Source organism: Phoenix dactylifera, unplaced genomic scaffold (genome assembly GCF_009389715.1).
Source record: "Phoenix dactylifera cultivar Barhee BC4 unplaced genomic scaffold, palm_55x_up_171113_PBpolish2nd_filt_p 000474F, whole genome shotgun sequence".
Lineage (NCBI taxonomy): Eukaryota > Viridiplantae > Streptophyta > Magnoliopsida > Arecales > Arecaceae > Phoenix > Phoenix dactylifera.
In genome coordinates, this window is record NW_024067896.1 from 87186 (window position 1) to 159274 (window position 72089).

Below are 72089 nucleotides of genomic sequence, written 5' to 3' on the forward strand. Positions count from 1 at the left end.
TAGGTGTAATTTGGTAATCTAACTATAGAAATCACTCTACATAGTGACTTATAAAAATAGTGACCTTACATGGTTATGTAGTGTGCACGAAATTGAGCTTGTGCAACCTGTTTCTCAAGTCAACTACCATGATACCCCTAGTACATCACTGTTACCCGCTTCCTTAGAGGTATTTAGAAATTGAATTACAAAGCAAGAGTCTTGGTTTGCTAAGAGAATCTTTTATGATGCACAACATTTTAAGATTGCTGCTTTAATGCATGAGCTCGTTGAATTTTCTTGTTGTTCAATAAGATTTCCTTTCGAGGAAAATTAGAAGGAAATCATTGATAGTCATTCTAGGACTTAAATTAATCTCAAGAGTGAGAACAAAAACGGTGAAGGGTTAAGATTAATTATTTAGGATCACTAAGATATTGATAGAGAACTTCCTTGGTCACCAAAAAATTCGATCTGAGAAGAACTTAGACATCCAACCCATAAATACAAAGGTGAGGAAGACTTTGGCATTGACCATTATCATTGTTAAGTGTTGAACAGTTGCCAGAATTTCCAATGAAGTTGGCTCATCTTAGCTTTCAGTTTTAATTGATCATAAGGTGATCATCTTTTAATTTGTGAGGTTTTAAATGCATGTACTCTCAATTAGTCATGATATGGTCACCCCTTAATTGGTGATCCTTAAACTATAGGATCCCTTAATCAATCATGTTGTATCATCAAAGAGTGTACTTTTTGTTTAATTAATATAACTATGCAGATTATGATTCCCAATTGGAATCCATATAAATTAATCCCTTGCAGATACTTTGCCAAACTATTGAACAGGGACAAAATAGATTCAAACTTAATAATATTTTAAGGTCTAGAAGATGAATAACTAATATGGACTATTGATCTCGGACATTTATCCAGTGACGACCCAACTTTGGTTTTCTTAATCTAGAATCAAATATGCTTTATCTCTAACTCGAAATGAACCTAAATAAGGGTTCAAGACATTAAAAAGACATGGAATGCTCATTATGACCAGTGCCATACAAGATAAGGGTTCCATACAAGGTAAGAATGCATACCATTGTTCCAAGGTTAAAGATGATCGGAAAATTGTAATTTTTTGCAACTTATTTATGTTAAGTTAGCCAACTCAATATAAATTGAGGTTTGATCTAGTTTAGTAGATGAGATGGGTTAGTCTCTTTATTATATCATAACCAAAGAGCAACCGACCAAGCTGAATAAAAATCAATTTTATGATGAACTTGGTTTCAAAACTGACCGTTTGTGATCCAGAAAATTTAAAATATGAAGAACCAAAGAGGCAAAACAATAATTTTGTTCCAAACTTCTCCTAAAGTTACAACAATAACCAATTGAAAGAAGAAAAAAAAAACTTTGTCGAACTTTCAAAATGTAAGAATGTTTTTGTAAATTAATGTCAAACATGTAAGGAAAACCTGTTAAAGTGAGGTGCAAAGCAATATTTAATTGAAGAGTTTAAGAGAATTACACCTTGGACCGCAATAAAATTGTTAAATCTAGAATGGAAATTTATCAACTAAATTAGAATTTGCAAGTGCTTAGCAAAGTGGTTGAGTTGAAATCATGTGAATTTGTCGAGTGACGAGAAAATCACAATGAAGATTGAAATTATAATTTACTTGTAAATTCTGGAAAGCTGTTATAGAAAATAACATGAAATCAATAAATGTACACAAGTTGTAGGGGCAATTTGGTTATTGAACTGCAAAGCTCTAAATAGAGGTTGAGACATTCTAACAAACTCATGTGACCTTAAGTTCCTTTGGGAAAGAAATATTTGATAATTCAGTTATAAATGTTAGTGAAATTATAGTGATTGCGAAATGCAAAGTTTGTCAAGCCCTTCAAATTTGAAGGTATTCTTGCTACATACAAATTTTGATTTTGATTGATACCATCTTGTGTCATTATGATCCTAACATATGAAGCGCCTTTCTTAATTCAATTCAAAAATAATTCAATTCAAAAAGATGTTGTTGCCGATTAATAGCTGCTTTTGTGTAACATGAAGAGTATAACTGTAATACTTATTTATGTGTTCAATAATTTTTACAAATCCACATTTTTACCAAAGCATTAAACCTTTCATTGGTTAAATAATGGCTTGGATCATACAATGTCAGACATGAAAATTGCTATGGTCTCGAAATGAATCTAGCAATATGACAAACACACCAAACCACATGCATATGACTTAAGCCTATTGCATAACTCATTTAAATATCGTATTTTAGAACAAGATGATCGTTAAGCTACTTGGTAAGCATGACTTTGCATGTGAGAATATAATAATTGATTTGTGGCTTTAAGACCACCTATATTTTAGTGGTCATGATTGAACATGCTGTATTTGCATAGAGAAAAATCAAATGAAATGTAGTTTTTTGCCAAGATTTCAAGTTGATAATTCATAAAATTATTTTGCTCCTATTTCCTAAAAGTCTAAGGCAATCAATCCAAGGGGAATATGCAAAATTTGTTGACAAGAGGGTTTGAACTTACACCATTTTGAAAGGATGCTAGCCAAGCAACCAACACAACAATTGTCTAGCCTTACTTTAAAATAAAACCTTATTTATTATTTTGAAAATATCCAACAATCTCCCACCATTTTCATAATTAGCTAACTTTATTAGATCAACAATAATTCTCGAATCTGATGCATAAACGAAGATATCTTATGATTTTAATCTTTACTTAGTGAGGATAAGTTAAAGCTAGTCATAATGGTATAGTAGACTAGTCTTTAAATGAGTAATTTTGTTTTAACTAGCTGAACATATCATCACACATAATATTTTTGGATCGATGAATACTCATTATAGGCCAATACCTTTAGGGCTCGTTTGGTTCGCAGGAAAAGGAGGGGGGAAAGTGTGGTCAACGGGAAAGTAATGAAATGCCTCTTGTTTGGTTGGAGTTTTCAAAGGAGAGAGATGGGAAAGTTGTATTCCCATGGGAATATGATTCCCACATTTCATGGGAAAGTCTTTCCCATGAGAAACATGGAAAAGTTACTTTCCCATGAGGTGGGAATCACTCCTTTTTCATTTTTTCCCAAAAAGACCCTTCAGCATTAAAGAAGCATTAAAGAGGCATTAAAGACCTAATTTTTATTAAGGGCATAATAGGAATTATACTTAACTTTCCTAGGAAAGTGGATGGTCAACCAAACATAAGCACTTTGGAAATTTGTCACTTTCCCATGGTTAACCAAACATGCCAAAAGTACTTTCCTAGGTATCCTCTTCCTAGGAATCTGATTCCCAGGAATCATATTCCTAGGAGGGAAAATACTTTCCGCGAACCAAACGAGCCCTTATGGCTTTATGTCGGTATCCTTTTTCATGAGTGCTTTAAGAGCCAAGCGCTTAGCTCTAAGAAGTAGCCTTACTTCACACTCAATAGATTTCTATTATAAAGCTATTAAGAGCATTTAGCTCTTCCTTCCCTTTATACATTATGGCACCAAGCACTTTCACCTTGGGATGGTATTAAAATTAGGTTATAGTGATTGCAATCATTCTTATAATGTATTTTGTCTTGTCGAACTCAAGACTTGATTAATCAAGCATTAAGTTGAGGTTCCATCATTGGTGATTTTAAAATACAGGGTTGAATCTCATGCCCTTTGATATTTTAAACACTAAACCCTAGCAAGTTCCTTTGTTAATGAATCTGCCAAAATTTGACTTGATCTTATGAAGGCAATAATGATCACTCTATTTATAATTAATTGTCTTACATAGCTGTATCTTAGTCCAACATGTTTAGACTTTTCAATATATACTTCATTATATGCTCTTGATAGTGTGGCTTTACTATCACAATATATTGTTATAGGTGATAATAATTTAGGCCATATGAAATCCTATATAAGAGATGGCCATTTTACTTCTTTGCTTGCTGAAGCTAGAGCAATAAACTCTGTTGTGATATTAGAGTCTTCTATACATGTTTGTATAATGGATTCCCAAGAAATTGCACCCCCCATCAAATGGAAATATCTATTCAGATTGACATGCTCCAATTGTTAGGACATTCAGATTGACTCTTACAATAGACATATCTTGGGTATGCAGTAAGGATCCATACGAATGTATATTTACTCACACATCGACTGTGCATTAGATAGATCTTGGATATTTATACAGGATCACGGAATCTAAATAACATTTTCTGGATAGCTTTTTTGGAATGAGATCTTGGATTGTGATTAAAATGGTATTAGAGTGGATCCAACTGATGAACATGTGGACTAGGAAATATTGCAGCACGGGTCCATGGAGGCTGACCACAGGCTAATTATAGTGCTTGTGATTATATTTGAATAGATTTGGATCCTTAGTCTAGTAAAAATATCAGGACTTTAACGGGAGGAGTATGCGAGGATCCATGAAGGCATGTACTTAGTCCCAAATCAGTTATGTACTGAGTAAATTTTGATGAATAAATATGAGAGGGAGGACATTATATTTGATGATGATGTATAGCCTTAAGAAGGCAGCACATTGCGAGTCTAAGTAAATGTCTCACAAATTCAAACATGCGAGATGAATTAAGTTTGAGATGACAGAAAATAGTATATGGCAAAGAGAGAATAGGGCAAACTAGATGTTATTTGATATTTCAAATGGATTGATATTCATTTTTGTAAGGATATACATACTAATACAATAATGTTATATTTTTAAAACATTTTTGATTGTCATGGAGTTCTAAATTTGGACTTGGTAAGCATAATGTCTATTAGTCATTGTAGGTCTTATGGTAGATGTTTCATACTCGCTTCGAATTTTACTTTTGCTTCATGAAGCAGATTTGTTTCTATTATTAGAAAAAAAATAGTGACCATCAAATATGTTTCTATGGTCAGAAATCCGAAAAATAGTGGAAACAGATTTTCTGTTTTTAGTTTTTTGTAAAAAAAATGATGGCGATGCCAAACACAACCTTAGCAAAAGGTATCTATATCTTAAGATGCCAAACATAAGATTAGCCTCTATATTTTTTTAAGTACCTAAGACAATATTAGCCTCCTCCAAGTCCCTGTCTAGTTATTTAATATGCACAATTTGATGCAAACATTAAGACTAGTTATAAGAGATTCTAAGATTGTAATTGGTTATGGAATCAATTGGGAAGGGTTTAAGGGCTCCATATTTGGATAAGTTGACACTTATTGAGATAAATGTTAAATTATCTTATGGGAAGAGATTTTGTACCTTTGGCTAGAGAGAATGGTTCATGGGATAAGTTCTGGGAGATAAATAGATTTTGAATATTAAATGGAAAAAATTACACTTATAGATTTTGTGTTTAGGAGAGAAAATAGGGGCAAAAATATAATTGAATTTAATAATTCTCATTCTATACCATGAGATAAACCTATTCGAGAATAATTTTATTCCTCTTAATATAGTGCAATTTGGATGTCTGGAAGGATATCCTTCCAAGTATAGCCAAAAGTTATACATGGTAGACACTTGAATTTTTTGGATAAGAAAATAGCTTTGGATAATAGAGGAATTTTATGTAGAGATTACGCAAGTGGTTGCTGCTTCTGAATTTAACGACTATTATCATATAAAAAATGCAATGGCAACATTATTTGAAATATTGAAGAAATAATTCTCCAAATTATTCTCCAAAAAATAATCAATCTAGCAATATTTAATTATTCTTGAATTGTATAAAAATTTCATAAATTATTTATAAACTATCCACGACTAAATTAAGAAATATTTGTGTTACAAATACGTCAATAGTGTCTTTTTTTTGTTTTTTTTGCTATCATTTACAATTCTTGCATCTCCTCTATCATATTTTTATTTTTTAATATTTAAATTTTTTGCTTATCAAATTCTTTTTAAAGCTTTTACCAATGTTTTAGATTTTTAAATTTCAAATTGTTGTCCCTAAGCAAATTATTTCTGAACGACCAATTTGTGACAAGTATAAAAAGGACAAGGTTTTGGGAGCGGGCCTTCCTATTGTTAGATGTATGCCCTACAAGCCAATCTGGCTGACACATTATTAATTCTGGGACATAATTTTTGTACTTGACTTTATTATTATTGAATAATAAATAGGTATTTTTTTCATTCATATTGTGTATATGTCTATGAATCGTTCAAGAAATTAATAAGATGATGATCCATATTCTTAAGAGTTGAGAATTTGAGCCATGTGTAATTGGTGATTAGTTTCTAAATGCTCCTAATCGATGGATCATCACGAGGACAGTGATCGATCCGATGAGATCAGTGCACAGATCGCTTTCCTTATGGATGGACGAGTCTTGAGTCCACAGTGTAGGGATAATGAAGTGATAGTGCATGTGTTTGTTAGAGAATAAAGGTACTGAACGTGACCAAGACAAGAAGTTACTTGGATGTCTATTCACTCGTCAGTGACTTACTTGATGTTGCAGTAGTGTGACTGGTCCTTTGACCTGCGGTGCTTCGGCTATTCATAGTGAAATTGCTGTAATTTGACTGCACGTATACATGGTCCTTAGCCATATGGGTCCTTATGGTGTAGATTGGCTGCAGTAGGTTCACTGTAGGAGTAGGGTATGCACATATAAGGAATCTATCGACCTTGGTAGATAAGGAGTGATCCTATGTGATTAGATTGAGTTCGTAAGACCTCGGCCGGGGCAGTATGTACAGTGGAGGAGTTTTCCACTCTCGAACTTAAGTTGAATAAATTTAGACATATGACAGACGATGGGGTTTGACGAGTTATCTATGACCTCCGTCCTGTAAGGATCAATGATAGAAGGACTGTATCATACGATAACTGCACCTAGAGGTTCATCATTTCATTCTGCTGGGTTGCCCCTACATGCTGCTAGGTGTCACTGGTGGATGGTGAGACTCACAGGGACTATCTTGATGATCGATGATCCATGGTGAGTTGAGTTGGAATTGTTCCAACCCATTGAAAGGAGTTTTTAATGATATTGGGATATAAATCGCAATATATATCTCACTACCAGATAAAATATAACCTATGGGGTCACACACATTAGAGGTATTGACTGATCTGATGGTTGAATTGTGATTTGGAATCACAAATAATTTACAATTATCAATTTGATTGATAATTGGTGTAACCCACTAAAAGTTAGTGAGTTGAAGAAGGAATAATTGCAATTGAATTGTAATTTAATTGAATCAATTGGATTTAATTAATTGGACTTAATCAAATTAAACATGAGTCCTACTTGAAGTAGGATTCCTAAAGTCTTAATTAGTTTAGGACTTCAAATTAAATTAAAGTTCTACTTGGGGTAGGATTTCTAAAATCCTAATTAGATTAGGACTAAAATTAAATAAATCATAATTGGATTAGGATTTCTTAAGTCCTAATTAATTTTAATCTAATAAATAAAGATGACTTCTAATTGGATTAGGATTGAAGAGTTCAATTGAGTCATGATTTAATTGGGTCCTAATTGGATTAGGACTTTTATAAATCCAAATTGGTTCATAATTTGGTAGAAATCTAATCAGATTAGATCTCTAATTTGAGGGACCACCTAATCCTCATTAGATGAGGATTAGATGCACACAAGAGGAGGGGCGTATGCCCCCTCCTCTCATGTTTCTTTGGTGCGGCATACGCCATTTAAAAGGGGATAAGGGGGTAACTATACATCAGATTTGCGGTGACCATCAGATTTTTAGGAGCTTCAAGCGAACCTTCTAACAAATCCACGATCATTAGATTTGCGGTGATCATCTACCCGCACAAGATGAAGATTTGATCTTCCTAATCATGTAAAAAGTATTTAATTCTAATTTATCTACTAACGACAGTTTTTAAAATATATTTATGCGATGAATAGGATCTTGCGCATGCTCTTTCTGCTGCGATCTAATTTTTCTACGGCGTGCATGAGATTCCAACACCAGTCACCAACATACATTCCTAATTACGCAAATCGGTAATAGTGATAATGACACGGCACGTGCAGATATGCCATTGCCCATGTCGATGTTGATGCCAACCAGCTGATCCGGTCCCGCCGCGCCCTTATCTTCTCTCTGGTTCCTCCGATTTCTCTCTTTTTGCTGCTTTAAACGACCCACACCTCGCCTTGCCTCCCCCCTCCCGGCGGTTCCACCGTCGTAATAATATAAATCTCGACGTACGCATTCCCCGTGCCCGCCCGCCTTCGGTTCCCTTCGCCGGATCCCAGGGAACGCGACACCCCCCCCCCCCTCCCCCCGCCCCCCCCGTACCCCGCGACCCCGAGTCCCCTCGCCCCCTGGCTCCCTAGGTTTCCGGCGGGCCCCCAATGCGTCGGAGCTGAGTCCGAGATCCGGATCGTCGCCGAGATCGAGATCATCGGAAGCGGATGGGGAACACCTGCGTCGGCCCGAGCAGTGCCGGGCGGCACGGATTCTTCCAATCCGTCTCCGCCGCTCTCTGGCGCGCCCGCCCGCCGGAGGGCCCCGAGGCCCTCCCAGCTCCCGCCTCCGACGGCACCGCCACCGCGGCCGCCGATCCGGCCCCGGACAAGCCGCCGGAGCCCGTCAAGATCCCCGACGAGGACCTTAAGAAGCCGCCGCCGCCGGCTCCAGCGCCGTCCCGCACCTCGGAAGAGCTTCCTCCCCAATCCTCGCCCCCCAAGAAGCCCACCCACATCAGGCAGGTCTCCAGCGTCGGCCTCCAGATCGACTCCGTCCTCCAGCGCCGGACCGAGAAGCTCAAGGACCTCTACAGCCTCGGTCGGAAGCTTGGCCAGGGGCAGTTCGGCACCACCTACCTCTGCGTTGAGAAGGCCACCGGAAAGGAGTACGCTTGCAAGTCCATCGCCAAGAGGAAGCTCGTGACCGAGGAGGATGTCGACGACGTGAGGAGGGAGATTCAGATCATGCACCACCTCACCGGCCACCCCAATGTGATCTCGATTGTGGGGGCCTATGAGGACGCTGTGGCCGTGCACCTCGTGATGGAGCTTTGTGCTGGAGGAGAGCTCTTTGATCGGATCATTCAGAGGGGGCACTATTCGGAGAAGGCGGCTGCTGAACTCGCGAGGGTGATCGTTGGTGTCGTGGAGGCATGCCATTCATTAGGGGTCATGCACCGGGATCTCAAGCCCGAGAACTTTCTTTTCGCCAATCAGAAAGAGGAGTCTCCACTTAAGACGATCGACTTTGGGCTGTCCATTTTCTTTAAGCCAGGTATTTTTTTTAGATTAGTCTCACCTTGAAGGACTATATAAATCCTTTGCCGTTTTCTTTCTGCTATAATGGTTTTAATTGAAGTAAAACATCGATTTTGATGTAAAACCTGTGTGTTCATTTTATTGATGTACAATGTCATCTCTACCATTTATCTAAGAACAGTACATGGTTCTGTTGGAATCACAAATCAGCAGAAAACATCAATACATGGTTTAGCTGCTGATTTATATTGTTATTCTGGATGAGTTAAATCTAATGTATTCCATAATGTAGATAGAACATCTGCAGTTATGTCAATGAAAGTCAATGAAATTTAAGATGCATTTCTACAATATTTTATTGGTGTTTTAACTTTTTATGTGGGACTGAAGGAAACATTCATAAGTGAATACAGAACCTCTTTGCTAAATGGATATTAGCTTTAGACTGTAAAATTTTTATGTGCATGTGCAACTTGTCTAACCCACTTAAGAATGCTATGAAAATGTGCTTTGTAGCTAGAGATGACAAGTTGTTAAAGGAGATAAGAAGTCATGCAAATTATATTTATAAGCATCTAATTGAACATGGTATGTCCTCTCTCAAAAAAATGAAAAAGGTATGTCCGGATATTGAGAGGGGCTTCAGAAATAAGAAAAGGTCAGGGGGGCTTTTGTTTCTTTCTTTTTAGATCTCATAGATTTAAACAGAAAATGAAAGTATGGTAGAATATAAATATAACAGAGGATTTAACCCTGAAAACAATACTAAAGAAAAAATTATATCAGGAAATGGCTTTCATATAATTATAGGTGCAGCATGCTACTCTTTTTTTGTGTTTTGGGTGAGTGGGTGGTGAGGTGGTGGGGTCCATTTGCAAGAAGGCATTTAACATTGGTTTGGAGTCAAGAGAGCTCTATTCAAACTTTAGGTTCATTTCTGTATTTTTTTGGTCCAAATAAGCCCAAAATTACTCAGATTCAAGTGCTTATTCTTGTTTTCATTGTTGCCAACGAAAGAAATGTTGCTTTGATCTAGTCCATGCTCATGCTAACTTCAGACTTTGTTTTGAACTTTGAGATCTTTTTAGTGTGTGAAACATTTATTTCCCCTTCTATTTGATCCAAAACCTGTTTAATGCCTGTTATTTGACGTCAATTTTGACTTCTTGGTTTCCTTTTTTACCATATTGTTACCACATCAGTGAGTTGGCATTCCTTTAGACCTCTGATCATTTTTTGCATATTGTTGGGTCTAATCTTCTGTCTAAAAGTTTTTATATTGCTTGGTGCCTTATGTTCGTTAATTCTTGAACTGTCGATAAGGATTTTTTTCCCTAAAAAAAAGAAATCTCAAGAAAGAATAAATTTATTGAATAATTGATTTATTGTTTATGCATGATGTGAGATCTTCAAGCATTGCTTTGGCAACAGCTACATGACATCGCAACACAAAAGAATTCGGTAGATTTAAACTTATGATGAATGAATGCAGTTCCCTACATGATTCACTTGTTCAAGTTTTCGCTTGATAGCTTTCAATGAAATAAAGTTTTGGCTCGATAGCTTTTACAACTATGTTTGAGCTTGTTTCTTTCAATCTCTCTTTTTGGTTAATAATTTGTGTTTGTGCTTTATAGAATACTGTCTCCTATATCAAGCCTTATTTTCTTCGTCTTCATTTAAACTCTTCTCAAATTTAGGAAGCCATAAAGGTTTGCTTCCTGAGTATGATCCTAAAAAGTGGAACCAAGAAATGAGTTTCTCTACCTGCTAGTAAGCATCCTAGGGTTTCAGGACAGGTCTTATTTGTCACCATATGCCTTGACCAAGGATATATAATCTAGAGGGTTGATCAAGATTAGAGGTGAGTGCAGAAGACTTAATTTTTGATGGATGATGACTTAACTCTTAAAGGTTAGAATGTGCAAAATGATGGATATTTCATAAACAAGTTATTGATTCTATTATAGAAATAATCACAATGCCCTTTAATACTAGACTAGTGTTCCTGTTGCCCTTTTGATATAATTCCTTTTGTTTGCCTTGTTTCGACTCCTGATTTTAGACCTTTCCATTTTCCTTAGAGTTTGATAGCAAATCTTATATTTTATTTGTTTATGGTTTCAATGGCTGCATGTGTCACAACTCTTGGGTGTCTTCATGATAAATGGAGATTGTTACCAACCTTAGAACTTTGGTCCGCTGTCATTATTCTAACCTTAATTTTGAATATCTTTCTTAAGGCACTTTAATTCAATTTTTATATTCATTTATACATTTAAAAGATGTTTTTTTTTTTAACATTTTGAGATGTCAGCCATCCTGGTAAATGGATGATTTTTAAATGAAGTGAGATATTGATTTGCATTGGTTGAGATGGAACATTGAGAGAAAAAGAGGAAGTACGTAGATATTCTGAGACAACATGGGGTCTTGGATCTTGTTATAGAAACTGAGATGTACTCGGGCCTAAATTAATTATTGTTAATCGTCACAATATTCAATTAAAATTGTAAGAGAAAGATTGGGAAACCTTAGCCATTATGGGGATCTCTTATTAGTCAATATCTCAGGATGCATCGGTTTATAATTTGCTGAGATAATACGTTGGGATTTTTCAACTATCACTAACACTTATTCTCATAACTTTTTGTACCTTCCCATGCCAACCAAAGGACCAAGGTTGTAAATATCACTGGCGCAAGTTAGTACCACTAGGCACTAGTAACGTACCATTTTGGCCAGAAAATGGGACTAAGATGCCCCTAGGTCATGGACACTATATAAAATAGGGTGTCTTAATCGGGTTGGGTTTGTAACAGCCAATATTGATTGGTACAGGCCCCGAGTCAACCGATACAGTGCGTGTTTCATGCATCTTGGCTGAAATGGGTTAGTATCAACTGGTGGGACCCTGGTTCAAGTGGTTCTAAGGTGTGCTAATCAGGTTGAGGTAGCAGATGACATACCAATCTAGGAGATGAGACGAGGCATTGGAGCCATCAAGGCTTGCCTAGAACATCTCGTGGTAATAGTGAATGATGATAATGACAATTCGAGTGATGGGTGTGGAGGCCAATGTGGATAGGGTTGCAATATGGAAATGGTGGTTATTCTCAAGAGCCGTCCAGTCATGGGTGAGGCAGAGTTCATGCATACCACATGGGATAGGGACCATGGAGAGGGTGCGTAAGTGGTGTAACTAGGGGCATACAAGATCATGGTTATGGGAATCGGTGTGTAGAGAGATTGAAGGCTCAATTGTAAGAAGTTATGTTCAGGCATGGAGGATTATATGCATACATGATATATTAGAAGCTGAGTTGGTAGAACAAATTAGATGGAAAACAAAAGGAGATAAGGAGTCGTACTAGAAGACTTGGGACTTGTTATGTACATTAGAGGGAGTTGATATTAGTGACAGATCTGGAAGTGCAACATATAGCTAGTGGACAGGAGATGTCATCATAGAGGTGGAGCTCCTAGTGTATCAGATAGTTGGAGTGGACATTAAGTTCCATCCATGAATGATCCATAAGGTTTCTTCCACTCATCATGTCTTGGGATCCGGCTTTGCATATTAGCCCTCCTATGGATATGGGTATAGCCATGGCTCAGAATATGGCATTGCTTCCTATTACCTGAGCAAGGATGACTGAGCTTCTACGAATACTAGATGTAAACGCATCTACAACATTAGGAGCTACAACCCAACATTTGATGACTAGTAGGAATGGAGATAATATCCATGCCGGTATAATATCCAAGGTCCGGACTATGAGCAAGATTTGGATGTATACCAGAGGCATCAACACTCTACACAGGATTAAAGTTGTAAAGAACACTTCAATATCAACACTTCAATATTACATACCCATTGAAAAAAATGATTTAAACATAACAAATACAGAACACCTTATCATGTATAGAAAGAAAAAAAATAAAAATAAAATCATTTTTGGCAGCCCATTATGGACTGTTATGAAGTCTTATGCCATGTGTCAGTATGGGACGGACTATTACCATGCCATTTCGGCTAAAAACTAGTGCCAGGTTCATTACCGGCATTTAAAATCTTGCATAGATGAAAGAAATTTGAGAAAAAAATCTTCCTTAGTAGTTGTTGATAGATTAGGAGCTACTGCTCTTTAATGTACTTGGACATATAACTTTTCCCTCTTCATTTAGAACGAGATTTTTACATCATGCAAGTGGGTCTATGGAAACATGACCTGCTTTGACCAAGTGGTACACTTTTCATTTAGTATCTATTGGCTATACCTAGGCCATATTATTAATTGCAAGGTGATCTAGCTTATGCTGCCAAAATTAACCATCATTTGGTTGTTAGTTATTGTGGCCTGCCGTAGGTTAGGGTTATTTTTTTTAGCTCAATTTAAAGGGTTACTTTTTTCATATTATCTACTTGAGGTGTATGTTTCCTGTGATCCTCCTTAACCTTTTCAGCAGTTTGTTGCTTTCGAGGTAGTCAATGTGCATGTTTGACCAGTTAAAGTAGACAAGGACGTAGTTCATTATTTTCAAAGGTTTCAGATTTAAAGCCATCAAAAGAATGTTAAAACATAGCTTCTTATACATCCTTGACAATTCAAACTTATATCTTTTACAGAGGACGCCCTAGTTTGAGAGAGATCAAATATACTTTCTGTATGGTTTCTTTCAAGCTATTCCCACATGAGGACAACCCTTTGCTTGTTTTGACTGTGGCCTGGTCTTTGCAATTGACAGTCGAAACTTAATTTCTAATTAGAAGAGGCTTCAGAAACCTAGAACTTAATTGGACTTACTATTTCATCAGTTGGTTCTAATCAATATTGCTATTTCAGTTTCACCTATTGGCTTATAATTTTGCGCCTTGAAGATTGGCATGATTTTCTATACCCAAACCTTGTTGTTTTGCTCCTTCATCTAGACTCTTTCTAATTAAGGAGAAAGCTTACCAGTTGAGGTTTCATTAAGGATCGCCGAACCGGTACCGGTAGGCGTACAGGTTGGCGCCGGTAGCAGTTTGGACCGGTACCACTGGTTCGGCTTGATTTACGCATCCAAAAGTCCTAAAAAAATTTGGAATAGGTACGGGCCGATATGGTTGGCTGGTTCGGGCCGGTATGGGCCGATACCGGTTTTTAACGCCGAATCGGACTGGTCAAAGTTGGTATCGGTTCAGTACGGGCTGAATCGGCCGGTACGGGCCGATTCAACATTCCTTGGGTTTCATAGCAAGGCTGTCTCATGCTTTAGCTGCTTTGGGAAGTTAAGGCAGCGATTTGTGGTCTGTTCTTTAAATTTAAAAATCACCTCGCTCATTAAGTCACTTAACTGTGGTCTATATTTGATGTAAGGGAACATAATGATGATTATGTGTAGGGATGAAAGTGGACCAGGTAATATCTGCTTGATGTGATTTTATATCCGAACCTATTTGGATATAAATACAAACTTGAGCATTTGAGTAATATTCCTATAACTACCCATATCCATCAAAGAAAAACTGATATGGATATTGATAGATAATTATATGATTAGTAATTCGAATATCCGGTTCTATTTGCAATCCTATTTGGTTTTGTATAAATGTTATGAACTTTAAAGGGCAGTAAGAGACTTTTACTTGTATTTAACTTAATTTACTTTCCATGAAGTGTTATCTTCGATTTGGTTGGTCATAAAGTTTAACTATCCAATCCATATCTATATTAATATCCATATTGTCTATATTTTATTTGTATTTGCATTAATTTAAAACAAATATGGATATGAATTTTAGCATCTGATTACTATTTATATTCATATTTGTATTTGTCAATTAAAAATGGATATGGATGTGGATGTGGATATAGTGATACCCATCCATTTTTAGTCCTAATTAGATCCAAATTATAAAACTAAAACTAAATTACAATTTTTTTTTTCAAAGACTAAATTATGAATTTTTCTGAACCTAACTTATGTATGATCAACCTTCTATGTGCAACTGATTTTGCAGTTTCAACTTTTTGAAATGTTCTTAAATTAACATATGTCAATCAGACATTCCCAAAGTTCAACTAAGAATAATATGATTAATAGTACCTAAAATAATTTTTGCTTGATCTATGCTCCATATGATGAATAGATTACGATAACCAATTGACGGCCTGAATTCATTCTATAGCAATTCTTTTTAGGTTCAGCTTTGATGATTCATTCCTTTCCATTTTTCAAAGAACCGCTTACTTTTTGTAGTCTGATTGACTTTATTCAATCATTAGTTGAGCATGTTTGACCCATTTCTCAGGTGATTATGATCAGATTAAAATGTGTTTTACAAATTATCATGTCTAGAACATGATGAGCTTAATATATAATAAAAGGGACATGAAGGCAGGGTAGTTTCCCAAGAAAAAGATTTGATAATACCTTAATTGACATTTATATAGTGTGGAGCTTTTCTTTGTGAAATACTAAGCTGTTATTTTTGGAGCAAATTTTCTATTCTGATTTTGATCTTCTTCATATATATTTGTTCCATTCATGTTACTGAAATTTTAATAATGTTGTCTTTTTGGTCTGATGGTATCAGTTCTTTCAATACATCTTCTATACTAAGTGTCTCTCTTTTTCCAGGGGATACATTTACAGATGTTGTTGGAAGTCCATACTATGTTGCTCCAGAAGTTCTGCTGAAACATTATGGTCCTGAGGCAGATGTTTGGAGTGCAGGAGTAATTATATATATCTTATTGAGTGGGGTTCCTCCATTTTGGGATGGTGAGGATATTGGTGGTTGTTTCTCTTCAATTGCAATGTCTAATAGTTGGTCTTTAAAATCCAAAATTTACTGACTACTCTATTTGCCAAAACAGAATCAGAGCAAGGGATATTTGAACAAGTTTTAAAAGGTGATCTTGACTTTTCCTCAGACCCTTGGCCCAGCATCTCAGAGAGTGCAAAAGATTTGGTTAGGAGAATGCTTGTGAGAGATCCCAAAAAGCGATTGACTGCTCATGAAGTTTTATGTAGGTTTCTTGCTGTCTGTTTTTCCCCTCCTCTATGGTAGAATGTTATTCGTTAACAGCTTGATATTTTCTCAGTGTATTGAAGTGCTGTATCATTTATAAATTACCTGCTGGTGATATTGGGTGGATTCATCATCATATATCATGATCATCATTATATATGTTGTTTTCTCATTGTCAATAACCTAGTAAGTGTCCGAACTCTGAAGGTTATGTCTTCTAAGCAGTTCTGCATTTTTGTCGGAAAACACACTGAAGCCTTTAAGGTTTTAGTTTTTTCAATATATTATATTCGATATGACATTGCTAAGTCATATAATACCGTCTAGGAACTGAGGCAGAAACATGTTAGTTTTCTGTCACAAAATTTAGATAGCTGTGTTGTACTTAAATTCTTTATTTGGTTCTAATGCTTCGAATGGTTGTTTGCTGGATAAGTATTCTTTCTATTCTTGCAGGCCACCCTTGGGTCCAGGTTGATGGTGTAGCTCCTGATAGGCCTCTTGATTCTGCGGTCCTAACTCGATTGAAGCAATTTTCTGCAATGAACAAGCTAAAGAAAATGGCCCTTAGGGTGAGTAACTTGATAATTTAGACAGCTTCAAGCTTGTTTCAGTGTTTGAAATTGGTACTGTAACTTGCATAGTGCCATATGTGATAAATCTTACAACTTTTATTTGCAGTCTGCATTTTTAACTTTATCTGTCACATTCATAAATCTTCCAAGGATTGAAGTTTCTGTGCAGTTTTGTCTGGGTCTGCTTGAATCCATTTTGACTCTGGTTTCTGTCCAGACAGCCACCTAATCTTATCCATTACTTTAAATATAGTTGGAACAACCTATCAACTTTCCTACCTATGTTTTATCTGTATTGTCTTTCTTATATCGGGTACATATTTAACTTGTTGTCATTATTTGTTACACTAATCTTCTGCAGATTTAATTTCTTTATTGTAATCAAAAAATAATCTGCATGTACTTGCTTGGCTAGTTGTTTTCATTAGCATATTTGCAAACTGCAATTAACTGGCAGCTTCTCCATGTTTTCCTCTGTGTTCTAATACTCTTTGCTTTTCACAATGTTCTTGGTTAGTGTCATTATACTGGATATGATTTCGAGGATTCCTTTTTGGGAGCAGGAGGGGGTACTCAGTGTCATTATTTTAGACTGAGCCCCCCTTTTAGCTTTTCTTTAGTACTCTGTATAATTTGACCAATCTAATTCTTTCGAGGTCTCTACTAGTGCTCTTGATTCTAGATCTCAACAAATACGACATCATTTGTGGACATCATGTACTGATTGCTAGTTGCCAACGTTAGTTCGTGGGACCAGAGAATTTGATGTGGTCTCTTGTACTATGGAGGTGCTTTTTAATTTTGTGCACTTCCCCTTTTGTTGGTGGTTGTCAAATTGCCTCAGAAGTGAAGTATATTTTTATAGTTTGTGTACTCTAAATTCTCAACCTAATAAAATAGAATTAAATTGATGAGTTTGAGACACTAAGTAAGAGAATAAAAATCCACAGAAAAAGCAGATTGTTAATGTATTCTGAGTACAAAACTGATATTTCTCAATGGCATGCAGTGTTTTCATGGGAGATAATGCTAATTTAAAATTCCAAAGAACAAAAGTATTCTTGTTAGATTATGGGATTTGATTTTTATGTCCAACCAAACTATATCTTTGTGGAAGTTTTGAGTGCATGAACAGCATCATGCTCTCATATAACTGCCTCATTTTAGCTTACGGTGTGTTTGGCTGGGGTGAAGTAGCTGAAAGTGACTTTCCCAAAAGGGACTTTTGTCCTTGTTAACTTAAGGTGTGTTTGGTTGGGGTGAAGGGGATGAAAGTCACTTTTCTAACTGTGACTTTAGTCCACTTTGGGGCATTTGCCTATGATAATGAAAGATGAAAGTCACTTTAGCCCCTATAGTGACTTTCATCCAAAATAATTAAAAAAGGAGCTAAATAGGGGTGCAGATGAGCGGAGCTGAGATGAGTACCGGTCTTTTTAGGCTCAATTCTTAAATAAATAAGCTACTCGAGATCGACTAAAACTCGAGCCTATTTCAAGAAATCTATTCAAGCTCGGTTTAGCTAAGCTCTGAGCCAAGCTTTCCACTATGTGAATCAAGATACGCCGAACCATACTGAATGGGATAGTACGGGATGTATCGTATCGGTTTGGAACTGGTATATGGTATGGGGACTGTACTGATACTCGGTGTGCTGAATCAGCTTCGTACCGTAGCCACATAGTGCTAGAGTGGCATTGGTATGGAGTCCGGTATCGAGACGACATATCTTGATGTGAATGGCTTAGGTTTTCATTCTTGGCTGTTTATGAGTAGAGTTTTAAAATTGGTTCGAGCTTGGCTTACTTTTTGATTGAGCTAAGACCGAACCGAGACGATTTTGAGTCGATATGGGCTTATGAGCAGCTCAGATTGTTTGCAGCTTTGGACGTAAAGTGATATTATGCCATCTAGGTTTTAAAGTCACTTAAAAGTGAAAAGATTGAAAAAAAAAGGTCTCTCACATTGCCCCCACTTTTTCCTTGATCTCGACTATGGTCGTATTTTTAGTATTACCATTAATAGAAAATAATACTAAATAGTTAATGGCAATACTATTTAACTGTTAAAAAATAATATTAATGTAATAGTATTATTTTATTCAATCATTATTGATAAATGATAATATTGATAACTTAATACTATTTATTATTTTTTTTGCAGGATTATTAATCACTATTTAAATATTAAAAATAATAATGAATAGTACATGGATTATAATATTTGCAATAATATCATAATAAATGACACTCGAGTATCATATAAATAGCTACCCATAATTGTATCATAATAATTAATACTTAATAAATTAAATACATGGTCATATTATAATAAAGTAATACAATATTATTATGTCATAATAAAATAATATTAAAATAGTAGCTAATAATTAATAAATAAAATAATATGTGGTTATATTCATATTTAAAAATAGATGATAAATAATATCATTTAAATATTGAATAAACAATTAATAAGAAAATAATATTATTTTATTCAGTTTATACATGCTCTATAAGGGATATAATGTAGATATCAAGTTATATTCACATTTTCAATGATAAACAACGAATAATATTTTAATAATGAATAAATAATTAATAATAGAACAATATGATTTTTATTCAATCAATACATGCTCCATAAGTAGTGATGGAGTTTGGATTACATTCTTGGGTGAGACAAGTTTTAAAAACGAGGCAATGGACAAAACAATATGATTATATAAATATCCTTATTTGATTATAATGCCCATCAAGCATGCATAGTCATCTCTATTTACAAAAATGTCCAAGAATAGATATGTGTGCTGTATGAGCTACCATAAATAACTTTTATGATGAAAATAAAAAAATTAAGGTGTTGTTTGGCATCACTCTCATTTTCTTATTTTCAGAAATACAAAATAGAAATTTTGTTTCTGTTTAATTTGCAAAATTTAAAAATATATATGTTTGGTATATTCAATTATTTTTTGAAAACATAAACATGATGGTGGTTGGGGTGATTGTGGCGGAGATAGTGAAGGTTGTAGTGGTGTGGCGACAACGTTGGTGGTTGTGGGGGAATCGATGATGTGGCGGTGGCGGCGATAGTAGTGGGGTGGTGTGGCAAAGACTGTGGCGGCAATACCATTTGTGGTGGAGGTGGCAGTGGTGGCAATAGCATTTGTGATAGTAATGGGGCGGCGGCGGCGGTATTAGCTATGGTGGAGATGTTAGTGGCGACGGCGATAGTGATGGCGATGGTGGAGAACAGTGGTGGCAAGTGAAGGTGGTGTTGGTAGTAGTAGTAAAAGACATGAGGTTTTTGTTTTTTAAAATAATATAAGAATTCCTTATTTCATTTTTCTAGAAATAACAAATATAATTTTTGAAAAATAGAAAATAAAAATTATAGCATCAAACATATTTTTAGCCTTTGTTTTTGTGATTATGTTTCAAAAATAATAAGAAAGAATAAAAGCGATGCCAAATAGGCCTTAAACTATTTGTGTACAAATATAGAGACCCAACAAGGTTCCCTATCTATGATACTATAATTCAGCAACCATGGCAAGGATATAAGAAGGGAACAAAAGAGGCACCGGAAGCACATGTAGCTTATAAACTTTTTTTAAAAAATTGCTAAGATATGATTGGAGACTCGCCCCTGATGTGAGAGAAGAAGAGGTCCATGGGAGGATGGGAAAACTAGAGTCCTCGAGAGAAAGGAAAAAGGAACATCATCTTATCTTAATAGTTCTCCTTACATTTGATTTTGTATTGTTTCTTTAGATTCCGAATTTAGCACAGATTCTAACTTCTGTATGAGATTTAGATTGTAATAGATAACAAAAGTAAAAATAAAAAAACCAATGATCCATCATTGATTCTCTTAGCATGAGGAAAATCTCAAGGAGTGCTTAACAACATGCGGGTTAGGGAGGGAAAGGGTAGTGCCTAAGTTTTAACAGATGTTGGGGAGGGGCAGCTGCATCAAACTTACTCAAGACTAGAAAGGGAGCCATGCCTTGGAGCAAATAAGGCTAGCAGCAGGATTTTAGCAAATCTTGCGGAGTTGACCTTTCTAGGTCCTTGGGTTCATCCATGGTACATCGTACGGGTCCGAACTGGATGATACAGAGCATACCATACCGTACCGGTACTCGGGGTGGTGTACCGACACTTGGTACAGAACAAAAGCTCTATACTGTACCGTATCGATACTGTGCTAGTATGGCACCGGTATGGGGTTCGGTATCGAGACGGCAAACCTTGAGTCCATCCTTATCTATAGGGAAGATAGTGTTCATATCGAGGTTATTTTCACATTTTTAATAATAAATAATTACTAATATTGTTTAGATCAAGGTACATTGTCTTGGTACCATGTTCCATACTGTTGCCACCCTATTACTTTGTCTGTATGCATAGTACGGAGGCTGGTTCTGTGTACCGAGTGTCAGTACGTCCCTTGTACCGTGTACTGGTATCGAACCTAGCATGGATACGGGTGCTTGGATGTTGAAACTTGCTGTGCTGGTATGTACTAGCCGTATTGGTCTATACTACCAGTGCGTGCAGGTATGCCATATCAACCATACCAGTTGGTATTAATGGTTTTTCAAATTTTTTTAAGCTATCAGTTTTGATACGTACAGTTGGTACAAGTACCATGTTGGTGGCATATTGTTTTGATGCAAAAATGGTATGGGGTTTAGTACCATCATTTAAAACCTTGCTTCCTGAATTGTGAATATGCAAAGATAAAGAGCAATCATAGGATAAACAAGCTTGAATTCCATGAAGGATTCAATGCTGTTGCAAGATCTGCATAGAAGTTCTTTGAGACCATGTTTCAGAATACACATTTCAAGCCCTCTTTTGGAGCTTAGATACTAAGTGATGATAAAATTGAATCTATATGCCACAAATAGCTTGAGTATTACTGAAATCAACCCTATGATTTGATAAATATGGTTTTGTTGGCTTTGTTTGCTTTCTAACATTCATCTCCTGTTTAAAGAACGATGTCTAGTCTTCATCATGCAAAACTTGACTGTATCGATCTTAAGTGAGCCCAACCTGCTTATTGAAAAAGTGGGCCTATGCCTACCTAACCTAGTGGCCTTAATTTGATGTGGCTTAAGTGGGTCTTACATGGCCATAGATCAATTTTGCCAATGCCAGCTAACATAAATCTTGCGTCAGTAGGATAAAACTAACCCAATCTTGTACTCTTGGTAATGTTAAAATTATCTTGGAGGCAAAGGCAACTAATTTGTTACTTTATAATGTGACAAAATCTCTAAAACTATCTTATGCCTCTGGAACTTTGACATTCCATTTTTTTGCGCTTCATTATATTGTGCTCTTTTATCTATATTGTTATTTAGTTCTCTTTTCCATGAACCATGCTTGACAACTTTCTGTGGCTTCTTTCAATAAATCTTTTTAATGGGCAAACATTGTTCACTCAGATTTTGTAATGTTGTAATATGTGTCTTCAAATTGGCTTGATGTGTCTGAGTTTCTTTCATGAAATTGCTACAAATTTGTAGGTCATTGCTGAGAGCATGTCTGAAGACGAAATTGCAGGCCTCAAAGAAATGTTCAAGATGATAGACACAGATAATAGTGGTCAAATCACATATGAGGAACTCAAGGCTGGTTTGCAAAGAGTTGGTGCGAATCTCAAGGAGTCTGAAATTTTAGCTCTGATGGAAGCGGTAAGCACTACCTAGATTTTCTATGTGAGATTGTTGCTTCTAATAACATGACTTATTTTGTCCCATGTCTTTTAGAGGGATCAGTGTCTGAAATCAGAAACATAAGAATGACATCTATTAGCTCAGTTGGTTGGCACCTTTTCCCTAAGTTCTTGTCCTTGGAGGAGGTCTAGGATTCAAATCCAGGTATTGCTAAAAAGGAAAGGGATTTAAGCAACCTTATTCAATGGGATTCAAGATCATTATTGTGGTCTTCAGTTCTCTCTCCCAAATTAAAAAGAATTCTCCTGTGTGAAGACTCTCTCTCTCTTAAGAAAGGCTATACTTGTACTATAGGCTAACGCACAACCCAAGCACTTACTCTTGAGTCTTGTCAAATATTTTATCTCTGCTTGTAAGGATTTGATGCCAAAGGTTGCTCATACAATCATTCTCTTCCTCTTTTAACTTGATGTCATGATATATTTGGTCATTTATCATTTTTATATAATGTCAGCTACGCTTTTGAGCAAAAGTTGAGAATTTTGATGGTTTAATATATTAGTTAGTTGAACATATTTAGATCTACATGAAATACTACAAATAATATAAGGAGGATGTTGTTATTGAGTAATAGCATATTGCTTGATGTGTTGATGATCACAATTAGTTTGGCAAAGTTACTCAGGGATCTATCTTTTTGAACTAGTGATTCCCTTTCTACTTTGCCATCCTTTCTCTAGATACTCATATTAATAGAGATGTAATATTTTATTTTATATATTTCTCTTTTTTGTGAATAATGTATTTCTCAATTTTAATATATATAACTTTACTCCCCCCCCCCCCCCCAACCCCCCAAAACAAAAAATCCTTGTTCTGCCGTTAAGGGAGAGATCCATTAATCAAATTATGCAGTCTTTTATATCTATTGGTCAATTCTGGTCATCATTCAAATGAACAAATCATACTTTGTTATTCTATGCTTCTTAATTGTAGTTAAATATGGATCTTTAAAATACATGCTAATGCTATGCTAGGGACAATTTCTTTTTTTTTTTTTTTTTTTTTTTTTTTTGCTGAAAACGGGTATTCATACAGTACGTGTGTGAATACATCCAATAAAGTCAAAAAAGACTAACTCACGGAGAGCCAGTGGCAGCTCCCCCTCCCCCACCCAAAAAGTATACCCTGAGTGATGAGCCGCGAAGGCAGCCACCCAGTCGGCTGCCCCATTGGCTTCTCTGAATACATGCTTGGCCTGGATGGCCATCCCAACCCCACACATCGTCCCTATATCCCGAACCAAGGGGTGGTCTGGGCCCTCACCCCTCAGCTCCTCCTGGATCCAGCTGATAACTGTGGCTGAGTCGCCCTCCAAGACAATCGCATCGGCCTGCAGTACCTGCCTCGCATAGCGAAGACCCGCCCAGGCAGCTCGTAGCTCTGCCCCGGGGACCGACGTGCCGAAAACCTGACAGCCTCCTGCTGCCACCACTCTGGAGTGCGGATCCCGTATCACAAAACCCGCACCTCCTCGCGCACCTGCATCCATGACCGATCCGTCGAAGTTGACCTTGAGGAACTCGGGGGTGGGGGTTCCCAGGTGAAAAACACCTGCTGAGGAGCTGCCGGAGCAGAGAGGGAACCCCAGGTGTCCCGAGCTATCAGAGGTCCATCTGAAGAAGGTCTGATCTCCAGTGCCTGGGCTCGCGCGAACTCTGCAACAAACCTCGGTGACACCCTGCGCTCACCGAAGGTGCGGGCGTTCCTCGCCAGCCAGATCTGATGTGCTGTGCAGGTCGCTCGGATAGCCTCCTGACCTGTCCGAGGCCGGGCCAGCCACTGCTGCATCATCTGCACAAACTGAGGCCTCCCACACCAAACCTCCTGCGGGAATCCTGCCCACAGCCATGCCGACCTCGCCCACGTACACTGGAAAAGCACGTGGTCGATCGACTCCTCAACACCACATGTCCCGCACTCCGCAGGGATCCCCCAAGCTCGCCTGCTCAGCACTGCTCTCATCGGGAGGCGGTCCCATGCCACCTTCCATAAGAAAAGTGCCGCCCTCGGGTGAAGCCCCGACCTCCAGATCCAAGTGTAGTCCAGTCCCGGCTCGTGCTCCTGCAGAATAACCTCGGCGAGATCTCTCAGACTGACCCTGGATCGGCAAGAGGTGCCCCAAACCCTGACATCAGGCCCCCCCAACCTGGCACCGGGAGGGACCGGATCCTCTCAGCTAGGTATCCTCCGAACAGCTGACATAGCCTAGCGTCATCCCATGCTGACTCCCCTGGGGAAAGAAGATCGAAGACCCGCAACCCCTCCGCAGCCTCGGCATCAAACATGGTCGGCCAGCACCTCAATGGAACAGTATCCACCCATGGGTCCGCAGTCACATCAATGCTCCGCCCATCACCAATCAGCCACCTGGTATTTGCTGACACCGTCGGCAAATACCTCCCAATCTCACGCCACATGAAGGAGACTCGTCGCGCCCTCCGTGCCGCCTCTGAGCCCCCACGGCCATATCTGGCCGCCATCACCTGACTCCACAGCCCGTGTGGCTCTAACAAAAACCGAGCTGCATGCCGAGCAATGAAAAGCTCGCGCCGCTCCAGAAGGGACTGTATCCCGAGGCCGCCCTCACTGGTAGGTCGGCATACATGCTCCCAGGCCACCAAGTGCACCCCGTGGCCTCCGCCATATGACCCCCACAGGAAACATCGCAGCAATCGCTCGATCCTCAGCAGGGTCGTCTTCGGAACCACGGTGTTGGCCATGAGGTATACTGGCATGGACCCCAACACTGATCTGATCAAGGTCAGTCTCCCCATCATAGACAGGGAGGCCGCTCTCCATCCCTCCAACCTGCTCTCCACACGCTGCACCAGATAGGAGCACTCTGCCATCCGCAGTCTGCGACCTGTGATAGGAACCCCCAGGTAGGTCAATGTCTCCTCCTGCTGAGGTATCTGTAGAATCTCATGGATCTCCTGTCTGACCCTGCTCTCCGTACTCGGGCTGAAGTGGACTGCTGACTTGTGGAAGTTAACTCTCTGACCTGACGCCGCACAATAATCCGCGACTACTCTCCGAAGGACCCGCGCATCAGAAACCCGCGCCCTGGCCAAAAGGAGGCAATCATCAGCGAAAAGTAAGTGGGAAAGAGGACTAGCCCCCGGGGCGGGAACATAGGCCTCGAGCTCTCTGCGGGCACACACCCTCTGCAAATCACGAGACAAAATGTCAGCACAAAGAATAAACAAATAAGGTGATAGAGGACATCCCTGACGCAGCCCCATGGTGGACTCGAAGAAAGGGGAAGGCGTGCCGTTGACCAAGATAGAAAACCTTGGACCCCTGACACACCCCATGATCCAACTGATCCACTGTCTGTGGAAGCCGTACGCCTCGAGTACCTGCTGAAGAAATCTCCATCTGATCCTGTCGTAAGCTCTCTCCATATCCAGCTTAATGGCCATCAAGCTACGCCGCTTCGATGCTCGTTGCAGATCCCACATCATTTTCTGGGCCAACAGAACATTATGGGAGATGTTTCTGCCGGCTATAAAAGCCCCCTGCTCCGGACTGATAATGCCAGACAGTAAGGGCTTCATCCTACGGACCATAATTCTGGCCACAACCTTATACAAGGTTGTGCACAAACTAATGGGTCTGAAGTGGCCGGGCTCCGCCGCCCCCTGACGCTTCGGAATGAGTGTGATGAAGGTAGCCTTCCAGTCATCCGGCATCCTCTCCTGAGAGAAGAAGCACTGAATAGCCTCTACCACTGCTGTCCGAATGATACCCCAATACTGTCGGAAGAAGAATGGGGGGAACCCGTCCGGACCCGGAGCCTTGTCTGGAGCCAAAGCCCAGACTGCCTCCTGAACCTCCTGTGCGGACACTGGTCGGACCAGGGCTGCGTTCTCAATATCCTCGATCCTCGCATCCAACCTCAAGGGATGGTCGCTGTCGCCGGACTCCTCATCCGCCGTCCATCTGTCGCGGAAGAAGTCCAACAAAACCTGGCGAATGGCAGGCTCGCCTTCCACCCGATATCCAGACCCGTCCCGCAGCGAGTGGATAGTGCTTCGCTGCCTACGGATAATCGTAGACCGGTGGAAGAAACTAGTATTGCGGTCACCCTCATGTACCCACTGAACCCGAGATTTCTGTCGCCAGAAGATCTCGTGCTGCCGTAGTAGTGAGTGGTGGGTCGCTAGAAGCCCCCGGAGATCACCCATCTCATCCACCGAGAGCTCACCTTCTAGATCTTCCTTCCGCTGCAACTCAGAGATCGCGGTCTCTACCCCCTCTACTCTCCGAAAGATGTCACCCACAGTCTCACGGTTCCACCGCCGAAGGCGCCTCTTAGCCAATTCTAGTTTGCGCGACACCCGGTGCATGGCATCTCCACGCACCGGGATGCGCCAAGCCTCACGGACAATGTCCCAGGACTGGGGGTATGATAGCCAAACCTTCTCAAAACGGAAGGGGCTATGATGACTGGGTCCCGATGATGTGGAGATCAGCAGGGGGCAATGGTCTGAGGCAATCCGAGGTAGGTGACTAACCCTGCATGTGGGAAAACGAAGGATCCAGTCCGGGGACGCAAAGGCCCTATCTAGACGCTCCCAAACCCTAGCACTGCCGAGCTGATTATTGCACCAGGTAAAGTGAGGTCCAGAGAAACCTAAGTCCACCAGGCCAGTACGCGACACAAAATCGCGAAACTCCCTCCTGTCCGCTCTATCCATAAAGGCTGCCCCGCCCCTCTTGTCGCTCGAGCTCAATATGCAATTAAAGTCACCAACTACAACTGTCGGGACACCCTGGGCGGTAAGGCTGGCGATCTCCTGCCAGAGGACTCTCCTGACCCTATAATCCGTGCTCGCGTACACCCCACACAAAACCCATGGGGCAACATCCGGCGCCGAAGCGACCATAACTACCTGCTGGGGGCAGTTGTGGAAGACATCAAAGGTCGCCACCCCTCGCCTCCACAGTAGCAGGATACCTCCCGACAGCCCTCGGGAATCGACTGCGTATGACTCCCAGTCCCTCCCCAAGCGCCGTCTCAAACGTACAAGCCCCTCACCAGATAGCCGGGTCTCGCTAATGAAGCAGATCTCCGGACAATGAACTTGCACTAACCGTTTGAAGGATGACATGAAGGATGGCTTGGCCGCCCCCTTACAATTCCAGGCTAGGATCCTCCGGACAATGAACTTGCACTAACCCTGACAATTTCTTTTCCCTCTATAAATTTGACTATTTAGGTGTTTTTGTAATATCGAGTGACATATTTTAAACATTGAATTGACTTAACCAAACAAACTAATCCAAATCATCCAGAACAAGCTTTTTGTATGTGGATGAACATCAATGGTCATGAATTTAATATTAATATTAGTAATTCTGCAAACTACTAGTAGTAATAATATTGTTAACCACCACAATAGTTGGAATGTAACTCATGGTTAAAACTTAAAAGCAAAGAAGTGAAAAAAAGTATTTATGTTTCTGGCAGCCAAAGCTTTTACTAAAATTAATAGATATTTTAATAATTATCAAAAATCTTCAATTTCTAACCTAATAACTTCCTATGTTCAGAAAAAAGAAAAAAAAAAAGTCAAATTGTACTTCTTTCATCCAACTCCATTTTTCATAATTATATAGATACACCTTGCTGAACAAATACATTCCTCTTCATTTATTTCTCTTAGATAAACAAGAGAGGTACACCAATCAAAAATTAGAGTGCATTTATCAAATTATATTAACATCAGAAAAAAAGACAATAATCATTGCTCTCCATATTGTTTTTCACATGCATTGCACATGCTCAATAACAGAACTAGGCCATATCTATTCCAATATCTATTCTTTTAAGTTTAAACCCAAACTCATGAGTGCCTTTTTGTTAGACATCTTGCCTCTTCCGCATGTCCATGGACTCGAGACCTAGTTTAACCCAAGCCGCTGTAACCATCTTGGTTATGACTGCAGAGAGAGACTGGGTCTCGAGATGGTTGTGGGGCCCTAGGTCTCTCCAGACTAGTTTGGTCCATCCCTAGGTTGGGACCAATCAAGACTGCTTTGTCTTGATGCTTATTATGACTGCCTAGCATTTTGGTAATTCACTAGGATGCCAATGTTTTGATCTTCTTTCTTTTTAATAGTTGTTTCGAGGTTTTTTTTGTTATTTATTTAACTTTATCACTTTCTTGCTCATGATTCCATTCATGAGTACTGTTTCATTTAATTTATTGTTATTTTCCAATTTCTTTGAAACCACATGTATTCATATTGTATTGACACCATAAGCCCAAACATTTGCTCGAAAAGCCTATTTAATTGCTTGAAAACATCTAAAAATTCAGTAAAGCAACCAAATAATGAGAATAAGTAAATAAAAATATGAAAATGTATCTTGAATGGTTGCAATGAGATGTTTCTATATTGTACCAATCGACACCAGACTAGGATGGGTCCCACTTTGTGGATTTAAACCCTTGTGACTCCGTGTCTATTCGCAAGGCATTCCATTTTCCATTTCCTTATTGCACAAGCTTTCTAGTTAAAGATGCACCAATAAAGGCAACCCTTACAAACTGAGGTTACTTATCAAGTGTGTTTTCCATTATTTAATGCCAAAAGTCAGATAGGTAAGAAGAATATCTTTTTCAACCATGGCTACATGAGAAATGACATGGCAACCCTTAGAGCAACACCTATTATGTTTCATTAGGATTGTTTTTTGTTTTTGTTGTAAGGTCCCATGTTGATAAGGTACCAAGCGAACCGGAACGACCATTAACAATAATAAAGAGAAAGAATAAATTAGAAAATCAGTGTCGCATGATGCCAAACCATCCCAAGCAAGGTTTACACTTTTAGTACTGGGTTTCGTATAGGTGCCGGTACAGTATGATATTGAACCGTATTGTGTTAGCATTGGTACAATATTTTTTTGCTTTTTTGTATGGTCAATTTTTTTGTTTTTGAAGATCATTTTATTGTTTTGTGGATGCTTAAATTAGGTTGTTTGCACTTATCTTAGAATAAAACAACATCGAATGAAAAATTGATTGTTATTCAATTTTTTACCTTCAAGATTAAAGCTATGGAGGATATTTTTGGTCATTTTCCTTGATGCATCAAATGCAGTCAAAAAGTCAAGGCCTCGTATTTTGTGCATATATGAATGAAAATCTTGGCTACCCTGTTTCTTAGTATTAAGATTATTTGCCAATTTTCCAGTTGTAAGCATCAAATCATTTAAATCATCTTACAAGTATGTGCTGAATGTTGATATATGCATGTTTATGTTAGCACATATCTTTTTTCCTGGTTGTGTTTTGTTAGCTTACGGTTCATTATTCAAACTATATAATTTATTTCATATTTCCCATTAATGATTTAAAGTTCTTGCCATATCTTTGTTTAGTATTATCTGATATAGTAAATGACATAATTTAGTTGGAAAGAGGAATGTTAGATATTACTTAAGACATAATATATATTAGTTACTCTAAGAACTATCTAGAGCAAGGTCGGCGGAACTGTCCCGAATCGCCCGATTCGGGGCGCCCCGACCTGTACCGACCATGGACCGGGACGATTCCGGCGACGAAAACGAGACCGGGGCTGGAGGGAGAGAAGACGAAGGAAGAAGAGGAAAAGAGAGAGAGAGCAGGGGAGGAAGAAAGAGGGAGAGGAAAGAAGGGAGAGGAAGGTCGAGGCTGGCTGGCGGAGGTTGGGGAGCCGCTGCATGAAGGAGGGAGTCGCGGAAGAGAGGCTCGCTCTGGTCCCTTGTTTTGTTCGAAACAGGGGCCGGAGGGGCTTTTTTATTTTTGGAGTTTTTAAGTGAAAGTTGACAAACCTATTGCCGACTTTACTTATTTTTTTTAAATAAAAAAAATTAAGTAAAGTCGGCAATTGGTTTGCCGATTTTCACTTAAAAATCTCAAAAATAAAAGGGCCCCCTCTGACCCCTATTTAATTCGAAACAGGGGACCAGAGTGGAGCCCTTCTTCCGCGGCTGCCCGGTCTCCACTTCCTCCGCGCGGCGGTTCTTCTGCCTCTGCTGGCCACCCTCGGCTTCCCCCTTCTCTCTTTCTTTTTCTCTCTCGTTCTCTCTCTTTTCTACTTCTTCTACTGTGTTGGTACATGCCCAACACGGCATGACGCGGGCCCGTACTGACTCGTGCCGCCGGGCAACTGGTATAGTGCCCGGTATCAGTTTTGCCGACCTTGATCTAGATGAACCGATGCATTTGGTTGCAGAAATATATAGACATTGACTTGCTATAGGACCTTTTTGTTTCACTGATATTAATTTTATCTTGAAGATTTGTTGTGCTTATTTGTATACTTTGCAGCATGAGTGGACATGACACCCAAGGGTCTAGTTATTGTCTTGCTCCTAGGCTTTTGGTTACGCCTCTTAGTATCTATCTTTAATTGTCTCTGCCTAATTTCCAATCAATATTTACTAGAGAGGTACTGGTCTAGCAAATTCGCGGGTGAAGACTTTGACAAGCAAATACTTGATTTTATTTCCATCTTGTGAGCGAGGGTACAAGTGAATGGGATTTAGAGGTGTTCGCCATATCTTTCTATAAATTTTCCATCGAGATAGTGTTAAATTTTAGCCCAGTTTCTATATTTGTAGTTGAATAATTGTAGCACGTTTCTTACTATCGTGTCTTATTTCTATTATGATTTTGTATTGAGGTTAATGCTCAAATTAGGGGTTACGTCCTATATAAGCACTTAAAGTTACAAAAGTACCGAAAAATTAATTTTGATTCAGATTAATGTAGAATCCTACTAGGGTTACCAGTTTTGGGCCAAATATAGGCATAAAAATGAACCAATAAAGGAGAAGAATGAAGAGAAAGGAGGGGATTATACTTGATTTGACTTCTATTCAGGCTCAAAATTGGCAAAAGAACCCTCTTCTCTGAATTTTCATAGCAAAACCCACTCCCTATTTCAAGAAAAGAGAGGAGAAGGCTACAGATGCTTTCTCTGTTATTAAGATCAGTGAGGGGACGAACCGGTCTGAGCGAAACTGAACCGGGTTGGTATCCTTGATCCCAAGTGTTAAGACAGATATGTTCACGTCCATTCCAACCAGGACAGGTCAGGATGGACCTGGAAAGATCTGCTCAAGAGAGACTCAAGGTCCTGGATGCACTCAGGATCCATTCTCTCTTTGACACGTTCTGGTTGTTGGGATGGACCAAGACAGACCTAGGACAAACCAGGTTCTTAAACCTTGATTTATTCAACATTTATACTGTTTTAAGTGTGTAAACTAGGGAGCATATCTGCATATTCATTGTAAAGGATTTTTATAGATTAAAATGTAATATTTTTGATATGTAATTTATCATTTTATTGTCACACCAACCCATTATTTTTTTTATCTTTTTTTTTTTAATTTTTTGTATTATTTCTTTTGATCTTATACTCTGTTATTTTTGTTATCAACTATTCCTTGTCCAATTTGCTTGTGGAATAATTGAGTAAAAGGTGTTCTTGTCAATTTGAATGTCATAAACTAATCTTACACTTAATTTTAGGATATTCCGTTCATATAAAAAGAATAATTCTTCATACTAGATGAAGTTGAGTTTCAACAACTAAGTATTCACACTATATTCCTACTTCGATTTTGGCCCTTCGATTTTGTTTCTGACCATTATCTTAAATCTTAATTAACTAGCTTTATAACATTTGTGTAACAATGACTTTATGGATTGGAGGATTCTTTTAACTTATCAAAATTTGAGATGGCTACAACGATCTCTATTTGATGGTTACCATAGGAGAGTTTGGTTTTTTCTTGGGCCTTAGAAAATCATGCTATTTTAGGATAGATAATACTCTGAAAGTAAATTGGCCTTTCTACAGACTGGTTAAGTTGTGTCTTTTTTGTGCTGGATAGGTCACCTGTTGATTTATATAGATAAATAATAAAAGTGAAAAGAAAAGTAAAGGAAAATATAAGTGTAGAAGAAAAACCACTTAATGGAATAGGGACTGATCCTTGATTATTTTGAAATGAAACTTCTGCACTAAGTTGCCAGTCTATCCTTTTATGAGTTATAGGGGCTCGACTCATGAAGGCTGCAAATTGAAGTCCTTTTCAAAGTCATTATGGATAAAGGGAAGAAGAAATTTAGGAACACCCTATATCTCCTCATCTTGAATCACACAATTTTAAGATACATCGTACAGTGAAAAAACCCCCTCATCTGCTTGGTTGATAGCTCTGTCGTAATCTCATCTATGGTCAAAGCCTCTATGTCCTAAGAGAGCTTTCTTGCTCGAAGCATTTAACAAAATTACAGAAGATGCTCTTTTCAACATATTCAGGCTCTATTAATATTCCAAATCTGGCTTCAGTCTGAAATACTACTCCTTCCCATCATTACCTTCTCCAGAAAATAAGATGCTAAATAGAGTTTCATTATATAAAAAATTTTAAACTCGTATAGTAACTAAATGCTTTTACTTGGTTATATCCCTATCCAGTAATGCAATGCTTCTTTGGACATTTTGAAATATTATTTTCGTGCAGTGGTGAATGTGTGGTCCTTCACTCTGTTAGCCAATGGAATTCTGTCCAAATTGAACAGCCTCTTCCAGGTCATCTTCCCCATGATTTCAGTGGGCTAAAACTATAGCTATTTTAAGAAAAGTTTTTGTCTGAAGTCAAATTCCTTCCATGTTGGTGCTATTTATTAACAGCGTTTACTCTTTTCATGGAATGAAGCAAAAAATCATGTTACCCATCAATGGGTCAATTCATGTGTACTACGCTAATATCTATCAGCATCCATATTTGCATTCCCTCCATCTTTCTTTTAGTATTTGTTATCTTTTCATGTGCTATCGCTTTCAAGTTTTGTCCCCATCTACTTTTTAGTGCACTGCAAGCTTTCTTTTAGTTTATACATGAAACTATCCTGTTTCACTATTCTGATACTTTTTTTAGTAAATAAAATTTGCAGGCAGATATTGACAACAGTGGAACTATTGATTATGGGGAATTTATAGCTGCAACCCTGCATCTAAACAAGATCGAGAGAGAGGATAAACTTTTTGCAGCTTTCTCATATTTTGACAAAGATGGGAGTGGTTACATTACTCAAGATGAACTCCAAAAAGCCTGCGAGGAGTTCGGCATAGGAGATGTCCGTCTTGAAGATGTTATTCGAGAAATAGATCAGGATAATGTGAGTGTTATCAAATTGTGCACGTGAAGATTTGAATTTGTATTATATTTGAATTTTTTTCTGTTTTTTTTTTTGATATTTTGTCACAGGATGGACGGATTGACTATAATGAGTTTGTGGAAATGATGCACAAAGGAAATGCTGGTTTTGGAAAGAAGGGTGTGCAAAATAATTTAAGCTTTGGTCTTAGGGAGGCACTGAAGCTTGGCTAAAAGTGATTAGGTATACTTTCAATTTTCTTTTCTTTTCCCCTTTATCTTTAATTCTATAGGTTTACAATGGCTCATAGATTGGTAGTCCTTCATATAAAAGACATGACCTTTTCTATATGTATTTACTTATAAATAGGTCATGCATCCATGCCTTTCTCGTACAAAAAGATCCTTCTTGTTGATTGATATGTTCATCCTCATTGTATTGATAATCACCGGAGCAAACCTCATAGTAGAAGGAAAGACAGAAAAAAAAAGAAATATTTTGTTCCTTAGCATTAAGAATTCTCCTGAATGTATTGAATGATTGCTAAAAAGACATTAAATGGTGGTTAATGGATCTGAATTTGGTGCTGTAGGGAGCAGTGATGAGCTCCAAAACTATTTGTTTTTAACGAAAATTTCTTTCACACTTTATTATATGCCAGTGGTAGATATTTATAGGAATAAGGACAAATGCTCTTTTTTCAACTAAATTAAATTTGACACTGACAAGTAAAATATAATGGTGCATATTTATAGCATCAGTATGAATTTCTCTCTCTCACTGGCAATTTTCATGTTGCATCTTTAAAGCTAGGAATTGCCCTAGTGAGGACATGCCAGTCGACTTATATTTCATTATGTGAGTCATATTTTTCTTTTACTTGTCACTGATATCAGATAACAGAATGCAATGCTCTTTATTCCAAATAATAGCAACTTAGATGTAGGTCAATCAAATAATAGCACATTTTGTATTGTGATTATTCCGGGCATACTCACAGCCGTATGTAGTGAGGCGCTGGTACAACAAAAAATTTTTTTTATTGGTTTCTTGAGTTTCTATGGTATGCCAGCTAACTTAAGAACATCTTCTGCAATTCTGCATCATTCTCATATTGGAATTATTTGCAATCTGTTCATAGATATTATAGGTTGGCTGCCCGCGTTCCGGTATGGTGTGGATATGGATCTAATGGAGGGAACAGTTAGGCAAGGATCAAGAATAGTTTTAACAGTGATCATTGCTTCTGAGAACTGTTTTCAATATTAGTGAAGTAGCCATTGTTAATTGTTCCTTGGAGTAGTGCAGCACCCTGAACCTTCTAGAAAACCATTGCTCAACGCGGCCACCTCTTCAATGTTGTAGATAATTCTGTTGATCCAAACCTCAGTAACAGGAATCTTCCATTATGGTGGCACGTGCTCTTTAGAGTCTGCTCGGAAACTCATTCCCATACCCACTTCCTAAGTATTTCTTATTAACTTTTTTATGAGCTTCTTCCTGTTTCAGTTTTTGGGAAGCCCCTCTTTTTTTTCAATTAGCTTAGGAAAGGTCCGGGAGGAATGACTTTCGAGAAAAACGACACCTGTAGCTAACTTGCTAGATGTTAACTTTAGAGTACCTCTTACGATGTTGATAGAAGTAGAAAATATGAGGGTAATTCCTTTTTTTCCTTTCTTGAGGTACCCATGGTGAGTGGAAGTCTCTTTTGCCCTAACATGCTTATGTTCCTTTGTCAAATCAAAGGAGAATTCCTTGGATTTGGAATGTTTGAAACCATAACAAGGCTCAACGTGCAAATGCATATTGATTATGGAGAAAGGGTAGAAGGTAGTCATCTTAGTTGGACAGCAATTGTGGCGACATATAGGGAAGAAATTAGCAAATCATTCCAAAGATATCTAGAATTGTCTTCATCATGGAAGGTAGTACCATCTCGAACTGTTCGATTTGGGGTGTACCAAACTGTACTGGCTGCAGATCGGTACAGTTCTGCCCTTTGGTTTAAGAAATCCGGAGAGGGAAGGGGAGAAGGAGATGGAGACAGAGGAAAAGAGAGGGAGGGAGGGAGAGGGAGAGGCGGAGGGAGGTGGAGGAAGGCCGGAAGCCCTCTGATCCCTTGTTTTGAACAAAACAGGGGCTTGGGTTGGCCTTTTTTAATTTTTCTATTTCGAAATAAAGTTATTTCAAAACTAAAAAAAATAGGCCAACTTAGGCTCCTGTTTTGTTCGAAACAAGGGATCGGAGGGCTTTTAGCCTCCCTCCCGACCTCCCTTCCTCTCCCTCTCTCTCTTCCTCCGTCCCTCTCCCTCTCCTTCTCCCTCCCTCTCTCTCTTCCTCTTTTGTCCTTCTCCCTCTCCCCTTCCCTCTCCGGCTCCCCCTTTGTTGGTATACCGTGAGCAGCATGGCATAGTACCATACCGTACTGTACCGCCGGGCAATTGGTATGGGTCTTGGTATCGGTACTGCCAACCTTGGTCTTCAGCTTGCTTTCATGTGGGCATATTACAAGATTAGAAGGCTCTTTTGAGATGGGAGTATATTCCTTGTTGGAGGACAGTTCTACTTTGAGTTCACATTTGGCTGCAAAACTTTAAACTTAGCAAAATTTTTTTCCGATCTCTCAAGGGTGTTCTCTGAAGGAAAGTTGCTTGTTATACAATTTTAAGAAAGTTGGTACAAGTATGTTCGTTGGACAGTTTTAAGAAAGTCGAGACAAGTATGCTTGCAATACAGATTTATTCTGAAACATAATAGCAATGGAAGAGAAAGGACATATTGATATCTTTGACATGCAACTTTCAGCAATGTTTTGGTTCCTTGTGTTTGATGTGAATAATATCTTTGGTCTTGATTCTTTCAGTCCTATTTTTGAACATGAAATTATTTTGCAGATTTCATTTGACATTTGTAGATAAGTTGAATTCATAATGTTGTTTTCATGTATGCATCAAAAGAATTTTAATATGTGGTTGCAGTATAAATTTAACTTGATGAAATTCATTAGCCTTACATGATGTCTTGGAATGACATGTAATGAACAACAACCTTGTTATATATTTGACAGAAAGTTGTGACGATCTTGTTCTCTAAAGAGATATCATGTAGTAGCTGTCTTGACATTTGGATAAGTCACTTTTTGGTGACTTACATCATAATAAAAGTCCTTAATGGTGGGATGGAGAGGTATCATCATGATGGCATTTGACCTGCCATTGACTGGATAAAGGATCTGCATCTACATTGAATCCCAAGTGCTCTATGAATTTACTGCTGGAACCTCAACCTCAGGAATTCAATCTTGTATTTACTAGCCTATGCATGTGTATTGCGCATGGTCATGTAAAATGACATTTTTGCTACTTAGATATTGTCCTAGAATTAAAACAGATAATGTTTGTTTATGTTGACATATTGGCTCAATTATATCAAGTGAAAACTATATGGAAATGAAAAAGATGTGAGATTCTTCATTAGTTTGATATAATATGACATTTTAAACAACCACAAGCTTGAGAAAGACTAATGCTAGACTTTGACCCAATTATTGTAGCCTTCCTTTTTAGTGAAGGGTACATAACATGCCACTGTATATAAAATCATCTAAGTGTCAAAAGCGATTACTTATTAAGTCTTGTAATGATGTATTTGTTTATAAATTGTTTGATGTTTATTTGTGATTATTATCTGTTGCAACTTAGGTGTCGTTTGGTATGGGATGATGACCCCAAGATCAACGGTGATGTGGGTGGAGGTGATCGCATCACTATGTTTGGTTGCAGTGATTCTACATGGCAATGATTCCAAATCACCCCCACTCTTACAATCACCACTTAACCCAATGATGTTAAACCCATCCTTAAGGATAGGTTTCCAAGATCATCTTAGGGCAGTGATGTTGGGCTGAAATATGGGAACAAAAATGCCCCTCAGTTCAGTAGAAAAAATTGGGCCAACGCCCCTCTAATCTCTAGAAAAAGTTCTTCTAGATGGGAAGGCTTTGATAATCCCATAAAAAAATTTCTTCTACTTGGGAAGGATTGATAATCCCTTGAAGTTACTTTGATAGTTCTTTTTTAATTTTCGATCTTGTTGAATTGGTTTGGAATGAGGGGTTTTGATAATTTGTTCTTTGTTCATATATGTTTTCCTATGATTTATTTGAGAATTCTATTTAATAGTTGAAAAATATATGGAATATATCGGGGGTAGCTTTGGTAATACATGGTCAGTGATCTTGGATTCTCATGGCATCCCAAATAAGTTAATTATGGATATGTGGGGATCGTTAATTACTAGAACATAGCAAACCAAATGCGGCGATCTTAGATCATCAAGGATCATCAACAGTGGTCTAAGATCATCATAGTGACCCCACTTAGGTCACCAAATGCCACCTTAATTTATGAATCCTAATTATTGGCAATCGCATAGTCATGACAATGAGCTAGAGACTCATATCGTAAGAATTTGTTACATTATTAAGCAAAAATAGCAGAATGCATAAAATATAAGTTTTGTCAATTCTATTACTAAGAAGGAAAGGCTATTATTTAACACAGTGCTTAGAAGTTTTGAGAATGCCCATAAATTAAACCAGACTCAATATGTTTTTCATTTTATTTTGTGATATGGTAATATCAGAAAGAGAAGAAATCAAAGTAAACAAATCAGAAGGCAAGAACATTGTAATTAGGTAGACCAAACACTCTTAATAATCAAAGTCAATTGAACTTGATTTAGTGGTAGTAGTAATGTAAATTCAATTTAATGAGTTCTGGAGATATTTCAGAATCATAAGTGTATGACCTAGAAGTTCATGTATTGGCATGTTTCATCGAGGTTTAATCGCGAGCTCTTAGATTGCACGAGCTGCTTAATTTTTTGAAGACAAACAGCACATGGAATCTTTGAGCTGATTCAGAAGTGTAGCTCAGATAAGTTGATACATATTGAGCTTTCGAAACTAAAGCTAGCTTCTCAATCATAAACCAGATATGAGGTTAAATAATTTAGAACTAGTATCATTGCTGATAAATAAATGTAGAAATTACTTGAGGGAAATACACATGAATAAAATTTCTCACCACATTTTGAAGGCAATCAAGTGACTTTTGAAGGATTATCTGAATTTAGTGTAGTTGCATGGGAGTTCACGGAGCATCCAAAAAGATAACAATAAATCTTGGCAAGATTCACCTTTCTGTTGTGTACAGTCCCATACTGGGCGTTCCATATTGTACCGGTATCAAACTCAATACACTGAGTTGACCCGATATCGACACTGTACAAGCAAGGTACGTGTATAGGATCCGGTATTGAGATGGCGAACCTTGATCTTGAGATTTTATATATATGATATAGGTTCCAAGGCTTGGAATGAGGTAAGAACAATATAACTCATAATTGAGTGATGCTAAAGGTCCCAATTCCACATCAACGAATTATTGATTCCCTGTATGAAACGAAAGTGCTGCAGATCAGCCAGTCCGTGCATCGTATTTTCTAGTCGAGCAGATGATTACCAAGTAAACTAGCATCTCAAGTGGTCATCTGGTCAATAGCTTGAAGAACAAAGTAGTATGACCTGTTGTTTGAAAGAGGACGGCCATGGTTGTTGAACAAAACACAACTGCAAGCATGCCTATTTGAGTTGAAATGCCAGTTACAAGAAAATAAGTTCCAAACCATATAGTAGTTTTGGCCATAACTGTAACAATGATTTGTTAGGCAAATTGGAAAATAGGAATTAGTGGAGGAAAATCCCAAATTGCATTGACAAAAGAGGGATGGGTGAAAATAAGTTGTACCACCTATGTTTGTTTCTAAACAACTAGCAATATATCTACTTGACTGTTACATAAGGCATTAAAGCAACCATCTTTACGTTTGTGATGAATAAGTGTGCTTCTGTTTTCCTGGATGAACTTTTTGTATCTCTCTTATTTGTTTAGACACCAATGGTCATAAATGTAAATATACAGAAAGTCTATTTATGAAAAATCAAAAGACCAATCTTAACCCATTTGTATGGTTGTCCTTCAATATTGTGTGCTTTTGCTTGTGCCAGTTCAGCTTGACCGTCAAAGCTAATATTGAAATTATATGGAGAGCATCTCTATTAACAGCTTTTCTATACTCTCTTTTGCATATGCTTGACAGAGTTAAAAAAGAGGTCAGTTCAATGAAAAAGAAAGCACCATGAGTCATATCCTAAGCATCTGTTGAGGGAAAACCATAGTTTAGGTAAACTTAGTAGAAAGTGGGTGTTTACAAACATGGTCGCCATTAGAAAGATGTACTATGAATTATAATCCTAATTTTAAGCTGTATAAAAGCATGTTAGAATTTATAATAACACTTGCATCCTGATATGCATAACACTAGTACTCTGCAAAACAATCCCATCTGTGCAGTGATGGATATCTCTTTCATAAGTGACTTGTGTATGTTTTTCTATTATGGCATGCAATTGCCTTGGGTTCTTGTGAGGAGCTGAAGCAATCAATGGAGGGAAAGCACATCATATGTGGTCCTTACGCCTTTCCCATCATTTATACAATGCATTTTAATGTCTTTTTCTTCTATATAAGCTTAAATACAAGTGAAGGTGGGAAATATAATATACATCACAATAACACCTTCCATGGAGGAGGTGCCAACTTATCAAGTTGATGAAGTCTTTTGGTGGTTATACTAGAAATCCAACCCGCCTTCACTAGGGTTTGTATTTAGGCATACTGCGCCCATTTCTGGAGCCCATTACCAACAATCCTCTTCTTCCAAAAATTAACACTTTTTATGGGGACACATTGGAACCAACCTCTAGTTTACCTAGTCACAAGAACATACTACAATAACTAAAGCATGTGATTAGTGGGAAAGATGCCATACATGATCAACTAAGGTTCAAACAGCATCTGAAATAATGTTATAGCAGCTTTTGGTTTCATGCCCCTCCCATTACATTATGTATGGATACACATGTTTATATAATATATATGTCTTTGTGTATATCGGGGATCTACATAATGCTATTACTGCATTTATAGAACAGTTAGTATCATGGTCTACTATGCTGGTACCGGGCACCGTACCGGTTTTCTGGCGGCACGAGTCAGTACGGGCTCACGTCGTGCTGTGCCGGTCCTGTAACGACACAGGTGATTGTGGGAGAGAGGAAAAGAGAGAACGAGCGGAGGAGGGAGGGAGAGGGAGAGGAAGGGAGGCCGGCGGAGGCCAGCTACTGCCGGTGCTGGTGCAAGTGGCGGAGGTCGCGGTCGGGCCTCTATTTTGTTTGAAATAAGGGTCCAACTGTTAAATAATTTTGCGATTTTTTTAATTTTGCGATTTTTAAGTAAAGTCAGCAAGCGATTTGCCGGCTTTACTTAAAAATCGCAAGATTTTTAGTTGTTTCGAACGAAACAGAAGTCCGACCACGACCTCCGCTACCTGTACCAGCGTCGACAGTAGCCGGCCTCTGCCAACCCTATGCCGGCCTCCCTCCCTCTCCCTCCCCCACTCGTTCTCTCTTTTCTTCTCTTTCATTCTCCTCTCCCTCCAACGACCATGTCTCGGTTGCTTAGCCGAAACCGTCTCGGTCCGCCACCGGTACGGCTCGGGATGCCGCGAACCGGATGGCTCAGAATGCCCCAATCGAACCGGTTCCGCCGACCTTGGTTAGTATCTTCTTCTACTCTATCAACCATGTCCAAAGCAAATAATCATTCTATATTCCCATCATTTTCAATATTTTCCATTACTATGACTAACAATAGCTGCTATAATAACCAGCATTTTTCCTAGTAAATCTGGTTGATAGTTGACCAGGTAAAAATTGATCCTCATTTGGGGATATTACTGTTATTAAAACATTGCAATTAACTTTCCCAGTAATATGATCTAAAAAAACATGTGATATGCAAAACTTAGTTAGAGAAAAGCTTAAAGAGAAATGACATCATTCACATTTCACAACCTTCACTTTTGTGTTGTTGATCAGAAACTCATAAATGCCATCTCCCATGGGAACATTTTAATTTTGTGGAGAGAAACATTTAACCGGCAGCCCTTTAATGAATCAGTAATAAATTGTGGAAAGTGAGGCAATTATGATTTTGTGGGCGAGGGAGATGGGCCTTTGGGAACCTAGCTTAAATCTTTCATAAATCAATGATGTCAGTACGAGTAAAAGCCTATTTAATGGCAAGGATTCAAGTAACGATATTGTGCCTGTGCCAATCAGGTGTTAGCATGATACTTTTATCATGTTATACTGTGGTGATATTTGGCAAAAGTCAGCACGGAGATATTGTAAGTGTCTGAAGAGAGATACAACTGCATGCTAAGATATATTAGATCATCATTTTTTAAACATAAACTAATTTTAATTGCTTATTATTATCTATATTGTGTTGAGGATATAAACTAGAATCATATATCATCTTAAATAATATAAATTATATAGTTTCTAGGAATTTGTCATGTGGACTAACATGACTCAATTATGCTTGTATAAAAATCACACAAAAAGTCCGGAGAACTCGTGATAAAGCTATGACAACAATGCAAGTATATTTAAAAATAACAAGTACATTGTACATGTTTTGTACGTATTGCTACTCTTCTGATGTTTTAATCTTATTGTTAATACTGTTGGAAGCTTATATATCGCTATTATTTTATCAAGTTTATATAATCTTTGTTTTCTGATGTAGTATTTTGGTAAGAGCTGGAAAAAAACACTGTTATTGTCACTGAGGGTCCGAGCTTGCACCACTATATATTGGTTTGTACTAGGATATATTGGTTTGGTGCCATATCCATGCATGCCAATATGCCGCTACATTGATTATTATAAATGGTAGACAGGTAGACACCCCTATATCATGTCAATTAACTGCTGATGGGTACCATAGATATCATACGGCAGGAATGGACACCTAAATCTTTGTTTTATTATCATACATGTTTTAAGTGTTCCAATGGTATGACAGACTATTGCTAGGAATGGTTGTCAGACAAGCTCTTTCCTCTGAATGTTGCCCTTGCCCTCAGTCACTTTTCATGGCTTGGTCCAGATATCTTTTGTGATTTGATCATTTTTCTGATGTATTATTTGAAGTTCTACTCAAATTTATCTGGGAGATTGATGCTATTGTTATGGTTGTTTCACAATCTTTTATTAAGAGTGCTTTTATCTTCATTCTGCATGGACAATTTATTGAATAGGTTTCTCTTCTTGTAAAGATGCGCAGAAAAATTGAAACCTCAGACAGAAAACAGTTGGATTGTACTAATGGTGACTGCAGATTGAATAGGTTTGACTGATATGAATCAAATTGAAGTTTCTTAATGTGTCATTTTCTTTCCTTGAGGAAAAATTTTGATTAGAGGATGGTCTGTAAAAAGCTCGAACATTCATGTGTATCATGAAATTTTGGAGACGGTGTATGAATTTATAATTTTGATATTTGAGAAACATTGGATCTGTGAACCGGATGAATAGCTAGTTTAATATACTTATGGGTTTTTGGTACAGTATCTGAGTTACAGTTTATCTCGGAAATACATTTCTGTAGAGTTTACAATTATTATACATATAAAAGTGATATGTGATACTTTTAAAAAAAACTGAGGTTTTAGGGTCAGTGGTCTTATTGATCTGTCCTTTTTCTCTTCCTATCCAACTGGAAGATTCATGTCAAATTTCCTATCTGCATGTGGGTATCATATGGATTCAGTTGCTTGGCATCCAAACACTCCTTTGTGGTCTTGCTAGTATGGTGGTTTTTTCATCTTCTCTGTTTTCTTGCTTTTTCTAATTGTGCTTAAATCAAGTACTCTAGCTGAAGGTTTCCTAAAATTACAACTGCTTTCAAATTTGTTTTCTTCTTTATTTTTCCCTTATCAAAGTTGAATAAAAAGGTCCTTTTTAATCTTTTTTTAGGGAAAAAATGATAAATGTCCTGTGTTCCTGATTCTATCCTCAAAAAACATCTATAGATGGCTTAGGAATTTTCCTGTGGTACTTTGGAACCTCAATTCTGTTTTCTACTAGTTTCCTAACCTCCAAAAGTTTTTGGTTGATGGCTATGCTCTCCATGTCCCAACTGTCACGACACCCTGCTTAAAGTAATGGAACTCACTGTTAGATTTCCAATACTCAGATGTCTATAGAATGAGGTCAAAAGAGATCTTATGTGCATGTGATTTGACTGATAAAAACACGGATTTAAAAATCTGTCAAGGATGAAGGTCCATAAGGATGTAGCTTTCTCAAAATATTCTGTTGCATCCTGTTTGGCCTCGAGTTTCAGTCCTGACTCTCAGTCTTTAACTAATGGCCGAGAGGTGCTATTCTAGCTAGAGAAAATTTGTGTTAGTAATAGAACTGGCTGCATCGTCCATTCATATGTCATCAGATTTACTATGATATTTTAAGTCCCAATTAACTATGAAATGCAGTATCTCATTTTCTCATTTTTCTGGGTGCTTGTGCAGGTGTAAATATTTAATTGTTGGAGAAGAGTGGTTTTCACATAACATGAGCAGATTTGCCAGCAAGTGAAGAACACATCTCATGTTGTTCTTTTTCAGCAAATATGCACCTAATAGATATTTATTTTTCAACCAGGGCTCATGTGCGGTATGATGTTGTCAACATTTTGAGATTTCAATCAGGGACCTTGTGTGGTGGGATGCTAACACAAATTGAAGGGGGAACCCACTTGAAATTGGTATGCATCACTCTCATTAGATGAATGTGCTGATAGCTATTCAATGCATAAAAAGCAATCTGCTGCCGGTGTTCCATGTAAATAAATATTATCAAGCTTGCACCTGATCCTCTATATCTTTTATTACAGGAATGCCAAGGCCTAGCCATCCACCATGATTTACAAGTGACCTTAGCATGCAGAATGTAAAGATTAGACGGATATGTTATTATTTTGACTGCTGTAAATCCTGGATCCACTCACAAGAGCCCCCAATCACAATGGGACTGAACATACCTCCATTCATTTTTTGTTCAAGATAGAATTACTTTGATATGCCTATCCTGAAATCCCATCATTGCACAATCTTACCTCCAATGCCCACCATCCTGGTAGTGCATTCTCCTTTTGTTTCCAGATTCCCTCCAGGATGGATCCATTACTGAGCTCCCCACTTTCACTAGCAAATGACTTCTTTCTAGGCTTTGCTTTCAAATTTTCATGTACACGTACGTAAACATTGTATTCTGGAGTTGTTGTTTTGAGAAGTGCTTTTGTGCTGATGAGTCGCAGCGGACATTGTAATTTATGCAATGATTAAGAGTATATATACAACTTTCAGAGAGGTTCAAAACTTTCAGGGAAGCACTGAACTATGTTATTTTCATGATAATATTCTTGTTACTGCATTAATGATTTTGTAAGTTTATGATTCCAGTCTAATTCAGATTGATACATCCAAGACACTACTGTATATTTGACATGCATGATCCCACAATGAAACAGCAACTGATAGAGGTACTTGGAGGGCATGCTATTTGCTCTCCTATAGTTCAACAGCTCCAGTGAAAGTATTCATGTACTCTTCTGATTAACATAATGGTCCCTATGGAGCCCTGGCTGTAGCTGCCTGCCTTACACCAACAGGAAGCACATCTATGGTTCAAGTTAACTTGCTTTATGCTCATCTAATAATTTCTAATTAGGGGGAGAACTTAATTGATGGGGTCTTAAATTTCTGAGTGTTGCATGTAGCTGGCTCGTCCTTGCTGAGAGTCATCATGACTGGTTTTGGTGCAGCTTACTTGGGCTAGGTTGATCCTGGTTTTGAAAGTCAACTTGCAAACTTTATTCCTCAAATCTCCTCAACCTTCTTGTCCAATTGATAGGCTTCCTTCAGGCTTTAGGTTTGGGTCTTGACTTTCTTGGTGGAGTCTTGCAAAACCAACCTGCTGGTTTGGGTTCTCATTGAAACGAGATCGAAGTATGAGCTCATTTAAGCCTTCGTAGTACTCCTCTCCTGATCCGATTCCTCGCGTGAGTCGAGTATCTGAATGCCGACGTTCTAGGAGTAGTCTGAGAATGTTGGATCCGCCAACTTCTGCCTCTTCTAAGACCGTATTGCATTGAGCCTGTTGCCATAGCAAGCCTAGATGTCTTCTAAGCTAGCTGACTATGTTTTCTATGAAGGACTCATAATTTGATTAAGACTACTCTAAATGAGTTATGGCTCAACTTGGGTTGCTACTGGTTCGATCGGAATTACTAGGAAAGAGTCCTCGTTTGACTGAGACTACTGCAGGGAAGTCTTGATTCTGCTGGGATTGCCAGGAGTCCTGATTCGATTAGGCCTACCGGGAAAGAATCTTGGTTTGACTAGGACTCGGTGACGAGGAGTCTGTCATCAGATGGGGGCATATAACAATAGGACCGTGCTATTGTTAGATGTATGCCCTAGAAGCCAATCTGGCTGACACATTATTAATTCTGGGACATAAATTTGTGCTTGACTTTATAACAAATGGGCATCTTTTCATTCATATTATTTATGTGTCTATGAATCGTCCAAGAAATTAATAAGATGATGATACATATTTTCAAGAGTTGAAAATTTGAGCCATGTATCATTGGTGATTAATTTCTAAATGCTCCTGATCAATGGATCATCACGAGGATGGTGATCGATCCGATCAGTGCACAGATTGCTTTCCTTATGGATGGACGAGACTCGAGTCCACAGTGTAGAGACACTGAAGTGAGAGTGCAAGTGCTTGTTAGAGAACAAGGGTACTGAGCGTGACCAAGACAAGAAGTCACTTGGATGTCTATCCACTCGTCAGTGACTTGCTTGATGTTGCAGTAGTATGACTAGTCCTTTGACCTGCGGTGCTTCGGCTACTCACAGTGAGGTTATTGTAGTTTGACTGCACATACACATGGTCTCTAGCCATATGGGTCCTTGTAGTGTAGATTGGCTGCAGTAAGTTCACTATAGGAGTAGGGTATGCACCTATATGGAATCTATCGACCTTGATAGATGAGGAGAGATCCTATGTGATTTATTAGACTGAGTTCTAAGACCTTAGCCAGGGCAATAATATAAAGTGGAGAAAGAGTTTTTTACTATCGAACTCAAGTCGAATAAATCTAGACATATGACAGACGATGGGGTTTGACGAGTTATCCATGACCTCCGGTCTGTAGGGATCCACGATAGAAGGACTATATCATACGATAACTGCACTTAGAGGTTCATCATTCTATTCTGCTGGGTGGCCACTACATACTGCTAGGTGTCACTGGTGGATGGTGAGACTCACAGGGATCATCTTGATGGTCGATGAACCCTGATGAGTTGAGTTGAAATTGTTTCAACCCATTGAAAGGAGTTTTCAATGATATTGTGATAGAGATCGCAATATATCTCACTACCAGTCAGAATAGAACCTATGGGGTCACATACATTAGAGGTAATGACCGATCCGATGGTTGAATGTGATTAGGAATCACAAATAATCAATTAGATTGATAAATGAAAACCCGCTAAGAGTTAGTGGTTAGAAGAAGGATTAATTGCAATCAGATGGCAATTTAATTTAATTAATTGGACTTGATCATGAGTCCTACTTGGAGTGGGATTCATGAAGTCCTAATTGGATTAGGATTTCAAATTAAATTAGAATCCTATTTGGAATAGGATTTCTAAAGTCCTAATTATCTTAGGGCTGAAAATTGAACAAGTCCTGATTAGATTAGGATTTTCTTAAGTCCTAATTAATTTTAAATTTAATCTAATTAATTTCATGACTCCTAATTGGATTAGGATTGAAGAGTTCAATAGAGTCATGGTTCAATTAAATCCTAATTAGATTAGGATAAGGAGGAAATTGAAATGGGTTCATACAAGTCCTATTTTGACTAGGATTGGACTCATGCACTAGACCCAAATTAAATCACCCATTAATTTGATTAAGTGGCAGATTTAAATGGATAAGAGGGAGGGGAATATGCCCCTCTCTTTGAGCCATGCGTGGGAGAAAAAGGAAGGGAGCACGCCCCTCCTAGGTGGCATGAAATAGAGATAAGGATGAGCTCCTAAAAAATAGGAGCTCATCTTTATCCCTTTGCATTTCAAAAGGGAGAGGTGATTTCGGCCAGAATTTTTGATGCTTTTCTTGGGCATTTCGTGGGAACCTCTCCTCCCCTCACTCCTCCTTCCAGCCACAAGAGAAAAGGGAGAAAAAGAAAGGGTGGGGTGGCCTTCTTCTTCCTCTTCCTTGGGTCCAGCGTAGGAGAAAAAGAAAAGGCTGCGAAGAGCCTTTGTTTCTTCTTCCTTGGCATTTCCTTCTTCCTCCTCCTCTCAAGCCAATCAAAGGTTGATTTAAAGGAGAGGATCTTAGCCATCTAAAGCCATCTCTGCAAGGGAGCTAGCACCCCGGTGAGATCCAAAGGCTTCGATCGAGTCAGTACTTAATGTGGATACCTGTAGAGGCCGGACGCGTGTGCGGCTTCCATTGAACCTTCTACAAATCCACGTAAATCATATTTGCGGAGATCATCTACCCGCACAAGGTGAAGATCTGATCTTCTTAATAATTTTAAAATGGTTTAAAATAATTTAATTCTAATCTATCTACAAACGAATGGTTTTAAAATACGTTCATGCGATGAACGGATCCCGCATAGTTTTTCCGCTGCAATCTGAAAATTATTTCGAATTTTCATGGCATATGTGGGATGTTAACAGTGGTATCAGAGCCATGGTTATGTAGATTAAGATTAGAATTAAATTTTTCAAGGTATTTTAGATCTGAAATTTAAGGGATTATGCTTGCTGAAATTTATGTATGCAGAATTTTCAGCTTGCTGATTTTTCTGCATACTAATTTTTAGATGCTTAGATTAATGATTCTAAAGCTTTGATAATGTGATTACAAATATTTAGAGTCAAATCTAGCATGATCAGCAAGTCATGAGATGAAATAATCAGTTAAATATCAGATCTGAAAAATAATTTTTATGCATGTGATGCGTATGGTGATGATCATGGATGGACCCTTTGAATGTGCTGAAATGTTCTGCGATGTTCTGTGATGCATGTAATTTTTATTTTCAGATGCCTGCGTGCATCTTAAATTCATGTATTAGAGACCTGCGTGTCTCATGAAAAGGATTGTAATTTTATTTTTATTTTTATTTAATTTTTAAAGCAATCTGGGATGTAATCTGTGATGTGTGTTGCACGTCGATGGTTGATCGATATGTACATCAACAAGCTTAACATGCGCGGATCGAGATCAAGGGTTGATTGAAGATGGATCAAGGAGTTGATCACAATTGGACCTAGAGGATCAAGATCGAGTCAAGAGTTGAAGACGATCAAACCAATTAACGTGCATGTGCTTGTAAAATAACCCCATCCTGGATCCATGATCATCACCATTTAATTTTATTTTTGATAAATGCCTGGATGTTTAATGCTTATGTCTATGCGGGTAGATTTATATTTGCATGAGATGTGAATACGCGATCGAGTGAGACCTAAATCGAAACCTTCCTAATCAGTCGAGGGTGAACCAACATGAGTTAGTCATATTAGATTAATTGATCTAATTGGTGTCTAGGCAAGCCTAAAAGGTGGTTACTTAATTAGGACCTTACTCTCTGAGTAAGGGGAGCCTCCCACCTGCTTACCTGGCCAATTGATCGATTACCTCTTATGAAGAACTCAAGTTGCAAACACTAAGATTTGATTATGCAATATTAAGTCCATAGGTCTTCCACCGTAGTAGAGCTGCTAAGGTCTTTTCGGTGTTGATTTGTCTCGGCTGGACACAGTGGGCAAGTTGCATCGGGGGACTGGACCTCTCTATTAGACATGAGATGTTGCGGGGTAAAGGTGGGGTTGGGCACCAATAACTATTAGGTGAGGACCCAATGACGACTTTATTTCTGCGGTTATACGGTAGGTCTGACTTAACTAAGTAATAGGGCCAATAACTGTTAGGTGAGGTCTTCATCACTTAGAGACCAAGTACCACTGCAATTTGCTTGAGAAGCATTGTACAAGAGTTGTACACTCATCTATTTATATGTCACCAATAACTGCTAGGTGAGGCGGCATGTAAATCGGTGAGACCGTAGTACCCACTAAAAATTCTAGTCGCGTAGGGTTTTCGTTTCTCCATCAAGGGAGTATGAGGGATTCGAAAAAATAGTGGGAGCATATTTGTTTTAAAAGTCCCTAGAACAAATAGAGTTCAAGTACAAAGTCTAACTAGAATCTTTACTCTCTACAGATCACAATGTCAGCTTCAAACCCTTTGACCCGTATCCTTGAGACCAACAGACTGACCGGAACCAACTATAAAGACTGGCTTAGAAACCTGAAAATTGTTCTGAATTGTGAGAAAATAGGGTATGTGCTCGAGAATGATATCCCTAGGCTACCAGCACGTCCTACTGATGATCAGCGTGAGACGCATCAAAAGTGGATAGATGACGATATTAGGGTCAAGTGCTATATCATGGCATCCATGACTAACGAACTTCAATGCCAGCATGAGAACATGAAGACTGCTAGAAAAATACTGGCTCACCTGCAAGAGTTGTATGGTGAGCAGAGCCGCACTGCACGCTTTGAAGTGTCCAAGAGGCTCTTCAAGGCAAAGATGCGCGAGGGGCAGTCTGTCCATGATCATTGTCTGACTATGATCAAGGACCTCGAGGAGCTTGAGAAGCTTAGTATGTCCATGCATAAGGAACTGCAGATAGATCTGATCCTACAATCCCTTCCTGATTCATTTGGTCAGTTTATAGTAAACTACCATATGAATAAAATTGAATGCACGAAGACCGACTTGTTGAACATGTTGGTAACTGCTGAAGGGGCCTTGAAAAGTTCAAGGGGCTCTGTTCTGGCTGCTGAGCTGACTTCTGGTTCCAAGAGAAAGTCTACTTGGAAGAAAAAGAAGCCTGCAAAGAAGCAGAAGAAAGACAAGAAGCCTAAGAAGGAAGTTCACAAGAAAAAGGCTAATGACAAAGGAAATTGTTTCCACTGCAATGTCGACGGCCACTGCAAAAGGAACTGCCCTTCATACCTCGAGAGCCTGAAGAACAAAAAGGACACACCTTCTGAAGGTATGTTAGACTTGCTCGTAATTGAAACTAACTTTACGGTTTCTTCTACTTCTAGTTGGGTTATAGATTCTGGTTCTAGTGCTCATTTGTGCACCACTATGCAGGGTCTAAAGGAAAGTAGGAGGCTGGCGGAAGGTGCAGTGATCCTTCGGGTTGGCAACGGGGCAAAAGTTGCTGCTATAGCTGTGGGCACCTATCCTCTGCGATTACCGTCTGGATTTAGTTTATTACTTAGAGACTGTTATTATGTCCCTGCTGCTAGCAGAAATTTGATTTCTGTTTCATGTTTAGCACAGGATGGTCATGTTATGACATTTGATAAAGACTGTTGTTCTATTTATTTCAGAAATAAATTAGTTGCACGTGGTTTCATGATTGACAGTCTCTATCACTTGCATATTGATGTGTCTGTGAATGTGTCTGAGCAAGTGGTGAATGCCATAGGATCTAAAAGATCCAGAGATGAGATAAACCAGAAGTATTTGTGGCACCTCAGGCTTGGCCATATTGGAGAGGACAGAATGAGCAAAATGGAGAAAGATGGGCTTCTCGGCCCATTGACTTCTGAGTCATATCCATTTTGTGAATCCTGTCTTCAAGAAAAAATGGCTAGATTACCTTTTGTAGGACATGGGGAGAGGACCACTGAAATACTTACCCTAGTACACACTGATGTGTGTGGCCCATTTGATGTGTCAGCCAGGGGTCGTTATTCATACTTCATTACCTTTACCGATGACTATTCACGATATGGGTATGTGTATCTTATGAGATACAAATATGAGTCTTTTGAAAAGTTCAAAGAGTTCAGAAATGAAGTAGAAAAACAGACTGGAAAATTTCTTAAGGTTCTTCGATCAGATCGAGGAGGAGAATATCTTAGTGGAGAATTCCGAGACTATCTCAAGAAAAATGGCATAGTCTCACAATGGACGCCTCCGGGTATACCTCAACTCAACGGGGTGTTAGAGAGGAGGAATCGGACTCTATTGGATATGGTTCGATCCATGATGAGCTTCACTGATCTACCTATGTTTCTTTGGGGAGATGCCTTATTATCCGCGATTTATTTATTGAATAGAATTTCCTCTAAATCCGTTCCTACCACACCGTATGAGATATGGCATGGTAAGAAGCCGAGTCTTGGTCATCTCAAGATTTGGGGATGTCCGGCCCATGTCAAGTGACAACAGGCGGACAAGTTAGAGCCTAGGACCATAAGTGCTCGTTTCATAGGATATCCTAAAGAGTCATTAGGATACAATTTTTATATCTGAGAGGATCACAATGTGTTTGTGAGCCGACATGCCGTCTTCTTGGAAAAACAGTTTATCCTTGATAGAGGCAGTGGGAGGAAAATTGAGCTTGAAGAGAGAGTCTCTGAAAAGCAACGAGTTATGGATCCTATAGAACTTATTCATATAGAGCCAGTACACGTAGTACCTCCTCCACCTCGTAGATCTAGTGGGGTCTCCCATCCTTCCGATAGATATTTAGGTATACTAGTAGAGGACACCGAGGAAATGTTCCTGATGGGAGATAGGGAACATGTACAAGATTCCAATACCTACAATGAGGCGATATCAGATATTGATACCGAGAAATGGCTGGAAGCCATGAAGTCAGAGATAGACTCCATGTATTCCAACCAAGTCTGGACCTTAGTAGATCCACCAGAAGGTATAGTACCTATTGGATGCAAATGGATCTATAAAAGGAAGATAGGTTCGGATGGAAAGATAGAGACCTATAAGGCAAGGCTAGTGGCGAAAGGGTATAGTCAGCGCGAAGGCATTGACTATCAGGAGACCTTTTCACCTGTAGCTATGCTAAAATCCATTCGAACATTGCTTGCCATTGCAGCGTTTCATGATTATGAAATATGGCAGATGGATGTGAAAACTGCTTTCCTGAATGGATATCTTGATGAAGATATCTATATGGAGCAGCCTTTGGGTTTCACTTCCAGTGATGGAGATCACAAGGTTTGCAAGCTGCAAAGGTCCATCTATGGACTAAAGCAAGCATCTCGGAGCTGGAATACTCGTTTCAATGATGCAATCAAATCGTTTGATTTCATCAAGAACGAAGATAAACCGTGTGTTTACAAGAAGGTTAGTGGGAGTGCTGTCGTGTTCCTCGTACTATACGTGGATGACATCCTCTTGATTTGGAATGATGTTTCCATGCTAACCTCGGTCAAGGTCTGGTTGTCAAAAGAGTTCTCCATGAAAGACCTTGGGAAAGCATCCTACATTTTGGGGATTAAGGTCTATAGAGATAGATCTAAGAGGTTGCTTGGCCTATCACAGAAGATGTACATAAAGGAGGTACTGAAGAGGTTCAGTATGGAAAACTCCAAGAGGGGTCTCTTACCCCTTAGGCATGGGATTCATCTCTCCAAGAAGATGTGCCCCAACACATCTGAAGAGATTCAACGCATGAGCAGAATTTCTTATGCTTCTGCAATAGGAAGCCTCATGTATGCCATACTATGTACACGACCTGATATAGCCTTTGCTGTGAGTGTCACTAGCAGATATCAGTCGAATCCAGGCAAAGAGCACTGGACAGCTGTGAAGAACATTCTTAAGTACTTAAGAAGAACTAAAGATTTGTTCTTGGTCTTTGGAGGAGCATCGGAGTTAAAGGTAGAAGGATACACAGATTTAGACTTTATGACTGATATTGATGATAGAAAGTCTACATCTGGATATGTGTTCTTGTGCAATGTTGGTACGGTAAATTGGAAGAGTTCCAAACAACCGATCATTGCTGATTCTACCATGGAAGCTGAGTATGTCGCCGCCTCTGAAGCTGCAAAGGAAGCCTTCTGGTTCAAGAAATTCATTGCAGAACTAGATGTAATGCCATCAGATGCCATCACACTCTACTGCGATAATAATGGCGCCATAGCTCTTGCTAAGGAGCCAAGGTCTCATCAGAAGTCCAAGCACATAGAGCGGCGCTTTCACCTTATACGCGACTACCTCGAGAAGAAATATGTCGAGGTGCAGAGAGTAGACTCCACGGACAACGTGGCAGACCCGCTCACTAAGCAGCTAAGTCAGCAGAAGACTGAAGCCCACCTTGAGAAGATGGGACTTAGATATATGACTGATTGGCTTTAGTGCAAGTGGAAGATTGTTAGATGTATGCCCTAGAAGCCAATCTGGCTGACACATTATTAATTCTGGGACATAAATTTGTACTTGACTTTATAACAAATGGGCATCTTTTCATTCATATTATTTATGTGTCTATGAATCGTCCAAGAAATTAATAAGATGATGATACATATTCTCAAGAGTTGAGAATTTGAGCCATGTATCATTGGTGATTAATTTCTAAATGCTCCTGATCAATGGATCATCACGAGGATGGTGATCGATCCGATCAGTGCACAGATTGCTTTCCTTATGGATGGACGAGACTCGAGTCCACAGTATAGAGACACTGAAGTGAGAGTGCAAGTGCTTGTTAGAGAACAAGGGTACTAAGCGTGACCAAGACAAGAAGTCACTTGGATATCTATCCACTCGTCAGTGACTTGCTTGATGTTGCAGTAGTATGACTGGTCTTTTGACCTGCGGTGCTTCGGCTACTCACAATGAGGTTATTGTAGTTTGACTGCACATACACATGGTCTCTAGCCATATGGGTCCTTGTAGTGTAGATTGGCTGCAGTAAGTTCACTGTAGGAGTAGGGTATGCACCTACATGGAATCTATCGACCTTGATAGATGAGGAGAGATCTTATGTGATTTATTAGACTGAGTTCTAAGACCTTGGCCAGGGCAATAATATAAAGTGGAGAAAGAGTTTTCTACTATCGAACTCAAGTCGAATAAATCTAGACATACGACAGACGATGGGGTTTGACGAGTTATCCATGACCTCCGGTCTGTAGGGATCCACGATAGAAGGACTGTATCATATGATAACTGCACCTAGAGGTTCATCATTCTATTCTGCTGGGTGGCCACTACATACTGCTAGGTGTCACTGGTGGATGGTGAGACTCATAGGGATCATCTTGATGGTCGATGAACCCTGATGAGTTGAGTTGAAATTGTTTCAACCCATTGAAAGGAGTTTTCAATGATATTGTGATAGAGAGAGCAATATATCTCACTACCAGTCAGAATAGAACCTATGGGGTCACATACATTAGAGGTAATGACCGATCCGATGGTTGAATGTGATTAGGAATCACAAATAATCAATTAGATTGATAAATGAAAACCCGCTAAGAGTTAGTGGTTAGAAGAAGGATTAATTGCAATCAGATGGCAATTTAATTTAATTAATTGGACTTGATCATGAGTCCTACTTGGAGTGGGATTCATGAAGTCCTAATTGGATTAGGATTTCAAATTAAATTAGAATCCTATTTGGAATAGGATTTCTAAAGTCCTAATTATCTTAGGGCTGAAAATTGAACAAGTCCTGATTAGATTAGGATTTTCTTAAGTCCTAATTAATTTTAAATTTAATCTAATTAATTTCATGACTCCTAATTGGATTAGGATTGAAGAGTTCAATAGAGTCATGGTTCAATTAAATCCTAATGAGATTAGGATAAGGAGGAAATTGAAATGGGTTCATACAAGTTCTATTTTGACTAGGATTGGACTCATGCACTAGACCCAAATTAAATCACCCATTAATTTGATTAAGTGGCAGATTTAAATGGATAAGAGGGAGGGGAATATGCCCCTCTCTTTGAGCCATGCATGGGAGAAAAAGGAAGGGAGCACGCCTCTCCTAGGTGGCATGAAATAGAGATAAGGATGAGCTCCTAAAAAATAGGAGCTCATCTTTATCCCTTTGCATTTCAAAAGGGAGAGGTGATTTCGGCCAGAATTTTTGATGCTTTTCTTGGGCATTTCGTGGGAACCTCTCCTCCCCTCATTCCTCCTTCCAGCCACAAGAGAAAAGGGAGAAAAAGAAAGGGTGGGGTGGCCTTCTTCTTCCTCTTCCTTGGGTCCAGCGTAGGAGAAGAAGAAAAGGCTGCGAAGAGCCTTTGTTTCTTCTTCCTTGGCATTTCCTTCTTCCTCCTCCTCTCAAGCCAATCAAAGGTTGATTCAAAGGAGAGAATCTCAGCCATCTAAAGCCATCTCTGCAAGAGAGCTAGCACCACGGTGAGATCCAAAGGCTTCGATCGAGTCAGTACTTCGTGTGGATACCTGTAGAGGCCGGACGCGTGTGCGGCTTCCATTGAACCTTCTACAAATCCACGTAAATTATATTTGCGGAGATCATCTACCCGCACAAGGTGAAGATCTGATCTTCTTAATGATTTTAAAATGGTTTAAAATAATTTAATTCTATCTACAAACGAATGGTTTTAAAATACGTTCATGCGATGAACGGATCCCGCATAGTTTTTCCGCTGCAATCTGAAAATTATTTCGAATTTTCATGGCATATGTGGGATGCTAACAGCTATTATATCTGATTCTGATGGTATGATGCTATCATCAATTGGATGCTGCCTTGGGATTGGGGCATGGCTTCGGACATGCATATACCAACTGCAATTGGGATTGCCATAGAAGCAGGTTTTCACTAGGATGGGGTTGCAAGTATGGAATGCTGGATGCTTGCAGGTGGAAGAGAAGAGGCAAACTGCTAAGATAAACCTGAAAGGACCCAAAAAAGCCCTCTAGGTGGATCTCTAAAACACTTATAGCTCACTTAAGCATGACAAATGTTACAGCACAACTAGGAACTATGAAGCAACGGGGAATTCAAAAGCAGATAAGATTTCAAAAGCAAATAAAATTTGAAAGAAATTTTCTCTCGAATTTCGTTGCATGTTAATATGAAGAATGTTAGCTAATTATTTGTTTGCATCAAGAATTGCCTTCTAATGTGTGACCTACCAGTATTCATCAAAAAGATCTAATTTCGTTATATATTTGAAAGGAAAGTGAAAAATATAGCAGGACTTTCATTTTGCAACCAAAATACATGAGCTCCTTTAATCATGCTCGCTTTAATTTTCTTTTTACCTTTTTCTTGATAGGTCAACCTAAGGGTTCAGTTGGGCTATACAATGAAAATCGAAGCCTCCTAATATTTGTCATTATGAGGATCTGAATATGTGTCCTTAGCTTGGAGCTCCTGCCATCTCTGTCATTTGGTGTGTACCATTAATATTGTTTCAATAATTTTGACCAAAGTGACACTACATCGTGTACTGCTTATTCAAGTTTTATACTCAAATTTAGACCTTACTTTTAAGTAAATATGGTGTAGGTTTGTAGAACTAAGATTAACTAAAGCTTAAACTTTTGCTAAAGTAGGCACTCGCAACAAAAAAGGGTGGGGAAATGACTATGAATTCAGTTCCAACAAAACCATTCTTTATCATAAAGAAAATGGATCAGGTAAATCCTACACCCTTTAGGGTTGACTAATTGAAATGAAACCCCCTTGTTGCCCAGCGATGCAACCCAAAAAAGGGAGGGCGTGAATTAGGTTTTTAAAAATTTTATAATTATATGCAGTGAAAAAAAAAACATTTAAAGCGTAAGTAGGTGAACAATGATAAGTATGTGTAGCTATGAATATTAGAAAATGAACGCATCACAAGCACAATAAATACGAAGTTTTATAGTGGCTTGGTGCCAAACAACGCCTACGTCTACTTTCCAAGGCACTCTTTTTGGAAAATCTACTATAATGTATCTCAAGATTACAATACAATTATTTGTCCCGAGCTCACAATCAAACTCAATTGATTTATTTTTTTTTTTTGAAATCGACCAAAACCAATCCAATCATAGCATTTTCTAGGCTTGATTGCCCTTTATAATTCTTAGGTTTGGATAAACCTTTCCCCTAAGGTTCAAGCCTCTTGAAACTTGTTATGCATAAAAATAGAAAATACAATCAACGAAATAGTAATTACAAAGCTCCTTAATGATCAAAATAAAAAATTGTTGAAGCACGAGTTGAATGCAGTAGAAGCTTTTCTTTTAATGCTTGGTTGTTTTACTTGAATGCTCAATTAATTGCTCTCAAGAGTATGTGAATGTATGCTTAGAATATTCTCTTGAATATTACTGAATAACACTTAATATTTCCTTTCTTATGTTCTCAAATTTGTTTTAAATACATTTATACCTCAAAAAGTTATTGGAGAACAATTTCTAGCCATTGGAGGGGTGATTTTCCATTCCGCACTCGTAGAAAAACTAGTCGTTTGAACTATTAGATGCAGAGGGATTAATTCGTGGTCTTCACGGGTGGACTCGTGGAAGGTTTGGGTCGACTCGTGAAAGTCTTGGATCAACTCGAGAAATAGTTATTTTCCACTGCATTTTGTCTTTTACCTATGACCATTCTAGGGTTGACTCGGCTGATATCGGGTCAACTTGTGATCAACAGGGTCGGCTTTTGTGTTTCTCGGCTCAACTCATTCAAGGCTAGTTTTTTACTCGTTCTATCCTTTACTTGTGACCATTTTAGGGTCAACTCGGTTGATCCTTAGGTCAACTTGTGATCGGCAGGAGACAGCTCTTATGTTGCTCGGGTCGACTCGTAGAGTGACAGTTTTTCAGTATGCTCTGTTCTATTCTGAGATTGTTCTAAGATTGACTATATGTTGGTGGGGTCAACTCATGGAGATATACTAGTCCTTTACAGCATGTTGGGGTCGACTCGAGTGGTGCTGGGATTGATTCTTGAAATTGTCCAAAGATTTGGCTTTTTGCCTAAGCTTGTGGTCATTTAGGGGTTGGCTTCTATCGTCTTGAGGTCCATTCCTCTACTCTAGAACTTCAACAAAACTTATAAAATCTTCTCCAACTTGTGAAATTTGAGTTAATTGCTTATCCAACTAATTAAGTTATTTAGAGATCGTCTTTGCCTCCTACATACAAACTTAAGTACACCAAAAACACATGATTAATAGACTTATACTCAAATATTTTGTATTCGTCAAAATAACACCTTTTAGTCAACACCCCTTCTAGCATTTGACCTTCCATTGTTGTGTTCTTTTTTTTTTTATGTTGGTAAGAATCATGTTGATTGCATGTCTGACCCTTGAGATGCACGATATACAAGAGATTGACTTACCTACCAAAGTAAGATATGCGGTTGGTGCCTCATTAAATAATCAAATAGCTTAATGAGTATCAGAGTTGCTTCATTTTTTATGAAAAGGAAGAACCAAATTTCCTTTATTATGGTGATTATTCATATTTCATTGCCATTTTCTAGTTCTTGTTTTTGTTTTTTTGTTGATTTTTTTTTGTTTTACTCAATTTGGTTCAAGTTTTTTGATTTTGATTTTTGTTTATGTTTGTTTTGGTTTTTCTTGATACTTTGAAAATAGAAATGCATTTGTATTTTCAAGAGAGAAAACAAGGTGCCTTTAATACAAAGGCACTAATTTATGTGCCTAAGAGATTCTGTTCTCAAATTTTGGCAACATGTTTGCCATGGGGTCTTTCTGATTCCAGAGAAGTTTATATGGAGAATTCAAAATCATATGCAGATCAAGGTCGTTGAAAATCCATGGTTATCTAATTTTTCGATCAATCATCTTCCAACCCTCATTAATATGGATAACTAAAAAAATTATATTGGAAAAAGGATTTGAATTGCTTTGTTCATAGCACTGATGTGCTTTATATACAAGTTGAGCTTCCAGATATAGTAGAATACAGCAATAGAATTCCATAATTATGGGAAAGATACTAGAGATCAGATATAGTATAATAACAATAGAAAATCCTATGATTTGATATAACTACTAAATTTGAATATTGTTGGAAATTGTATCCTAAATGTCAATCGTCAGCATATTGATGATTGAATTTTGTAAATGAATTGACAAATTAATAAAGTATTATTTGGCATTATTCATCATTTCATCTTCAAATGAACTCTTATATGATGAAGTCCTGAAGACTTATGTTATGATAAAGGAGGATTTATCTTTGAGTCCTTAAACTTGTTCGCGACCAAATGATATGTTGTTACGAGGACGACAACATTATCGAGATTAGGTCGTTGTGTGACATATACGTTGGTTGTTCTCTTAACCAAAGAGTGTGGAGATACTGGTATGCCATACAGGTGAAGTGTAGGAGTACATTTCACTGAATGTGACCAATTCCGGAACGCTCTACTGTCAAGAGATGTTCCGAGTGGATATGGGTATAAGTTTGGCCCTCTGACCTGAGATCGCAACCTGTGACTAGCAAGCAACTCACTGTACTTTGGTACCGGACTATCTGAATTTCTAATTCAGTGACGGAAGGTCACTGGGTGCAGTCAAGTACTTGCGTAGTCAGTTGTGAGTCAAGATGGAATTGACCCCTCTTGAAAACAGGAGATAATGTCTTGTGATTAATTTAGCAAAACCTTGGCCAGGGTAATCCCAGTGAGGAGTCACGGGATATCTAAAGTTAATCACATAATGGATGTACTAATTATAGGGTTGACAGTGAGCTCTAAGTCATCCTGGCATTAGGAGTCAAAGGGATTGAATTATACAGTAACCATAGTTCAGGGTTCCAGAATATTTGCTTCGCATATATTCGGCCTATCCGGACGTTGGGTACCATTGCTAGATGGTCACATCAATTAGTGTAGGAAATTGTTCCTATACTACCGGCTTAGGTTCGAACCTATGAGGTCACACGCATAGAAGATTCCTGATTGATCAAGAAAGCTGATGAATGATTAAGAATCATTCAGGGATAATTTGGTCAATTTGATTGGCAAATTATCTTATAAAATAATTAAAGTAATTATTGAAGGATTAATTAGTAATTAAATTACTAATAAACTCAATTTGATTGAGTAATTGTGCTAAGGATGAGCCAAATTGAATTGGATTCAAGTTTGGGCTCAATCAGGATTTTGACCTGGTTGGATTAGGTTAGAACCAAAAAGGACTTAAGCTGATCAAATTAATTTTAAATTAATTTGTTCTTAATTGAGGATTGACCTAATTGGATTAGGTCCAACACAAAGTAATTAATTCAATTTGATTGAGTTTGCATGAGCCAAAATTGAATTGGATTCAATTTGAGCTCAATCAGGGTCTGACCTGATTAGATTGGGTTCAACCAAATTGCTTTGTTTTAATTCGGGTTTGACCAAATTTGATTAGGTGCAACCCAAGGGGATTAGCCTCAGATGATGTGGCAATTATTGGTGACATGGAATTGGATTTCATGAATTTTAAATAAACCAAAATTATTGCATGGCACATGGACCCATTGCTTGACACATGGCGATATTGTTTGTTATTTGAATTTAAATTCAAACATTAAGCAATGTGTTAAATGATTTTAATCACTCAAACCATCAGCCAAGGTGGCGTATGAGTTTTTGAATGGATTAAATTCAAATTTCAAGAGGTGATTTCGAAATTATGAAGTGTTTTACCTTGCCGCATGGATTTCAAATTCCTTCCCTCTTGCACATGTGTTTAAAATTTGAATTTAAATCAGATTTGGTTGAGATCTGATTTGGGTTGTTACTATTCCTTTGCATGTGCCAACTAAAAGAGGTTTTTTGAAAATAAATTTTGAATGAAAATTCGGAGGCCATTAAAAGGGGTCAAACATAGGCACCAAAAACACATCCATTGCAGCCTTCTTCCTCACCCGCCTCCTCTTTCTCTTCTTCTCCATTTTAGATAGAGTTTTCAGGGTGAATATTTAGAAGATTCAAGATCAGATCTGAGTCCTCTACTTTCCTTACAAACCTCATCTTCATCTGCTTCAAGACGATTGATCAAGAGTTGATTGAATCCCGACGGGCAGATTTCAGCTTTCAAGTGTTCTGCAACTGCTAGCACTATTGCGGAAGAAGATCCTTCAGGACTTCGCGTGTACTTCTCGTAGAGGCCATTCGTGTGCGTGGCTGCAAAGTCAAGAATCAGATTCACAACTTTCATCCATCATAAAAGGTATTATCTAGCATTAATTACTTAAAACATAAGTAATTATTGTACCCAAGAATTATTGATCTGTAAGCATGCATGAATTAAATTGTTTGATTCGATTTTTTCGCTGCATTTTAAAACTTAAAAAGAACTACGTATGGCTTGATCCCCCTTATGAAGGGGTACGTAGGCAACCCGATCAGGTTCAGCCATGGTTTTTTTTTTAAAAAAAAATTCAGCATGCTTAATACCGAAGAACCTAGGATTCACTTTCAGTGGTATCAGAGCCAGGTTTATGTTTAAACTTTTATGTTTTAATTCTTGCAATTAAATCTGAAATCATTAACATGTTTAGATTAGATCTAAAGTGCTTTTTATGATTGATTTAATTTCTGATTATGCATGATTAAGTAGATCTGAAATTTTGGATGCATATGATGCATGTTTGTGTTAGGATTAGTAACATGAATAAATCTGAAATTATAATATTATTTAGATTAGATCTAAATAAAGTTTATGATTCATATGATCTCTGATTTTAATGAACAAATCAGATCTGAAAATAAAAGTGAAAAAATAAATACATAAGATGTATGTTGTTTGTATTAATTCATGTTGTTATGTATATGTGATGCATGAACATAAAACATAATGACTTAAACATGAATTAAATCTGATTACATGTGATTAATTACAAAATCTCAGATCTGAAAATATGTTTTAAGAACTGAAAGATTGTAATTAATATATAATTAAAAAGAAATATGCAATGATCAAAACTTTCATAAGTCTAAACTTAATTGAGAATTAAGTGTTATGAAATAGAATTGTAACTCAATTAATTGACATTGCATAATTCTTTGGGCATATGGGTTAGCTTGAATCAAGTTCTTAGGATTGGGTTAGACCTAAGGTTAGAATCAAACATGGTCTAATTAGAGTTAATTGATCAAATCTAATTAAGTAGTAACTAGATTAGGTCAAGAAAACTCTAGGTTAAATACAATAGTTGTAGATTGATCAATTCCATGTCTTTGATTAGACCAAGATGGAACTTGATTTAGGCTCAGAGGTGTAGCCCAAGTCATTTGAGTAATCAAATCGAAATTGATTAACCAGTCGGTGTCTAAGGTAAGTTTGGCAGTTTTGACCGGTAGTTTTTAATTGGGAGCTACTCGCACTGATTCGTCTTTGTCGAGTTAATGGCATATCCCTTCCACCGATCTTACTTACCTGGCCGACATGGTCAATCACATTTTGATTGGATCACTTAATGATTCGAGTTAGCCCATGCCTTAAGAAAAATCAGTATGACTGATTTAGGTGTCTCCTTAACCGGTTTGAGTCTAATCTGATTTGGTGAAGTCAGTGGGAGAAATTAGACTAACCGGATCTTCTCATCTATCCTAATTATGAAATCCTCTAAAATTATTAGGTCCTTAAAATGAAATGGTTATGGGGATAACTAGGTCATAGCCTCCCATTAAGTTGGGTGATAATGGGTCCAATGTTTTGATAATTATTGGAGGCGCCACACGCCTGGTACTTATCAAGCATTGAAATTGTCATTCAATATATGATGAGTTAAGTGTACCTTCAATAGGCGGTCAGGTGAGCCGAGCCACACTCGGGCTTGGTCGTCTATTAGTTGATTAGAGTTAACCCTATCATTTAATGGTTGGACCTGACTAGGGTATTCGGTGGAGGCGCCACACGCCTGCTGGAAAACCTAGGGCAAAATCATCACTAGAAGTTGCTTGGTGAAGCAATTGGTTAAGAACCTACCAATAGGTGCATATGGGTTGGCTGAGCCACACTCGGGCCTATATGTGATCTATTGGGTTCTAGTGCCCACTAAAGAATTAGGAGTAATTTTTCGAATTAGAGGTAGAGGCTACCAATTTGTATAAAATAGTGGGAGTACCTTTAGACTAAAGTTCAAGTCTAATGTGTTTAGTCAATTCATATACTAATAGCCAAATTTTCTTTTATATAGAAATGACCACTAATTTGTCACTTCGCTCATTATTGGATAATGACAAGTTGACAGGTCCCAACTTCAATAATTGGTATAGGAAACTGAAAATTGTGCTAGAGCATGAATGGATCCTTTATGTGATAACAGATCCGGCACCTGAGCAGCCCACTGCTAATGCACGGGGTACAGTCAGAGACACTTATCAGAAGTGGCTCAGTGATCATATCACTGTCCGTTGCATTATGCTCGCTGCAATGAATGATGAGTTTAGTAGGCATTTTGAGAATGCGCAGCTGGAAGACATCATTCAAGTGTTGAATGAATCTTTCGGTATTCCTGATGATGTTGAAAGGCACAAGACTAGTTGTGCTATTTTCAGCGCACGTATGAAGGATCGGGCTTCGGTGACCGATCATGTATTCTACATGATTGAGTTAATCGAGCGCCTAGGCACTTTCGGATCTCCCCTACATGATCAATTGGGGAAGGATGCTATACTGAATTCTCTTCCTGGTTCGTACTGCCCATTTCTCACCAACTTTCGTATGACGAAACTGGTAGTAAATTATCACCAATTGTTGGGTTTACTACAAACTTTTGAGAAGGATCACCAACTCCTAAAAGGGTCGGTTAACTTTAGTGGGAGGTTCGTCCAGAGGTCGTGGTACCTTTAAGAAAGGAAAGAAGAAAAATAAGAATCAAAAGAAAAAGGTGCAACGTGCTAAGCCAAGTCAGACCAAAAAGATTAAGGCAGACCACAATATGGCAGAATGCTTCTATTGTAAGAAGCAGAGGCATTGGAAGAGGAATTGTCCTCAGTACCTTACCTCACTTGACCTGAACAGGCCAAGCAAGAGAAAAGGGCAATCAGTTGCTGATCAAGGTATTTATATGATAACACCTTATAATTTCTCTATATGTGATAATTCGACCTGGATATTAGATACTGGAAGTCCGTTTAATATATGCAATTCGTTACAAGGACTTCAGGTCAATGAGAGATTTGAAAACAGCGAGAGATTCCTGAATGTTGGAGATGGAAGATCTGTTCCAGTTCTAACTTTAGGAAATCTCAAACTTGTTTTCAATTCTCATGTAGTTGTCTTGAGTGATTGTCACTATTGTCCTACATTTTTATTAAATATAATTTCTGTAGACCTTTTGGCCATGAACGGTTATGAAATTTCAAAAAAGAAATGTTCTTGTGATATCATTATGAATGGTGTTACTGTAATGAATGGACGATTGAGCAATGGCATCTACTTGTTATCACAACCTATTAATGTAATGTACACGTCAAGTAAGCGTCCTAGAATAGATAATGTCACGGATGTCTACCTTTGGCATCATAGGCTAGGTCATATTAACAAGAAAGGATGAACATGTTAAGTAAAGAGGAAATCCTCAATGTTAATGATTGTGAATTATTGATAATCTGTGAATCATGTCTTCTTGGTAAAATGACCAAATCACCTTTTATCGAAAAAGGTGAACGAGCTAGTGACTTATTGACCCTTGTACATTCTGATGTATGTGGGCTAATGAGCACAAATGCTAGAGATGGGTATTCATATTTCATTACGTTTACAGACGACCTTTCTAGGTATGGTTATGTCTATTTAATGAGACATAAATCTGAATCATTTGAAATGTTCAAATTATATCATAATGAAGTAGAAAAACAAACTGGAAAGAGTATTAAAACTATTCGATCAGATCGAGGAGGTGAATACCTCACCAGTGAGTTTTTGACATATCTAGGAGAAAATGGGATTCTCTCTCAATGGACTCCTCCTGGTACACCATAGTATAACGGTGTATCAGAAAGGAGAAATCGAACTCTGTTAGACATGGTTCGATCCATGGTGGGGTTTGCTGATTTGCTCATATCCTTTTGGGGATATGCTCTTGAGTCAGCCTGCTACATTCTAAATAAGGTTCCAAGTAAGTCTATAAATAAAACACCATATGAGATGTGGACTGGACGTAAGCCGATGCTCTCTCACCTTAGGGTTTGGGGGTGTCCAGCATACGTCAAACGTTTGAAGACAGACAAACTTGAACCCAAGTCTGATAGATGTTTCTTTGTTGGTTATCCTAAAGAAACTAAAGGATATTACTTCTACTTTGCTGAAGAACAAAAGTTGTTCGTAAGCAATAGAGCTGTTTTCTTAGAGAAAGAATTCCTTAGTGAAGGAACTAAAAGCTCTAATGTTGAGCTTAGGGAAGTTCAACATGTAGAAGATCCGACACCATCTACTGAACTAGTTAAGTCGGATTTGATTAGATCAGATCCAGAACCCATATTAGATGCACCATTAAGGCGATCGGGTAGAGTACCACGTCAGCCGGACAGATTCTACGGTTTCTTGGTCCGGGACGGGAATCCTATCGAACTTGATGAAAACGATGAGGATCCGATCACATATATGGATGCAATGCAGAGGTATGACTCTGATAAATGGCTTGGAGCCATGCAATCCGAAATGGAATCCATGAAGGTCAATGATGTATGGACATTAGTTGACCTATCCGAAGGGATTAAACCCATAGGGTGTAAGTGGATATTCAAAAGGAAACGGGGTGCAGACGGAAAGGTAGAGACCTATAAAGCCCGTCTGGTTGCCAAGGGATATCGTCAACGTTATGGTATTGACTATGATGAGACATTTTCTCCTGTGGTAATGCTCAAGTCTATTCGGATTGTGCTTGCGATAGCAGCACATTTAGACTATGAAATCTGGCAAATGGATGTAAAGACCGCATTTCTAAATGGAGATTTAGAAGAGGAGGTATATATGATACAACCTGAAGGTTTTACATCTACAGATGAGTCTAAGGTGTGCAAGCTACAAAGGTCCATTTATGGATTAAAGCAAGCTTCACGGAGTTGGAATATACGTTTTGATAAGGTGATCAAATTATATGGCTTCATTAAGAATGAAGAGGAACCTTGCATTTATAAATGGACAAATGGTTCAGTTATTATATTTCTTATTTTGTATGTGGATGACATTCTTTTAATCGGAAATGACATTCCTGCATTACAAGAAAAAAAGGTTTGGCTATCATCTCAATTTGCCATGAAGGATTTGGGAGAAGCATCTTACATCCTAGGGATGAAGATCTATAGAGATAGATCTAGAAGATTGCTTGGATTATCCCAATCCACATACATTGATACTATACTGAAGAGGTTCAGTATGATTAATTCCAAGAAAGGCTATCTTCCAATGGGCCATGGAATTAACCTCTCTAAAAGGGATTGTCCGACAACCTCTCAAGAAAGAGAGAGTATGGATAGAATTCCATATGCTTCGGCAGTGGGATCTATAATGTATGCCATGACATGTACTAGACCAGACGTGGCATACTCACTAGGAGTAGTGAGTAGATACCAATCTGATCCAGGTAGCAACCACTGGAAGGTTGTAAAAACCATCCTTAAGTATTTGAGAAATACTAAAGATCAGTGGCTTGTCTACGGTGATTCTGACTTAAAACTTGAGGGATATACCGATTCAAGTTTTCAATCAGATCAAGATGATAGCAAGAGCGTGTCGGGATATATCTTCACTCTTAAGGGTGGGGCCATCTGCTGGAAGAGTTCCAAGCAGCATACAGTGGCAGATTCTACATGTAAAGCAGAATACATCGCAGCATCTGATGCAGCCAAGGAAGCCGAGCTGGGAGTGGCACCTTCCATTGATGGTCCAGTTCCTATATTTTGTGATAACACTGGAGCCATAGCTCAGGCAAAGGAACCTAAAGCACATCAGCGGACCAAGCATATTCTGCGACGCTATCACCTGGTTCGAGAAATTATAGAACGAGGTGATATTGATCTTCAGAAGATTGACACAAAAGATAATCTGGCTGACCCATTTACCAAAGTCCTCGGCATCAAAGAGTTCAACGAACACAAGTCGAAGATGGGTATTAGATACTGTGCCGATTGGCTTTAGGCTAAGTGGGAGTTGTTGGAAATTGTATCCTAAATGTCAATCGTCAGCATATTGATGATTGAATTTTGTAAATGAATTGACAAATTAATAAAGTATTATTGGCATTATTCATCATTTCATCTTCAAATGAACTCTTATATGATGAAGTCCTTAGGACTTATATTATGATAAAGGAGGATTTATCTTTGAGTCCTTAAACTTGTTCGTGACCAAATGATATGTTGTTACTAGGACGACAACATTATCGAGATTAGGTCGTTGTGTGACATATACGTTGGTTGTTCTCTTAACCAAGGAGTGTGAAGACACTGGTATGCCATACAGGTGAAGTGTAGGAGTACATTTCACTGAATGTGACCAATTCCGGAACGCTCTACTGTCAAGAGATGTTCCGAGTGGATATGGGTATAAATTTGGCCCTCTGACCTGAGATCGCAACCTGTGACTAGCAAGCAACTCACTGTACTTTGGTACCGGACTACCTGAATTTCTAATTCAGTGACGGAAGGTCACTGGGTGCAGTCAAGTACTTGCGTAGTCAGTTGTGAGTCGAGATGGAATTGACCCCTCCTGCAAACAGAAGATAATGTCTTGTGATTAATTTAGCAAAATCTTGGCCAGGATAATCCCAGTGAGGAGTCACGGGATATCTAAAGTTAATCACATAATGGATGTACTAATTATAGGGTTGACAGTGAGCTCTAAGTCATCCTGGCATTAGGAGTTAAAGGGATTGAATTATACGGTAACCATAGTCTAGGGTTCCAGAATATTCGCTTCGCATATATTCGGCCTATCCGGACGTCAGGTAGCATTGCTAGATGGTCACATCGATTAGTATAGGAAGATGTTCCTATACTACCGGCTTAGGTTCGAACCTATGAGGTCACACGCATAGAAGTTTCTAGGTTGATCAAATGGCTGATTGATGATTAAGAATCATTCAGGGATAATTTGGTCAATTCGATTGACAAATTATCCAAAACAAAAATTGTATTAAAATAATTATTGAATTATTGGAGGATTAATTAGCAATTAGATTGCTAATGAACTCAATTTGATTGAGTAATTAAGCTTAGGTTGAGCCAAATTGAATAGGATTCAATTTGGGCTGCATCAGGGTTTGACCTAATTGGATTGGGTTCAACCCAAGTAGATTGAGCTTGACCCAATTGATGGGACTTGACCCAATTGGATTGGGCTTGATCCAAATCAATTAGAAGACTTTATTTGATGAGGATTATGAGTCCAAATAATCAGAATTGGATAAGGAGAAGAATCCCTAAATTTTAGGAACCCATCCTTATCTTCTTGGAGAAGAATGACACCTTAATTTATTCCCAATATTTTTTATGCCTATCCTCTTTATTTTTGGCCAAAAATTGGCGTAATAAGAGAGGAGGCGTGGGGCTATAATTCCTATAAAAATGGCGCCTTAAATCTTTCTAGAAAGATTTAGATGAATTTCCTAATTTGTAGGGATTGCATGGTGCATGAAATAGGGTGGTCTGCGGCTAAACTTTGGATGCATGAATTCCTATCTTTTAGGGATCTAAAATGCACAAAATTTGGATATGTCTATCTCCTCTTAGCTGCCAAACCACCAAAATTTTTTGGGAATTTTATCAGCCAAATTAGTTGGCTAAATTAGGTGTGATACGTGGGGGGATCTTTTGGCTATAAAAGACCCCCATGCCTTGGCTTCAATATATACCATATTTAGAGGTTTCAAAAAATTTGGAAAAAATTTCCTGAGGGCCTCCGTCCCTTCTTCTTCTTCTTCCTCACATTCATCCTCCATCTCCTTGAAGAACAATCAAAGGTTGAGTGTTTAGAAGGAGAAAGCTTCAGCCATTGCAGCATTCCTGCGCGAGCTAGCACTCCCGCGGAAGATGATCTACCTAGGGCTTCGTATGTACTTCTCGTAGAGGCCATTCGTGTGCGTGGCTGCGAAGTCAAAGATCAGATCCATAAGTTTCTTCCATCATAAAAGGTATTAATCCCACATCAATATTTTATTTTGGAGTCAGGGTCTAGGTTTGATTCCCCGAGGTTTTACCCTCCTTTGGAGCTCCTCACGGAGTTATCTTCAGAATCCATTCGATGGATATTTGGAGATTAATCGGAATAGAGTTCTTAAGTTTCAGATGTGATAGTTAATCATGCATGAAAGTTTTAGCATAATTGTTTAAACGATTGCGGCATAATCCTATGTGTTCTTAAGGTGCTGATTTCTAGATTTGATCTTGTAAGCATGCATGAATTAAATTGTTTGATTCGATTTTTCCACTGCATTTTAAAACTTAAAAAGAACTACGTATGGCTTGATCCCCCTTATGAAGAAGTACGTAGGCAACCCGATCAGGTTCAGCCATAGTTTTTTTTTAAAAAAAAATTCAGCATGCTTAATACCGAAGAACTTAGGATTCACTTTCAGTATGACAATCAGATTCAATAATTTTTGGAGATTGATATGAGATATCATACCAAGATTGTGCATGCAATATGTGGCAATTGTGATATCTAATATCTTATATACTATAATAGGCGAGATTGTACATGATTCCAAGCTGTAATACTCTCCCTCAAGTTGGTGTGTGTAGATCCATAATTCCAACTTGTGTAGCAGATAAAAAAACTTATCACGACCCAAAGCCTTAGTAAAAATATCAGCACATTGGTTGTTATTTCAAAGGAACTTCGTCTGGATTGTGCTTGCTTGTAATTTTTCTCGAACGACATGACAATCTATTTCAATGTGTTTTGTCCGCTCATGAAATATAGGATTGGCAGCAATATAAAGTGTTGCTTGGTTATCATAATAGAGAGACAGGTTGAGGGTAGCGAATATCCAAGTTAGAGAATAATTTTGAGCCAGACTAATTTATAAGTGGTAGAGGCCATTGATCGATACTCAGCTTCAGCAGTAGAGCGAGAGACATTACTTTATTTCTTTGTGTGCCATGTGATAGGACTATCATCAAAAATCCAGCAATAACATGTACTAGAACGACAAGTAGTGGAACAAGTTGCCCAATCAGTATCACAATAAGCATTGAGATGAAAGTTGTTCGAAGTAGGCATGAGGATACCAAAGCCAGGGCGTGATTAGAGGTATCTTAAAGCTGGAAGAGTAGCATCCATATGGGGTTGGCGTAGTGCCTACATAAACTGACTAAGAAGATTGACAACAAAGATAATGTCTGGACGAGTGGTTGTGAGATAGATCAAATGACCTATCAAGCGTTTGTATAGTCCAGGATCATGCCAAGTTTGCTAACATCAGGTGATAACTTTAAATTTTGCTCTATCGGGGTGTATGCTGGTTTAGCACCTAGAACTGTTGCATCTTCAAGAATATCTAAGGCATATTTCTATTGAGAGAGAAAAATACCTTTACTGGGGCGTGCAACTTCAATGCCCAGGAGTATTTAAGTGTGCCAAGATCTTTAATTCAAAATTGATCTTGGAGAAAAGATTTAGTAGAAGCAATGGAAGAAGGATCACTGCCAGTAATGAGTATATCATCAACATAAACAAGCATAATGGTGATGTTGCCCTTGGATTTGAGGGTAAAGAGTGAATAATCAACAATTGATTGAGTGAAACCAGCCTAAAGTAGTGCAGTGGAGAATTTAGAAAATCAGTTATGGGAGGCTTGTTTAAGACCATATAAGAATTTGTTGAGGCGACAGACTAATTGTTCTCCTTTCTCCCCCTTTTGAGAAAAACCTGATGGCAGTTGCATGTAAACTTCTTCATATAAATTATCATGGAGAAAGGCTTTATTGACATCAAGCTGGTACAAATATCATTATTTGGCGGCTGCAATTGCAATAAGACAATGAACCGTGACCAATTTGGCAACAGGAGCGAATGTTTTATAGTGATTTAGGCCTTCAACTCGAGTTTAGCCTTTAGCAACAAGCCTTGCTTTATACCATTCAATACTACCATTGAACTTGTATTTGATCTTATATACCCATTTGCATCAGATGGCATATTTTTTTGGTGGAAGTGGTATCACGGTCCAAGTGTGATTAAACTCTAAAGCTTCAATTTCATCGGTCATAGCATCACGCCAGTGAGTATGTTTCATTGCTGAGGAAAAAGACTTGGGTTCCTGAAAAGAGAAAATAGAAGCTAGAAAAGCACGGTGAGAGCAGGAGAATTTATCAAAAAAAAGATAATTTTGGAATGGATACTTACTACTTGTTACAAGGTTGTTTTGGTATGGGCAAGAAAAGGATGAAACCTGAGAGCACAAAAAAATTTGAAGCCACTGGGGAGGACGTCGAATCCTTGTGGAGTGTCTTGGAGGTGGATCGATGGATGTTTCAGA

General features: G+C 38.4%; 1 protein-coding gene across 3 annotated transcripts; it reads left to right on the forward strand.

Annotated features, from left to right (window-relative positions):
• Nucleotides 1–8126: 8126 nt before the first annotated feature.
• On the forward strand, nucleotides 8127–45159 carry LOC103695544 (calcium-dependent protein kinase 17-like). Of its 3 annotated transcripts, XM_039119028.1 has the most exons (10): nucleotides 8411–9239; nucleotides 15851–15994; nucleotides 16090–16242; nucleotides 16701–16816; nucleotides 22362–22529; nucleotides 33545–33769; nucleotides 33859–33991; nucleotides 44252–44314; nucleotides 44385–44487; nucleotides 44617–45159. In XM_039119028.1, the coding sequence occupies exons 1-7, from the start codon at nucleotides 8411–8413 to the stop codon at nucleotides 33979–33981; spliced, it is 1758 nt and encodes a 585-aa protein (XP_038974956.1). In that variant the 3' UTR covers nucleotides 33982–33991; nucleotides 44252–44314; nucleotides 44385–44487; nucleotides 44617–45159. The 3 variants fall into 3 exon arrangements, with proteins under 3 accessions (XP_038974955.1, XP_038974956.1, XP_038974957.1); XM_039119027.1 differs by having other exon boundaries at nucleotides 8127–9239; nucleotides 44252–44487; XM_039119029.1 differs by lacking the exon at nucleotides 44252–44314.
• The last annotated feature ends 26930 nt before the right edge of the window (nucleotides 45160–72089 follow it).

Bases quoted from the DNA above. Each gene is read 5' to 3' on its own strand.
- LOC103695544 (XM_039119027.1), top strand. From the start codon at position 8,411: ATGGGGAACACCTGCGTCGGCCCGAGCAGTGCCGGGCGGCACGGATTC. The intron at 15,995-16,089 runs GTGAGGATATTG...TTGCCAAAACAG, and splicing joins GGTTCCTCCATTTTGGGATG to AATCAGAGCAAGGGATATTT. The intron at 16,243-16,700 runs GTAGGTTTCTTG...CTATTCTTGCAG, and splicing joins GACTGCTCATGAAGTTTTAT to GCCACCCTTGGGTCCAGGTT.